Below are 72,089 nucleotides of genomic sequence, written 5' to 3'. Positions count from 1 at the left end.
AAGATTGATCACATACTGGGTCATAAAATAGCCCTCCATAAATACAAAACAATTGAGATCATACCATGTACACTTTCAGATCACAATGCTATGAAACTCAAAATCAACCATAGGAAGAAGTCTGGAAAAACTCCAGAAATGTGGAGGTTAAAAATTATCCTACTAAAGAATGATTGGGTGAACCAGGCAATTAGAGAGGAAATTTAAAAATATATGGAAACAAATGAAAATGAGAATACAATAATCCAAACTCTCTGGGATGCAGCAAAGGCAGTCCTAAGAGGAAAGTTTATTGCAATCCAGGCCTATTTCAATAAACTAGGAAAAGCACAAACTCAAAACCTAACAGAGCACCTAAGGAAACTAGAAAGGGAGCAGCAAGAGCACCCCAAACCCAGCAAAAGAAGAGAAATAATAAAGATCAGGGCAGAATTAAACAAGATAGAATCCACAAAAACAATTGAACAGATCAATAAAACCAAGAGTTGGTTTTTTAAAAAAATAAACAAAATTGATAAGCCTCTAGCTAGGCTCCTCAGAAAGAAAAGAGAGAACACTCAAATAGACAAAATCATGAAGGAAAATGGATCTATTACAACAGATCCCTCGGAAACACAGGCAATCATCAGAGATTACTATGAAAAATTATATGCCAACAAACTGGACAATCTAGAAGAAATGGACAAATTCCTAAATGCACATGCACTACCAAAATTCAAATGGGAAGAGATAGAAAATCTGAACAGACCCATAATCAGTGAAGAAATCGAATCAGTTATCAAAAATCTCCCAACGAATAAAAGCCCAGGACCAGATGGATTCCCACAGGAATTCTACCAGACATTTAAAGCAGAGTTAACACTGATCCTTCTCAAACTATTCCAAAAAAATAGAAATGGAAGGAAGACTTCCAGACTCATTCTACAAGGCACATATCACTTTGATTCCTAAGCCAGACAGAGAACCAACAATAAAAGAGAACTACAGGCCAATATTCTTAATGAATATGGATGCAAAAATACTCAACAAGATACTAGCAAATCGAATTCAACAGCATATAAAAAGAATTACCCATTATGATCAAGTGGGATTTATTCCTGGGTTACAAGGCTAGTTCAATAGTCGCAAATCCATCAATGTGATACATCACATTAACAAAAGAAAAGAAAAAAACCATATGATCCTGTCGATAGATGTAGAAAAAGCATTTGACAAAATACAACATCCCTTCGTAATAAAAACCCTTGGGGAAGTTGGGATAGAAGGAACCTACTCAAACATCATAAAAGCCATTTATGAAAAGCCCACAGCCAATGTTATCCTCAATGGGGAAAAACTGAGAGCTTTCCCCCTGAAATCAGGGACACAACAGGGATGTCCACTCTCACCATTGTTGTTTAACATAGTGCTGGAAGTCCTAGCATCCGCAATAAGAAAACACAAGGAAATAAAAGGCATTAGAATCGGCAAAGAAGAAGTCAAACTTTCACTTTTTGCAGATGACATGATATTCTACATGGAAAACCCGATCGACTCCACCAGAAGCCTTCTAGAACTGATTCATGAATTCAGTAAAGTTGCAGGGCACAAAGTCAATGTACAGAAATCAGTTGCATTCTTATACATCAAAAATGAAGCAACAGAAAGAAAAATCAAGAAACAGATCTCCTTCACAACTGCATGAAAAATCATGAAATACCTAGGAGTAAACCTAACCAAAGATGTAAAAGACCTGTATGCTGAAAACTATAGAAGAGTTATGAAGGAAACTGGAGAAGACACAAAGTAATGGAAAAACATTCTGTGCTCATGGATCGGAAGAATAAACATTGTTAAAAATGTCATTATTACCCAAAACAATTTACACATTCAATGCAATCCCCATCAAAGTTGCACCAGCATTCTTCTCAAAGCTAGAACAAACTACCTTAAAATTCATATGGAACCACAAAAAACCATGAATAGCTAAAGTAATATTGAAGAAGAAAACCAAAACGGGAGGCATCACAATCCCAGACTTTAGCCTCTACTACAAAGCTGTCATCATCAAGACAGTATGATATTGGCACAAAAACAGACACATGGACCAATGGAATAGAATAGAGAGCCCAGAACTGGACCCACAAGTGTTATGGCCAATTAATCTTTGACAAAACAGGAAAGAGTATCCAATGGAAAAAACACAGCCTTTTCAACAGGTGGTTTTGGGAGAGCTGGACAGCAACATGTAGAAGAATGAAATTAGACCACTTTCTTACACCATTCACAAAAATAAACTCAAAATGGATAAAGGACCTGAATGTGAGGCAGGAAACCATAAAAACCCCAGAGGAGAAAGCAGGAAATAGCCTCCTCGACCTCAATCACAGCAATTTCCTCCTTGACGTATCCCCAGAGGCAAGAAAATCAAGAACCAAAATGAACTATTGTGACCTCATCAAGATAAAAAGCTTCTGCAATGCAAAGGAAATAATCAAAAAAACTAACAGGCAACCAACAGAATGGGAAAAGATAGTGGCAAATGGCATATCAGATAGGGGGCTAGTATCCAAAATCTACAAGTAATTCACTAAACTCCATACCCAAAAAATGAATAATCCAGTGAAGAAATGGGCAGAAGACATGAACAAACACTTCTCCAAAGAGGACATCCAGATGGCCAAAAGACACATGAAACGATGCTCAGCGTCACTCAGCATCAGGGAAATACAAATCAAAACCACACTGAGATACCATCTCACACTGGTCAGAGTGGCTAAAATGAACAAATCAAGAAACTATAGATGCTGGCGAGGTTGTGCCTCCTACACTGTTGGTGGCAATGTAAACTGGTGCAGCCACTCTGGAAAACAGTATGGAGGTTCCTCAAAAAATTATCGCTAGAACTCCCCTATGATCCAGCAATAGCACTGCTAGGGATTTACCCAAAGGAGACAAAAGGGCTGATGCATAGGAGCACATGTACCCCAATGTTCATAGTGGCACTTTCTACAATAGCCAAATCATGGAAAGAGCCTAAATGTCCATCAACTGATGAATGGGTCAAGAAGAGGTGGTGTATATAGATACAATGGAGTACTACATGGCAATGAGAAAGAATGAAACATGGCCATTTGTAGCAAAGTGGATGGACCTCAAGGGTGTCAAGCTAAGTGAAATAAATCAGGAGGAGAAGGACAGATACCATATGTTTGCACTCATAGGTCTAACAGGAGAAACCTAACAGAGGACCATGGAGTGGAGAAGGGGGAAAGAGAGTTGGGGAGAGCGAGGGAGACAAATCATGAGAGACTATTGAATACTGAAAACGAACCGAAGACTGAAGGAGGGGGAGGGAGGAAAGAGGTGATGTCCATGGAGGGGGGCACTTGTGGGGAGAAGCACTGGGTGTTATATGGAAACCAATTTGACAATAAACTATTATAAATTTTTGAAAAATCTTAAAAAATAAAAAATTTAAAAATAAAAAATAACAAGGCAAAGTTTTGACACTTAGATTTGAAACTAGATGTATAATTCATAAAAGGAAAAACTGATTAGCTAGATCCCATAATATTAAGAACTTTTGCTCTGTTAATGACCCTATTAAGCAAATGAATAGCTAAAGACCTGGAGAAAATATTTGCAAACAATATATCCAACAAGGACCAGTTTCTAGAATATATAAATAACTGTTAAAATTCAACATTAAAAGAACAATCTAATTAGACAATGAGCAAAAGACATGAAAGACATTTCACTAAAGAAATTATACAGATAGCAAATATGCACATGGAAAAATCTCAACATGATTACCCATGAGGTAAATGCTGAGTGAAAAGTCTTAAAAGAATGCATGTTATATAATTTTATTTATATAACATCCTTGAAATAACACAGTCATAGAGATGAAGAACAGATCAGTGATTGCCAAGGGTTTGGGTGAGAGGCAGGGGGTTGTGGCTACAAAAGACTAGCATGAGAAAAGCTTTGTGGTGATGGAACAGTCCTGTATTTTGATTGCAATATTAGTAACAAGAAACGTGTGTGAAAACTGCACAGAATTCACAGTGAGTGTATGCATGGCTAGTGAAATCTGAATAAATTTTGTAGATTGTATCAATGTTGATTTCCTGGTTTTGATATTTTCCTATAGTTATGCAAGTTGTCAATATTGGATGAAGTGGCATGAAGGGTACATGAGACCTCTGTGTACATTTACTTGCAACCTTCTGTGAATCCATAATTATTTCACAATAAAAGTAAAAAGAAAAATGACTAGTACTACGAAAAAAAAACTTCTCTAAATGGGCAGCTCAAAATGCCATTGAACTGGAGGTATTCTGAGATGATAATAATGAAGACAGCGTAGGTTTTCAGTCTCTGAATCCCCACTTAAAAAACCAATAGAGCAGTTGTAGAGGAACATATCCATAGACAATTCTACAGCAAATATTATGATAGGATGGGCTCAACCCCCAAGTGGACAGTATGGATCAAACCACCCAAAGCTAAGACCTGGGATAGTTGTCCATGCAGGAGGAAAAAGAAGGAAGCAACAGGGCATCTGCCAGACCTGAGAACAGGAGGACCACAAAATAGCCAATAGTTTGGAAAACATAAGGGACCGGTTTGAGAATAGTGTTAATCTTTCATCCAGCAGCATTGCTATTTTATTATTTCTAGTAGATTACACTTTGGTGGGGGTACATGTTCTACGGAGACAACAAGATTGTCTATAAATAATGAAAAGTTACTTCTTCCTTTCCAATCTCCTTTTATTTCCTTTTTTGTCTTATTATTTTGGCTAACACCTTCAGTACTATGTAATAGAACCTGAAGTCCCTGACTGATTCTTGACTTCAGAGAGAAAAGTACTAACATTTCACTGTTAGGTATGATAATTTATTTAGACTTCCAGATGATCTTTATCAAGCTTCTATAATAAGCATGTTTTATTATAATTGTGTCATGGACAAATACGGCATGATAGTAACATTTGTTAAATCTTAGTAGAAGACGGTGGTATAGTAAAAACAACTGCAACTTTTTTGCTACTTCTCCTATGGAAAGTTGGAGTCTAAATCACCTCCCCATGAATCTGCGCTGGCTTTGGAAACATGTCTGACTCATAAAATGTGGCAGAGCGAGGCTTTAGAAAGCTATGCAGCTTCTTCCTAGGGCTCTTGGGACATTTTCTCTAGGAACCTTGAGCTGCAGCATGAGTCTGATGGCCCTGACTGCCATGCTGGAAAGGCCACAAGAAGGTGTCCCGAGTAGTCTGAAATGAGCCCAGTTGTCAAGCCATTTTCACCAAGGTGTCAGACACTGAGTGAAGCTTTCTGGAACCCTCCAGACCAGGCCATCTGCCAGCAGAATAAACTGTTGACACCAACAGGAGAGTTAATCCAGCCTTGCCCCAAATCCTGAGCAATTAAACTCTAAGATGTAATAAAATAGTTGTTCAAAGCTGCTAAGTTGCTTTAAGCCACTGCAACTTGGGATCAATTATTAAGCAGCAGTAGATAACCAGAACATAGACACAGAAACTATCTTTTATGGTTGTACATTTTTTCATAATTTAGCAAAAATTGAGTCTCCTCCTCTTTGTTGGATTTGAAGCTAGTTTCCACTGGCTTGGAAAACCAACAAAAAGTAGAAATAGGGGAAGTATAGCCTAGAGGCCCTAAGGTTCAAGTATAACCAAGGCTACTCGTCTGATAGGAATGAATTAGAAAATGGCACCTTTTTTTGGAGGATATTCCACTGCAGGCCCATCACTTAGTAATGGACCAGTATCTTCATGCAATTCCAAAATAGGAGAACCTTTGTCCAAGCAAACGCAGCCTGATACCAGACTATGAGGAACAAAATGCAGGCCAGACTTCAGCCCCGACTTGATACAGCTTTCTTGTGTAGGGCACAATTCATGTAACCTGTATATAATATCTTTATAAGTATAAGCAAGGCAACATTTTCACATTTGCAAATGACAGAAATTCTTGTGGGTGGTGATGAACTAAGTTGATGAGGATAGAAAGATCTTACAAATCTATGAGTGGGCAGAAAGGTGGCAAATGTGTGCATCAAATATATGCATGTGCAATCAGTCACAGCTAAGGAGAGGGAACTAGCGTTACTGTAAATTGTTCCCTAAGGATAAATGCAGAGGTTCCTTCTGACAGCAAGAAGAGCAGCCGCTTGATTGAATCATAAAGTGACATTGCCCCTGAGAACAAAGAAGTACCACCCACTCAACTGATGCTTTGATGGAAGTTGAATAAGGCGGAATCCATCAGGAGAAAAATTAAAGAAAAATTAACACCGTGAGGGCTCGGAGGAAACATGGACTTCTGTATAACATAACTAGGGTATGAAGGACAAACCAATCAGGTCCCAGTGGAGGCAGCATCAGCGGTGAAGGTGGTAACAGTGACTACACAATCCTTGGGACTGGAAACCAGTAGATAGGATGAGAGTGGATGGTGGTGAAGCAGACTATTTCTGGTGATGGCAGCAATGACAGCAATTGAGTTGGTCTCTTAGCTGATACCTGTGGTTGGATGGCAATGGTGGCATTAGATTATTAATGTTGGCAACAGTAAGAGAAATGAAACAGCAGCCAGGGAATTGTTCAATACTTCATTAACTCTTTATTCAGCACTGATTACATTTCAGGTATCATGTTGGGTGAATAAAATAAGCATGTTAACAATTATTATGTGCTCAGCCATGTGATAAATGTAGGCACACAAAGATGACCAGAACATGATTCCCACCCTTCAAGGACTCACAATTAAGTATGGGTAGCACATGAGAACAAACAATTATGGCAATGTAGGAATTATGGGGGGGGAAATGTATATTGTTGTGTAGGTCCAATGCAGGAAGAGAAAGCATATTTCTTTGCTGACATATAGCATTACAAGAGACATTGTGTTACGCACTGTATATGATAAAAGGTGAATTAGATATAGCTTGTGATCTGGGATGATTATAGTTTAATAGATGAGGCAGGACAAGTATAATTCTATAAAACAAGGTAAAAAGAATTATGTTTTAAGAAAGTTCCAGTAAAGTATTTTGGGAATTTAAAGGAAGGCTCATATAGATTCTCAATAGTGTTTTAAGTAAAGAAAATTCTATTTATTCTATCCTAAATGTAATTTTTTTCCTTTTTTGATACCTTTCAATATAATGTGTGTAACATAGTATCTATTGAATGCTGACTATATGCTTTGGCCTGAATGCCTGTGTCTCCCCCCATATACCAAAATCTTAGGTTGAATTCTTAACCCCTAATGTGATGGTGTTTGGAGATGGAGCCTTGAGAAAGAATTAAATGATACCATGAACATGGGGCCCTGGTCCTATGGGACTAGTGCCTTTCTAAGAAGAGGCACTAAAGTACTTGTGCATGTAAACACACACTCTTGTGCTCTCTCTCTCTCTTTCCCTTAGTTACCACAAAAAAAGAGAGGTCATGTGAAGACATGGGCAGAAGGCAGCCATCTACCAGCCAGGAATAGAGCTCTCACTAGAAACCAAATTGTCCAGAACCTTGATCTTGGACTTCCCAGCTTCCAGAACTGTGAAAAATAAATTTCTGTTGATCAAGACACCTAGTCTATGGTATTTGGTTATAGCAGCCATTGGAGACAGATTTGGCACAGTGAGTGAGGCACCATCCCCCCAAAACTTATGTCCTCACATGCAAAATACATCCATTTCATCCCAATAGCCCCCAACTACTCATTCAGCATCTACTCCAAAATCTAAAGTCCAAAATCTCGTTTCAACATCATCTAAAACGTGGATGAAAAAAAATTGAGTGAGACTTAAGATATGATTTATCCTCAGACAAAATTTCTGTCCAGTTGTGAACCTGTGAATGCAGACATGTTATTTCCTTCTGAAATACAATGATGTGACAGACAGGTTACAGACATTTCCATTCCAAAAAGGAGAAATATAAAAGAAGGGTTGAGGGGTCCCAAACAAGTTCAAAATTTAGAAAGGCAAATTCAATTAGATCTTAAGGCTCTAGAATGATTCTTTTTGTTTCCATACTCTGCGCTCCAAGCCCAATTGGATGGCAGGGTCACTTCAGTGGAGCCCTGTCCCTGCAGCTTTCTACAAGGTGACTGCTCCGGAGGCACTGGGTGGGGGTATCCTGGTGGGCCCACCCTTTGAAACAGAGGAAGAACCATCCTGCCCCCTGAGTCTGTGGTGGGAATGGCAGTCCTGATTTTTGAACAGCTTCTGGGGTCATTGTTCCCTTTTGAAAGATAAAGCACGTGTATGGCAGAATAGCTCTCTGGTCCCATATGGTCTCATGCTAGAATATCCCGAAAGTCCAATAGCCTTCCTTCACTTTGCGCCCCCCCCCCCAGCCTTTTTTAATTTTCTTTATTCTCAGCTGGTAGTGTTTCTTCTGGTATTATTCCTGGCTCTGCTGAGATGGGTGATGAAGCCTATGAGTTGTACTCAAGACTTATCAAACAGTTGTTCAGCCATACTATTAGTGTTTTGTTTTTGGGTTTTTTTTGTTGTTTTTTTTTTTGAGAACAAGCTTTCTCATCTTTTGCAATATGGACAGGCTAAGAATTTTCCAACCTCCAAGTTTTAATTCCTTTTTACTTAACAGTTCCTTCTTTCCTCTTCCTCTTTCCTCTTCCATTTTACTAAAAGCAATAGGGAGGACCCAGATCACACCTTCTATATCCAATTTTATCACTTATAGGTCCTACCTTCTACAAAATACTAGGACACAATTCGGCCAATTCCTTTGGCACTTTATAACAAAGATCATTTTCCTCCAGTTTCTAGTAACCTGTTCCTCATTACCTTTGAGACCTCACTGAAATAGCCTTTAACATCCATATTTCTGCGAACATTCTGTTCATGATTACTTATGTATTTTATTAAGAAAATGGATGCTTCGTCTCCATCTCTCATTTTTTTCTTTCTGAGTCCTCAATAGAATTGCCTTAAATGTTTTTATGTCTATCAATAGTTTCTTCACAGCAGTCTTGGCTTTCAGCACATAACTGAAAACTCAGCCTCCACCAATCACAACTCCAAAGCCACATCCATATTTTTTGATAGTTGTCATAGCAGCACGCTACTCCTAGTGCCAAAATCTGTATTACTTAGCATGCTCCAGAGAAACAAAATCCATTGGATATATATGTTTTTAAGGATATTTATTAAAAGGAATGGACTCATGCAATTATAGAAGCTGAGAAGTCCCAGATCTGTAGTCAAGAGAGACCCAAAAAAACTGATGGTGCAAATTCCAGTCTGAAAGCTAGCAAGCTCAAGACCCAGGAGCCAATGCTCCAGTTCAATTCCACAGGCAGAAAAAAAACCCCAAAGTTCCAGCTCCCCACAGTCAAGCAGTGGAACCTCCCTCTTACTGAGGGAAGATCAGCAGTTTTATTCTTTTCAAGCCTTCAACTGATTAGGGCCACTCACATTAGGAAGAGCAATCTGCTTCATACAAATGCTAATCTCATCCCAAAACAGCATCACAGACACACTCAGAATAATGTGTGGCCAAATATCTGGGCATCTTGTGGACTAGTTGACTAGATAAAATTAACCATTACACTATCTTCTGGGCTCTGGAGTACAAGATGAACAAAGTTTTCATACAGCTTATGTCCTATGAGGGGTCACATAAATAATTTCAAACATTGCTGAGTGCTATGAATGTGGACCAAGAAAATAGATGAAGTGTATGGAAAGAGGTGGGGGTGGGCAGGCATTTAACCTTCAAGGAAGTAGAGAAGGTCTAAAAGTTTCTGAGCTCAGGAATGAAGTTGGAGTTCTGTTTTGGGAAGAGTAATCTAGTAGCTAGGTGCAGAGTAACACATAGAGAGTTACTGGAAGCTGGGAAGCTAATATGGCATTCAGAAAAGATTAAGAGAGGAAAAAAGAAGAGAAGAAACAGTGATTTACTCAGCATTTGTTATGTGTCAGGCACACTTTTAAGGATTTTCATATATTTAAACTAGGAAATGGTAAAAGGCATGAAAAGGAAGAAAAATATTTATAGTACAAAAGAATTGACAAGATTTCACAGCAGGTTTTGTGTTTACATATGTACATATTGGTACATTCACTTGCGTTAGGTAGATAGGGCTAGAAAAGAGAAAGGTCCAAAAAGTCTAAGGTTTCAAATATAGGGAATCAGTAAGGCAACAGTGGTATTATGAGAAAACAAGAGTTTTACAAAGGAAAAGAGTGAGGAGAGAACATGACAAGTTATATTTTTAAAAATGAGTCATCCAGGCAAAGCTGCTCAGGAAATGGTAGAAAATTATACAGCTAGAGGTGAACAGGTAAGTCATAACAGGAGATATGTAGATATTGATGATCTTCAGAGAAATGGTACCTGAAGCAATGGGAGTTACTAACGGGGAGATGGCAGACAAGAAAGAGAACAAATTCTAATGGATTCCTGTACTTGAGAATGATCTAGTGTAGTGCTGTCCAATATGGTAACAATGAGTCACATGAAACGACTTGTCAATTTGAATGAAAATGAAAAACTTAGTTACACTAGCTATATTTCCAAATGCTCAATAGCCACATATGGCTATTGGACATCAACAGATACAGAGCATACATATTGGACATTGCAGATACTATAAGAGATTTTTGATGAAATGGATGATAAATAAGTAGAGATAACAGGTGTAAACAATTATTTCCAGTAATTTTTCAGTGAAGAAAAACAGAGGATGGAAACCTAAGGAAAATTTGAGAGAAAATCCTGCTGTGCCTGTATGTGCTTAATATAAGTATGTCTGTGGACTCACTGGAAGGCCTGAACACCAATCAAGCAGCTATCTACCAACTCTACAAATAAGTCTTTCATGTAGCAATGACAATTGAGGGCACAGAATTATGCAATTTTAAAGCTATCAGGAACCTTAGAAATGATTTAATCTGGGGCGCCTGTGTGGCTCAGCCAGTTAAGTGACAGAGTCTTGATAGTGGCTCATGCTGTGCTCTCACTGTTGTGAGATCAAGCTGCATGGAGCCCCATGCAGGGCTCCCCATGGGCTGAGTGCAGAACCTGCTTGGGATTCTCTCTCTTCCTCTCTGTCTGCCACTGCCCCACTCATGCTTTCTCTCTCTCAAAAATAATAAACATTAACAAAAAAAGAAATCATTGAATTCACTGGTTATACTGGTGCCCACAGTTTCTCTCTCTCAGTCACACACACACACACACACACAGCTCAGTAGTATTAAAATCTAGACTAAGAACTCAGGTCTTGAAATACCTGACTGGCTCAGGCAGTAGAGCATGCAACTCTTGACATCACAGTCGTGAGTTCAAGCCCCATGTTGGGTATGGTGCCTATGTAAAACAAAACTCAGATCTTTTGCATCCAAGTCCATTAGATGTCCTACCTCATTCAACTGACTCCTAAAATACAGACCAGAGAAGAGGTAAAGAAATCTTGTATTGAGTTCCATTAATCTAGCAAGAGAAAGAAAATGCCTATGTTCACATATACAAAACTTCAGTTTTTCTTAGAGACAATTTTTCTTATCTGCTTTCAAATTTTAGAAAAGTAGAAAACTAAGCAGTGAATGTCTGCTATTTTGCAACAATATACTAAAGAGACCTTAAATATTATCTAGTTAAATCTTTCATATAAAGGTGTGAGAGGTGTATTTTCACTATTTCACAGCTTAGAAATTTATGCAACAGACCAGTAAGGTCATAGAACTAGTGATATTCTTATTCAGTTCTATATTATAATCAATTAGGAAATTATGATAGAGAAAATGGGAGAAAAGAGATGAATAGGCTAGGGAATGAAACTTATGTTTAACAAATCACAAAAGAACAGGTAATACTGATGACAACCTTAAAAATAAAACCAACAAAAGCAGCCCTTTAGATATATATTGGTTAAAATGTTTCAAGAAACTCTAACACTGATGTCTTTGGAAAGGGGAACTGGTGGCTAGGGACAGGAGACTTTTCAGAGTAAACCTTTTAGAACTTGGATTGCAATCATAACAATGTAACCTGTTTCAGTAAATAAGTAACAGCTAAAAATAAGAACCTTCAAATGACTTAGTCCCATCAAATAGTAATTACTAGCATTCTACAATCCCCTGAGGCTGCTGAAAAATGGAAATCTCAGGAAAGAAAAATCGTAACTCTATTCTGAAAAGGCAAGGGAGAAATTATATTAAGGACCAGACGACTTGTCTTTGAGGGTTAGGAATTAGGAAGAAAAGAGAACCGCCTGCAACAACCACTATTTGAGCAACTCAATTCTAGTGCTGTTATTTTTAGCTCATCTTTTTAGTCTGTTGCTAGGGAATCCCATTACCTGAAAGCAATTTACTCATAAGAATCTACATGAAGCAGGAGAAAAGTAATGATCCTGAAACATTCAAATCAGCCCATTCTAATTTAGTCTATTTGGGTGCCACTTAATAAATAAATTATATTTCAATCTTTATGTAGCTCTAACTGGGATGTTGAAAATCCTGTTGTGCCCCAACGCAAAATGATCGATTGTAAAATTTTAATATAAGGGTCTCCAGACCAGTGTACTTGAAATGGGGAGCCATAGCTCGGAATTGATTCTCTATTAAACTTGTCTTTTCTAATGGAAAATACTATGAATTCCGAGCAATTCCATGCAAGGGAAATTCTTGTATTTTAGGATGTCTGGAGCAGAGGACGGGGAAAGGACTTGACGAAGCTATTCGATACATGAAACCTATGAATTGAAATTTTGGTTTAGGAATGAAGCAAGAAGGCTGAGAAAGCTAGTGCAAAACACCCAAGGCAGTGGGCAGATCAGAGCATTGCGGAGGGCGTGAGTGCTCCAGGGATCGCGATGTGGGATGAGGTGTCAGGAGAAATCCAGCACAAGGCACAAATATGTACTGGAAAGCCGCAAGCAGGTGGGAACTCTGGGTCTTCGCATTTCTACCCACTCAGTTCCAGAATCTCATGACAACACAGAGACGTCATCGCTTTCGTAACCGGTGCCGACTGTGAACCACAGGGACTCCGTTCAAGCTGTTTTGGCGGAAGCCAATTTAGATTTGTCCGTTTTCCCCATCTGATTTCTGCTATCTGCCACCAATCCAAAAGACTCCAAACTAAAATTTGGCCATTGTAGAAACAAAAGAATCAGTGACAAAACAGGTTATCTCTAGCTTTAGCTCTTCTTTCACACGCCTTTACAAGTCCTTCTAATACACTATTTTCCCAGACAGGAAGACAGAAATTCAAGATACAGGACCGAGAATTTTTTAAGCGCCTACGTGGCTTCCATGGGAAAACGAGGCCCAAATTCCACCAATAAATGGGGCGGGCTACGCCCACCACTCCTGCCAGCCAATAACATTCAAAACTCTTCAGCCATTCTCACCCATTCTTAGGGCTGCTGCTCAGCCTCCACCGAACGCCTGCGCACCGTAGATCTGACGTATATGTGCCCCTCCTCCGCTTCCCTAGATAAGGGGACCCTCTGAAGAAGGAGAGAAAGACATTGGCTACCACTGGAGGTCCAAGACCCTAGAAGCTAGTGTCACAAACAGCGAGGAGGCGAAAGGAAAGAGAAAGGGCCAATCACGACGACCCTCTCCCGCCCTGTTTCCCCCTAACCCGGAAGTAATTTCCCCCTCTTTCCGTCCCCGCCTACGGTTGAGAAGGGAGGAGAAGGACGGCTGGGTCTGGCCCGGCATGCCCTGGGCTTCCGGTGACCTCTGGCCCTTTTCTGTCGTCCGCTCTTGCTGCCTAGCGTGCTCGTTCGCTCATTGCCTGCCTTCTCTCCTTTGGTCTTCCTTCGCACGCAACCCGGTGACTGAAGCGCCCGCGACCACCAGTGAGGCGGTGGCAGAGGACACTCAGTCATGGCCGCCTCTAAGCCTGTGGAGGCGGCGGTGGTCGCAGCGGCTGCGCCCAGCTCCGGGAGTGGGGTGGGCGGCGGCGGTGCGACTGCGGGCCCCGGCACTGGGGGCCTGCCGCGATGGCAGCTGGCGCTGGCAGTCGGGGCGCCCCTGCTGCTAGGTGCAGGTGCCATGTACCTGTGGAGCCGGCAGCGGCGGCGCCGGGAGGCTGGGGGCCGAGGAGACGCCGGCGGTTTAAAGCGCAACAGCGAGCGGAAGACCCCGGAGGGGAGGGCCAGTCCGGCCCCTGGCAGCGGACATCCCGAGGGCTCCGGTGCTCAACTGGAAATGGTGAGAAGTGGCCATGGAGGTGGAACCCAGCGGGTGCAGCCTTTTCTTGACGAGTTGTGCAGGTCAGGGGGCTTCCGGTCAGATGGAAGCTGCCCGGCAGCACATGGGTTTAGGGAAGCACGTTTGCTTTTGTAGGGATTGGAATAGCCCGAGGGCACAGGTTAGCGGCCCCCTTGACAGTTTCCTTTTAGTTTCAGAAAAATACTTGTGGTTTTTTTTTGTGTTTTCTCAGTGACACAGCATTTATCTCTGGTGTTTTGGGTACGGAGTATATTTGCAAATGTGATGATGGTATTTAGTGAAGGAAGCCAAATTCCAAGAACGATTAGTATATTGTAGTTGATAGGAATTGTGATTTCCGAGACCTGGAACTTGATCAATAATAACCTTTAATAACGAGCCACCTCGTTTTTTGAAGTCTCGTAGAGTAGAGTATAAGTAAATACAGTGACTGTTGGTTGGCGAAGTGAAATGGTGTTGAGTAGCATTTGCCTTTTTATCTATGGGAGTGAGTTCTTAAACTTTCTGGGTCGAAGCATCTTAAATTCGGTTTTAAATTTTACCTGAAAATTTACCAGACCAAGCTTGGCGTACGTGATAAAGGTTGTTTGATCTGAGGCCATGCATCAGAGTATCTAGTGAACTACTTTGTGTGTTTTTGTTGAACTGTAATCTGCCAGCTGGGGGCAATTGACCTGGCTGCATTGAACTATACTGGGAAGGGGCGGGAATGGAGGAGGATTTTATCTGCCTCTCGGATTGTACAGTGTTAATTCCAGAGAAAATCAGAGTTCATTGAAACTATTGGTCCAAAAACTCCCAGTTAAATACATGTGCAAGTCATTTCCACCTTAACATTTTTCAGGTTAAAGACATGATTTTACTAAGTAGTCAGATAAGCTTCAATGGAAGTTTTATGTGGAGTGAACTACCATAATGTAATGCCAAATATATGTCAGACATTGTGCTAGGTCATGAGAGAGCCAGAGATAGTCTTTCTAATGGCAGAGTAAAACATTGCCCCCTACCCCCACTTTTTTTTTAATACAGAATTTGCAGTGTAGTTTGCTGGAAGAACCCATGGATTGTGAGAACTAGGAAATGTGTACTTTATGGTGGGCTCTCCAACATAGTTACCTTGGCAAAGTCATTTGATCACTCTGATCTTAGTGTCAATAAAATAAGAGAATTTAAATGTTCTTTTAGTCTCATTTTTTTCAGCCTTAAAAGTTGGTGATTCTGAAGGCCAATGAGAAGTATGAAATTCTCTGGTCATTTTTATTTCATTTGTTTAATTTTAATCATGGAAGAATAATGAATGAAAGAGAAATATATAAAAGCTTTTAGTTCTATAATCACTGAAAACATAATTCTTACACATGAAACTTTTTGACTTTTTTTTTGTAGTTTCAAATACTACCCTGTCTCACCCATTTGGTGTTTGAATTTAGTATACCATTGGTACAGAATTTAACAAACTGTCTTGCAGATTTTAGGTTTTCTTGAATCCCCTTTTTAGTTTTTCAGCATTGTCTGGGTTAACAGTTTTGATTTTTAAATTTTGGAGTGTTTTGTCGTTTTATCAGAATAATTTTCTTAAATTCGCTGCTGTTAAAAATTAGATTTTTAAGATTGACTTCTTTGTGTAACTTGAACTGCTTTAAAATTTATTATTTTTGACCTAATATTAAACTGAGCAAAACACTTAGGCACATGGGTGTTCACCTTGTGGAATTTGTGGGCTTATATTCTTGCTTTGAATTACTAAACAATTCTTCAGTAAAGCAACAGTATGAATGTCTTTTCCATTTTTCTAAAGGAAATTTGTGTTTTAACTGATGGTGACCAGTACATACTGAAAGACTATTTTTTGTCTTTTTTATAGTCGGGTCCTTAGAAGTATTATTAGATTTATCTAAATATAACTAACCACCAGTTATAATTTATTTATTATCTGTGGTTGGAGAAACTGCTTTATATCTGAATAGCACCTTTCAGTTGGCAACCTTACTGGATTTTGTAAATAAGAAAGCCGTTTGTTTCAGCTGATGGAAAAACTGGCAGAATCCTGATGCCCTAACTGTTCTTTCTCCACGTGAGCAGTAGCTATAATTTTTAAGGAATGAGGAATGGACAAATACTGTCTTTTCAGGGCTCAGTGAATAAAATGGAAAATCAGTATTTTTTTGTCTGTTGGCATACGTTTGCCTTACTGTAAAATGAACTAATAAAATTATCTGGTTTTTTATTTTTGTGTACAATGTAGACTGTATCCAATTATGTTTTTTTCTGGAATAAACACCTGAAAGTAAAAGCAGATATTCATATTTCTGTTTAATTAATGGGGATTTTAGGATTTCACTAAAGAAAGACATCTAATTATAGCTGATAGCATCTGAGATTGAGATACTTAAAGTATTAAATCATGTTCCATTTGGAGGCATTGGAAAACCTACCACAGTGTGCCATTTTCCTTCTGTAATGTTTTTTAAAAGACTTGAAGAATTACAGATTTCCAAAGTTGGAAAGATTCTCTAAAAATCCTCTTATCAATATAGCTTCTCAATCTCTGGGCCTGAAGGGACTAACTACCACGCCCACATATATACCAAGTATGGTATTCTGGCTGTACCGATGTCTTAGGTATTTCTTCTTTCCAAACAGGATTTTTTGAAAGGTGCATTTATTTAAAACTTTCATTGGTTATAGTAACTTTTTATCCTGTTTTTTAATCTGATAAAAATACAGTTATCCTGATGTTCAAGTTTTTTTAATGTTACACAGGAGTTATCCCACATGAAATGGTTAGGAACCACTAATCTAAGTCAGCCCTCTAGAATGGGAAATTAAGCATTTTAATTAGGAGATCAAAGACTGAGTAACCTGGTGTTTTCAGTCACCTTTAAGTGAAGTAATTCTCTCCCTTCAAATGATCTGTTTCTAGTCATTTCTTAAAAATCGGGTTGAGTGGGGCACCTGGGTGCCTCAGTCAGTTAAGTGTCTGACTCTTGTTATTGGCTCAGGTAATGATCTCATGGATTGAGCCCTGTGTCGGGCTCTGCACTGACAGCACAGAGTCTGCTTGAGATTTTCTCTCCCCCACTTGCTCACTCTCTCAAAATAAATAAACTTTAAAAATAAAATCAGGGTCACCAGTGACATTTTTATATAACTAAGTACAGTGAACACCTTTCAGTCTTTATCTTACTTGATCCTTGGTGATATTTTATATTGTCTTCTCTTAATTTCAGAACTTTTCCTGTGACTTGTGACTCATTGTATTCCGATTTCCGTTGCCTTTTAAAAATTTCCTCATACCTCCCTTGCTGATTATTCTTGGTCTCCTTTCCAGGCACTTTTCTCTACCTCTTCCTTTTGGTGACTTTCATGGTTCTATCATAAGCATTCTTGCTTTGCATGCCTTCACTGGATGCTTGCTTGCTGTGCAGGAACTTTACTTGTCACATAATACTGATAACTTCCTGATTTGTCTATAGCCTATACCTTTCAAGAGGCTCAAATTTAGAGGGGAATTTTCACTTCATTACTTCACAGGTATTTCACATCCAGAGTCCTTCCTGTTTTTCCTGAGAATACCAGTTAATGTGCCTCATTGGACTACTTTCCAAAGTCAGAGACTTGGATATCATCCTTAACTTTTAACTCTTGGCATATTTTCCAAATCCAATCCAGGAAGCCATCCAGAAAAGTTTTATGCCTGCCTACTACATTCCCACTGCCATTATTTCTCAACTAAATAACTGCTTTTCTCGTTGTCTTCCGTGAATCCATTTTGTCACTACTATAATAAAATCCTTGACAATCACGTGCTTAAAATCATTAAGTGGTGTTCTGTTCTTTGCCCACCAAATAAAGTTCAAACTCATCGTCGTTTAAGACCCTCCATGATCTTGATCCTGCTTACCTCTTCAACTGTATCTCTTGACACTTCCTCTAGTTTATTGCCTCTAGATATTCTGTGAACACTACCCAGTACTCTATCTACCTTCTCACCCTTCAAGTCACAACATGCAGATCATTTAACCTTTTCTGAAACCCTTTACCTGGGCATACAAATCTGTGATTACCTAACACTCTGAACTTTTCCCTTTCATAGCACTTACCACATGGGTACTAGAGTTGCTTATTCATATTTTTCCTACTATACTCTTGAATATGCGAAGGCTGGGACTGGTTTACCTCACTATTATTAGAACCTAACACAATGCCTGGTTCAAAGCATGTGTTGAGTCAGTGTACCAATGAAGCTTCATTCCTTGACGTCTGTGTCTGTATACACACATCCCCACAAGTTGAATATTTTATCAGAATTCAGCTTTTCATTTTTATTCTATCAGTCTATCCCAGAAGTTGGTATGAGAGTCTTAAACCTTATTTAGGCATTCTTTTTATAAATCACTTGATTTTGTGTGAACTACAACCATAATCCTGCAGAAGCTGCATTCTTACAAATGGATTCTTAAAGAGTGCTCCATATTATGATTTAGTGGGTGAGGTTGGTTGTAGATTTTTGAAATATTGGGGTATAATATGGAAAAGGACCTATTATCTCAAGTGTTACTCATATAATAGTTATCTCAAGTGTTACTCATATAATAGGTTTTATTTATGTAAAAGTGATAATTGGTCGATAAAAGTATTTTAAAAGACTGTTTCTCATGCTATAAGTTTTCCACAGTTGATTGCTACTTCTTTTAAGCTGGGATTTGAATTTTCAAATATGCTTTTGGAATTTTATAAATTTAAGAGAATGAAGCCATTGCCGAGATTGGGCACGTTCAGGGTGGTGTGGCCGTAGACAAGAATGAAGCATTGAAAAGTAACAGTGTCAAACCACTTCATGCATATTTTGACTGGATATAAATGTGTATTATGGTGATACCCATTTTATTTTCTTACACATGGATTACCTGAGTCCAGTTCATTTCCTTTCACAGTAACTGTATGTGATTATCAGAATAATATTTTGTAAATACTTGCTGAGAATTTACAGTGAGTCCTTATTACCAAATGTATATCATTGAAACCTTTCTGTAATGTAGTCAATGTTACCATTGCAGGACTTGTTTTAAAGGACTGTTTCTGGTCTGAATTGTGTGTGTGTGTGTGTGGTTTTTCTTCCTTGAATTTTCCTGATTGTTCTTTATTAGTCATTTTTGTTCCAGAGTAGATTCCTATAAGTAACCCTCACTGACTATTAAATCTCCATTGCTTTTTTTTCAGTTTTGTATTCTAGTAAATTTACTGGCATTATTCCTTAATATCTCTTCCTTTGGTCTCTAAATGTTACTTGTTTTCCAGAGTAGATCTGCCTCTGCAAAGGGTGCGGGGTAGATTTGTAGGTTTTGCCTCTTATTTGACAAGTTCTAGCACAGTGCTTGTGGAGAGGAGACACATATTTATTGTGTTTTTTATTGTTTCCTTTTAGATTTATTACCTGAGTTACTTGTTTTTAATTCTTGTGTCCTACCCAAATACTTTTCGATGTATGCATATGTATTTATATGTAGTTGCTATTTTGGTTTGAATAATATTCTGTTTATTAGTTACAGAATTTACTAATTATCTAATGTGCATTTTCCTGATGTGATTTGGGATTTCAGGTTTTTTAATCAGTGGTGATTCTTTAGAGAAGCTGCCAGTCTACTTGTTTGTTTCTTGAACTGTCTCTCGTGTTCCTTCAGGATAAAGACTATCCTGTTGATTGTTGTACAGTAGAGTCACATCAAATGTGCTTTTAACTAAAATGAATTCAGTTTTACTTGCTTGGCATAAAGAAAGAAAAAGATCTAATTGTGCTGATGACTCTCTCTTTTTTCATTTAAAGACCTTTTGCCTTAAAGTAGGTAGTTAGCAAGATATGATATCTGAATCTGTTTTCTTTGTTTCAGTTCCAGAGTGTGAGTCTGGGTGTGATTCTAATAATATTCTAAATAAAACGTGGATGACCATCCATGTAGTCCAGAAGTAAAGTTTAGGTGGGCTTGGATGGAATTGCTAGAGTGTGAATCCCGCCTTATTTAAATTAGTCTCTCTGGCCTTCAGTTTCTCTGTATGTAAAATGAGGATAGTAATAGCACCTACCGTGCATCTCCAGGGTGGTGCTCTGCTGAAGATCTTTCAAAAGTAATTTTGACATTTGATTTTTTTTTAATGTTTATTTTTGAGAGAGACATAGTGAGTAGGGGAGGGGCATAGAGAGGGAGACAGAATCTGAAGCAGGCTCTGTGCTGTCAGCATAGAGCCCAGTGCAGGGATTGAATTCAAGAACCACAAGATCATGACCTGAGCCAAAGTCCAATGCTTAAGGGACTGAGCCACCCAGGCACCCCTTTTGCTTAATGCATTAACTTTAGGATTCCTTGTGAGATTTGGCTCCAAATATTTGTTGAATTTATTTAGCAGAATCACATGGAATCATGGAGTTGACTCTGCTGAACAGTTATTCATTATGAAGAGATGGAACTTATTCAAATCATGGATAGGGGGAAGAACTAAGCTTTCTAGTAGACCATTTAAATTGATACTTTATGTGACATACTAGGCAAATGTAGACATCTTTTTCATAATTCATCTGTATTCTAACCAGTATTGACAAAGTTTGAATTTACACCCATGTATAGTTATGCCCAGATCGCAATATCGTCCCCAAAGACCGGAGACCACCAGGGAGACCGAGTCATGCATGCAAAAGCAAAGGGCATTTATTACGGGCTTAAGTTTGCCGGGCTTAAGCTCGGGCTCACAGATTTCACCAATGCAGGGGATCTGTGCTGAGAGCCCCGAACAAGGGCTGAGCAGGGTTTTATGGGGTTTGGGAGGGGGAGTTACAGGAAATTGTGACATCCGATCATTATCGCATAACAGCATTGGCAACCATTCTAACCATATACGTTGTCCAGAGTGTTAGTTACTTTTGGCGGGACCCAATCACAATATTTAGTGTTTCTTTGAAAATAACCAATTACAGAGTGGGCCCAGGATCCCCATGCGGGGTGAGTAATTAGTTAATCTAGTATTAAACAACAGGTAACTATGGTTTCCTTCTATAGGCCTCACCCTTAGGAATGTGGAGGGTGGTTGCTGGCCTTTTCTGATTGGGTGTTGCGAAGGTGGTCTCACCTGCCTTGGGCAATGTGTGACTGCCTGATAGTTTCGGGAAACTGAAACTTGGGCCTTTAAAGTCAGAGGGGAAACTTAAAGCCTGTCATGGAGTCAGTTTGGTTCAGACCTGCGTCCTTTCAGTATGAAAAATAAGTATGTGGCTGAAGTGGAGTTAATGAAAGCTTAGAATCTTGTGTGTATGTTGTGGTAGTGGAAAGTTACTGGAGGGTTTTGAGCAAGGAATGACATAATACAATTTACTTGTTAAAAAGAATTTTCAGAGCAATTAGAAAATATTTTGTAGTAAATGCAGAGAGAGATGCATTTTCACATAATTTTAGTGTAGAATATTATTGAATGTTTAGAACCTTAAAATGACTACTCAAACCAAAAGTGATTTCCAGTAACAGAAATGGCTTTATAGTCTTATAAACCACCTGAGTAGTGTGTAGATATGCGAACAGCTGCATGAAATATACTAGCATTTCAGGATGTTTCTGTTACGGTTTTTAGATCAGTATGTCTTCATCTCTCATTTATCAGATATGCTTTCAGAATTGTCTTTGGGCTTGTTTACTACCTCCAATCTTTAATTATGAAAGTTCTTATTATAACTCGAGAATGCAGACTGGTGGCAGCAGGTGGGGATTACTGAAAAGCAGTGCAAAGGATTCTTGTAGGATTGAATTAAAATCCCTCATAAAGAATTGTTAGTTGTGTATTCTCTAATACAAACTTTTTTGTCCAGTGCATTTTTTAAAATTTCTGCCTGGTTTTGGCCTCAAAGCTTGGGAAAATAGGGTCTAGTTCCTCACATAGGGGAAGGCTGGCATTGTGTGAACCAGCTTTTTGTCCTATATTTCATCAGTGTGCCAAAATGACTAGTTTTTCTGTACTGTCCTTGTAATGCCATTCCTTCTCTAGATTTTTATTTTTTTGTTTAAAAAAATTTTTTTAATGTTTGTTTATTTTTGAGAGAGAGAGGGAGACAAAGAATCCAAAGCAGGCTCCTGACCCTGAGCTGTCAGCACAAGAGCCCTCCAGGCTGCAAGATCTGCAAATCTGAAGGCAGATGTTTAACCAACCTTGGCGCCCCCTCTGCATTTTTATTAATGAAGGGAAATAGAAAGTAATGGGGCAGGCAGTGGGCTTAGGGTGATAAGAATGTTAACCAAGGTCATGCTCTCCAAAAATGTGGTTTGGTGGCTTTCTGATGTCTCAGTGGAAGCAACAGAAGAAAATTTGCAGCCTGGTGATTTGCCTATGTAACTTGATGCTTTTCCACACAGTATGGTTCAAACCATTATGTGTTTTTTTACAGTATAATAAAGGAAAAAAGTTAATCAGATTCTGATTTTGGCCTTAAGAGTTAAAGAATTTTTTCTTTTTTTTAAGATCTTTCAAGTCCAACATGAGGCTTGAACTCAACAATGCCAAGATCAAGTGTCACATGACTGAGCCAGCCAGGCACCCCAGAGTTAAAGAATTTTTAATAATTTTAAAAGGAACTATTATAAAACTTGACTAAATGTAGGAAAATAGCTAATTGAGAGATTCACTTGGTTGGTTTTAAGTTGATTTAGACTTTGCTGAATAACAATAAGAAGACTCCATCCTCTGAGTAAAGGAAAGCTTTGTGTACTCATCTCTCCAGATTTGTCTGTTCTTTTAACTTGTCAGCCCTTGCTATGACTGCCTCTTCTCCATTCTGTATGGTATTATTTAGCCTTAACCTTCTAGCAGATAGAAAGGCGTTCATTGCCTGTTTCTGCTAATGAGACAAGGTCATCACTCTGTCCAGAAATTGTTCTTTTCATCTGATCTGTAAATCATTATTTAAAATACTGAATAAGGGCACCTGAGTGGCTTGGTTGAGTGTCCAACTTCTGATTTCAGCTCAGGTCATGATCACAGGGCCATAGGATCCAGTGCCGAATTGGGCTCCAGGCACAGAATCTGCTTAAGATTCTCTCTGACTCTGCCCCTTGCCCCTGCTCATGTTCTCCCTCCCTCCCTCCCTCCCTCCCTCCCTCTCTCTCTCTCTCTCTCTCTCTCTCTCTCTCTCTCTCTCTCTCTCAAGTAAAATTATAAAGTTAAAAAAAAAATACTGGGGCTCCTGGGTGGCTCAGTCAGTTGAGCATCTGACTCTTGATTTAGGCTCAGGTCATGATCTCACAGTTGGTGGGATGGGTAGGATCTAGTCCCGCATCGGGCTCTGCTCTGATGGTGCAGATTATGCTTGGAATTCTCTCTCTCTCTCCCTCTCTCTCAGGCCTTCCCCTTTTCTCTCAAAATAAATAAACTTTAAAAAAATCTTCGGTAGGTCTGTAGTCAAATATACTTCTCACATGCTTTTATATGCCACATTATCTTCTACATAAAGAGTCCCTAGTGTTTAAAAGATGTGTATTAGCCATGTCTTAAATGACTCAGGAACATTGTAAACTTTTTCCCAGAAATTGAAAGAATGTTTTTCTTGATATTTAGTATCAAAAGTAACTTTAATTATTTTGAAGTTTTATTATTCACATAAAGATTCCTGATTATGATGTGTTCTTGGCAGATTGTGCCTTTTATCAATAAAACTGTCCTTCTGTGTTCCATCTGAGGTTTTTAAAATTTTTTTTTAATCTCATACTACCTTCTCTTTCTTAGTATTTGCCTTCTAACTCTTACAGTCTTTTTGACCTGTCACTTTGTTTTAGATCATACCTAATAGGCAGCATAGTTTGAAATTTTTTGATGTGGAGATTTAACCTATTCACACTTTTGTTATTATCAAGCTGTTTAATGATTCCTGCCATATATAACTTGCTTTTTTTGTTTCTTCTTTAGCTTCCCATTTCTATTTGTTGTATTGGTCATTTGCCCTACTTTGGGGTCTATTTTTAGTGGTAAAGAAGTTATACCACCTCTATTTCTGTTATTGTGGTCAACCTTAAAAGCTAGTTTGGCTAGGTATAAGATTCTAAGTTCAAGATAATCTTTCTTCAGAACTTTAAAGTTGTTACTTCATTGTTTTTTAGTACCTCATGTTGGTGACGCTCTAATACCACTTTGATTCTTTTTCCTTTGTGCATAGTCTGTTTTTTCTACCTAGAATCTTTTAGGATTTTTGGTGGGAAATTTCACCATGATGTGTCTAAAAATGTATGTTATTTCAGCTCCAGGAAGTTTTTTTTTTCCTTTCTTCTCGTTTCTTTTCTGTATTTTTCTTCTTTCTTTCTTCCTTTCTTCCTTTCTTGTAGGCCCCACACTCAATGTGGAGCTTGAGCTCACGAACCTGATTAAGAATTGCATGGCTCAGTGGGTTAAGTGTCCGCCTTTAGCTCAGGTAATGATATAGCGGTCCATGGGATTGGGCTCTGTGCTGATGGCTCAGAGCCTGCAGCCTGCTTTGGATTCTGTCCCTCCCCTCTCTGTCCCTCTTCCACTTGCATTCTGTATCTCTCTGACTCTCAAAAATAAATAAACGTTAATTTTTTTTTCTTTAAAGAGTTGCATGCTCCACTGACTGGGCTAGCCAGGGGCCGGCCTCTCCCGGAATTTTTCTAATATTTCCTTCAACATACTTTTCTGTGCCTTTCCTTCTAAACTCCACTTAGGTAGATGTTGGAACATCTGGATTTATATTCCATGTCATTTAAGTTTTTCTCCAAACGTTTCACCTCCCTGTCCTTTATTTTCACTGCATTCTGACAGATTTCCTTGGCTCTACCTTCTACTTGTTAATTTGCTTCTCAGTTATACCCATTCTAATATACAGTCCCATCTATTAAGATGATCTCAGCGGAAACTTGAGCATTTTTTTTAATGTTTATTTTTGAGAGAGAGAGAGATCACAAACAGGGGAGGGGGCAGAGAGAGGCACATACAGAATCCAAAGCCAGCAGGCTCCAGGGTCCGAGCTGTCAGCATGGAGCCCGATGTGGGCCTCAAACCCATGAACTGTGAGATCGTGACCTGAGCCAAAGTTGGATGTTTAACTGACTCAGCCACCTAGGCGCCCCAGTCCCAGACCGTCTGTTGAATTGATGATAGTAATCCTTTTTAATTTTCAAGATGTTTAATTAGTGCTCTTTAAAAGCAGACTCCTTTTAAAATGACTGTGATAGCATCTTTTTCCTCTAATGTTTAAGTTTGTTTGCCTGGTTTATCCTGCCTTCTCAAATACTAGTTTTTCTATTTGAATTGGGTGCCTCTCTCTTAGGGTATTAAGTTTTTTCTATGGTAGCAATTCTTGGCAGTGTGTGGTCTCTTGGAAGGCAGCCAAGTTGTGCTCATTACTTGCCTCTTGGATGTAGGGGATCCTTACTCCTAGATGACAGAGCCCTGCCCTAGGCTCACTTCTGACTTGAGGGGTTGCTTCAAATGTATTTTTCCAGCAATCAACTTGGTAGTTACCCTCCTGTAGTCTACAGCCGCATAAGAGATATCTGGTTATGTATTATGAATGTCTTGTACTAAGGATTTTCACTGTCAAAACTTTTGGAAGATAATTGAGGCTTTTGACAAATGGAAGATTTTATATTCATCTTTTAATTTATTTGTGGTTTCTTTGGGTCTCCTACATCCTAGTTTTGAAGTATGTTCCTTGTGATACTAGGTGGCTTAAACTAGCTGTTTAATATTCTGAATTTAGATAAAGGGAGTTTCCAGCAAATCTTTGCACACTATACTTTAAAAAAGTAATTAGAGTTGTATTCGGATTAAAGGAGAAAGGAAACAAAAGGTAAATAGTGGACAGAAAGCAGCAAAGAAGAATGAAGCAAGAGTAATGGGGGGGTAAAAAGGGCAGATACAAAAAAAGGGTTGCTATTCATTTTTCTGTTTGGGATTGAGATGCCGTGGGTCCCACATAACTTGGCTTTCTCAGCTTCTGTAAGTTATTTGTGAGGGCAGTGACTTCTGCTTTTTGTCAGTGCTTACCTATTGAAGACATAATGTATTCTTTCATGATCACATATTTGTTAAAGTTGGATGGTGCTGACAAAGTTTTGGGTAAAGACATGCCACAAAGCTCTTGGACTTAGCAGCTAGAACCTGGGTAACTGGAATTGTCTCCAAAATGTTTCCCAAATGTTGACTAAAGTATTCACAACTGTCCTCAGTGGGTACTAACTATCAACTGTTCCATATTGTGCACAGTTAGTATGTAAGTTGGGTACTCCAGGAAGGCTCTGAGACAAAGTACTGAAGAAAATTTATTGATGAGCAAACAACAAATTTGGGATAACCGTTATAATGAAGATGGCAAAGTGTTACTAGTATCTGTTCTACACTATTGACAAATAGCCCAATAGAAAAATAGTAACACACATGAATAAATGGTTTTCAGAATAAAAAGCCACATGACCAATAAACATGAAAAGGTTTTCAGATACATTAATAGAGGAAAATGTAAATCAAAATAATATTGGAATATTACTTTATACGTAGTTTTTCAATGAACTTGGCACTATTGACATTTTGTATCTGATGATTCTTTGTGTTGGGGGGCTGTCCTGTGCATTGCAGAATGTCAACAGCATCCCGGGTATCTACCCAGTAGGTAACAGTAGCAGCTACCCACCCCTGCCCTCTGCAGTTGTGACCGTCAGTGATGTCTCCAGACATTGTCAAATGCATCCTAACTGGTAAAACCACTTCTGATTGATAACCCATTAGACTGGCAAAATTTAGCTATCACAACTCTTGCTGGTAGGAATAGCAGGATCTTTTTTTTGAAATTAAAAATACATAAACCTTTGGCTTAGCAGTCCTACTGAGACTTTTTCCCAGGAAGATATTTATATGAAGCAACTTTTCATTGTAAACAGCTATTCTACATCCCCATTTTTCTTCTGTCAGTTTATCACTGTTTAATTACTGAAATGAATCTATTCCTGAGTATTGCTAAGTGTTAGTTCTTCTCATTTCAGAACTCTCTTGACCGAGCACAAGCAGCCAAGAACAAAGGCAACAAATATTTTAAAGCAGGAAAATATGAACAAGCTATTCAGTGCTATACTGAGGCAATCAGTTTGTGCCCGATAGAGAAGAATGCTGACCTTTCCACATTTTATCAGAACAGAGCTGCTGCCTTTGAACAGTTGGTATGTATCTTAGGGTTTTTATTTTCCCCTGTTCTTTTTGTTTTCTTTATTTGCATAATGTTGCAGTTAATACCACTCAAATCTAATAAATTTTTTGAAATTCTGAAATTACAGGCTTTTTGTTTTCATATCCTTTACTTACATAACTTTAAGAACAGATATTTGAGTTTTGCTGGTTACAAATATAATCCAAAGTTACATATATCCGGTAATACAGGAAACTACAGTTTCTGGTGACCCCATCCTTCTCAACAGTTTGAGGCTATTTTTTTCAACTTTTTGTTTCCATAAATATTAACAGTAGCATGTGGGGCATGGGGAGACCAAACTTATTACATATGACATTCTTTAGTTGCCACTATATCTTTTACAGCTTTTCGTAGCACACACAGATTTGTTTTATGTAGTAGCTGTTATATGGTTGTATACTGGAGAGCATCTAGTGATGAACGTTTAGATTTCCTGTTTTACCTATTGCATTCAGTATTTGAGTAAATATTTTAAGTTTTTTTATTTTTGCATACTTTTGGGAGGATAAAATTCTAGAAATGGAAATCTAAAGAGATAGCATCAACACCTACTCCCAACAACAATATATGAGCATGCCTGTTTTCCATCATTCTTGCTGACTATATTATCAGTCTTAATAGTGTTTCCCATTCTGGTAGGAAAAAATACTGTCCCTCATTGTTTTAATTTGCACTTTTAGAAGTGTTGCTAAAGTTGATCATTCTTTTCTGTGGTTATTGGACACTTGTATTTTCCACATTTATCTGTTCAGCCAAATTTTATCGACTGTCTTGCTATATGGAAGGTTGCTATCATACAAGCTGGGTCTATAAAAGCAAATAGTTATGCGTAGAACTCAGGAATAGCTGAACAGTGAACTATTAAATGACGTTTTCACAAATGCTTTAAATAAACATGATTCAGTAATAGAGAAACAACTGGAGATGAGATTGGTGCATAAAACAGTAGAGAAGACAGCATTACTAATAGAGGAAACGGTTTGTATAATTGCTCTGAGGCAGGAAAGAGTTTGGTGTGATTAAAGAATTGCAAAGGATCCTGGAGTATAGAGAGATGCAATTGGAAAGGCGACAGAGGGTAGATGAGACAAAGTTTTGTAGTGCTAAGGAGTTTGGATTTGATTCTGAGTGTAATGGCAAATATTCAAGGGTTTTTAATAGGGGCAGGGACATCCTCTAAAGTTGCTTTCAGTGTTCTGTCAAGAATATTGTAGGGAGGCAAGAGTGAGATGGGGAGACCAAGTGAGGATGTTGTAGTAGCCTATGTGAGGCCTGCAGTAAGCTGAGACCAGCAAGCTGCTGTTGTACTGGATATGAAGGGTGAAGAAAAGCAGGAATGTAAAAGTGGAATGGAGAAGGAGTGAGGCAGCTAAGAAGAAGTTGAATTGAGAAATGTCTCTATTTCAGGAGAATGGCTTGGGCTAAAGAGATGAATTTGGGAGTCATCTAATTTTATATTTTATATAATTCCAGGACATTAGACATTCCAGGACCTAGAGAAAAAAGAGATGAGGCCTTGAGGACTCTACTTGTAGAATTCAGGCAGAGGGGAAGAATTTAGCAAAGGAACTCGAGAAGGAGCAGCCAGTGAAGTAGGTAGAAATCCATTAGAGGGGCAGTCCTTTGGAGGTTTGGCAATAAAGAGGAACCAAGAAATATGGTAGTAGCTGCAGGGAATTATGAAATCAAAGGAGGGTTTTTAAAAGATGGGAAATACTAGAGTAAGTGTGTGTTTTTTTATATGATCATGGGAATGATTCAGTAGAGATGTAGACTGTTGTAGAGGTGAAATAGCTAACAAAGTAAAGTCCTTGAAGTGGAGAGAGTATGAATCCATATCACAAGTGGAGGGAGGATTGGCCTTTGATGAAGAGGGATGCAGCCTCAGCTTTAACTGGAGGGAAGGAAATAATAGGAGCACAGCGATGCAGGTAGGTTCGTAGAGTTGGTGGTAGAAAGATGGCCAAAGTGTGTCCTTTGCCTATTTTTGAAAATCAGGTTACTTTTCTTTATTTACAGGTATTTATGTGAGCTGTTGTAATATATTGTGGATATTAACTCTTTTTATGTACTGGGAGTATTTTTGTGTGTTGTGGGACTTAACACTCAGCCTGTTGTTTCAAAAAGTAATTTCTGTTGAACAGTGCTTCCTTTAGTGTGACTTTTTTTTTAATACTTTCAATTACAGCAAAAATGGAAAGAGGTGGCACAAGATTGTACAAAGGCTGTTGAACTTAATCCCAAATATGTGAAAGCTCTCTTTAGACGTGCAAAAGCCCACGAGAAGCTAGACAATAAGAAGGAATGTTTAGAAGGTGAGGGTATATTTGTGTTTATATATGAAAATTATTTAAGGCTTTGTAGTTATTGGTAAGTTTATATGGAACTCTGCCTGTGAGTAATCACTTGTATTTAAAAGTTAGATTCTTCCCCAACTGAGAATTTGTTTTCTAATTTAAATTGAGATTGCTGATACTTGAATATTGTTTCTATTCTCAATTATAGGACTAAATTAGTATTACGATTTGAAGTTTATACACCATACATTTTTTTACTTGGCAATTAATGAGCTTCTGTGTAATTCCATGAATAAGAAATCAGAAAAGAGGTTTTAAAAGTAAGTGATAGTGTTGCTAGGATTCTGCATATTTTCAGTTAATATCCTCTATAAACATGAAATACCATACACTAAAAAAAAATTTGGTTTTTTGCTTGGTATTTTCAAACATTTTATACCCAGGTGGAAATTATGTAGTTGGTACAAAGCATCAGATGAATGTGCCATTCTCAGTAAATTCTGTAAGTAAATATTCTGCAGCCTTTAATTGGCCATACCTGCTTCTAAACTTCAATTAGAATATAGGGCACTGGCTTATTTTAAAGTACATTTTTGTGGGTGATGTGGATCTAAACCAAAGTGATTTCCACAGCTAAACCTGCTTTAAAAGCATCAATAATCAGATTTAGCCATAATTACTTTTTAAAATAACATTATTTAAAAGGAAGAAGCCATTTTATTTTTAAAAGTCTGGATTACCCAATGAGAGTGGTTTAGAGAATTTTAGGAAAATTTGAGGTTTTGTGGTGTCGCATACCTTGGTGATGGGTGGAAGGGCTGTTGCTTTGGAAAAGAGAATGTGGAGTTTTGAGCCAGCCCTTGAAGTTAATAACAGCTAGTAACTGGCAGAAAGGAGGTTAGATGGATTTTAGATAGGAGGAATGGGATGGGAAGAAGACATTGACATTGGCATTAGCCAGGTTATCCCGGGACCATATGAACAGATTGACTTGTTTGGAGGAGCAAGGATATAGAATTCTGAGAAACTGAATTCAGAAAGAGTGGAAACAACAGTGCTTGAGTCCTCTGAAAAGTTGAGAGGTTCAGGAACCACTGATCTTTTAAATTTCAAACCACTTTATCTTGAGCTGTGGCATAACCAGATAAAAATGGTATTTTGAAGCAGATTTAGAGAGCTCTGTGGCAAGATGGCTTTGGACACAGGAATAACTTCTGAGGCCTATAAAAAGAATCAGACATGAGAAAGCCACATTACACTGATTTGGCCTTTATGTGCTGGCCAGAAGGGAATTTTTCTGGATTTATTTACTATGTAGAATATGAGGGTGGGGAGAAACATCACAAACCATCCAGGATAGTTCCTTGGATTTCACAGGTGAGGAAGTGAAAAACCAGAGAAGTGGAATGAATTTCTGAGCTTTGAGTTTGAGTTACAGAGTATATAAAATTATAAAATTAAAGTGTTGAGAATCAAATTATTAGAAATGAAATTGATAGCTACATCAGGCTATCAGTTTGGTTTGGCTTTCCAAGGTAATACGGTGCCCATCTCTGATGGTGCTGATCATCTTGGCAATAATTTTATACTTGTGTTTCTTCCATCATCTCTAGATGTCACTGCTGTGTGTATACTAGAAGGGTTCCAAAACCAACAAAGCATGCTGTTAGCTGATAAAGTTCTTAAACTACTTGGAAAAGAGAAAGCCAAAGAAAAATATAAGGTAAATCTAAATTGGTTAGTAGAGGGAATATACATTCTGAAGAGTCATTTTAACTTATACTGCTGAAACTTGGGCATGATGGGAATGGTAGCAACTGAAATGAGATCTGTGTTACACTTCTATTCCTGTAATTTTGGGCTTTTGTGGCTTTTTAAAATAAGAATGTAAGCTATATTCAATATTGTATCTGGAGAATACTGAAAGAATTCAGCTGTATTAGAGGTTGCTAAACAAAGCCCGTGGGCCACATCCAGTCTGGCACCTGTTTGTATAAATGAATAAATAATATTTTATTAGAACACAGCACTCAGCCATTGTTTTTGGCTGCTTTCAAGCCAGAACAGCAGAGTGGAGTGGTTGTGACAGAGACTATGGCCGGTAAAGCCTAAAATACTTATTACCTGGTCTTTTATAGAAACCATTTACCAGCCCCTGTCTGTATCATTAAAGTTTTTAAACGTATACTGTATAAATTGCCATTGGCTTGGGGAAGTCTTAACAGATGATTTAATTCAAGAAGCCTTTTGAACAAAACTCCATGGTGGCCATTTTATTTCTAAAACAAAGTGCCCTTACAGCATTACAGTTTAGTGAGAGAGACAATTAATAAGTATAAAAGGCATGATTAAGGGGAAGCATCATGAAGGATAGAATTAGTGTTATGGGCTTACCACAGGCATCACTAAGTGTCGCTGGAGTGTTTCTGCTAAACTTCAGTAATATCAGGGCAATTGTTCCTTTTTTCTTTAAGAATAATGCTCTCGTAAGTTGATTTTAATAAGCTGTTTTTTAAATTTTACACCCCTGAGTATTAGCTGAGTTAAACAATAAAGCAGGTTTCTTCACTGCAGTACTTTCATGTGCTAGGATATGTTGTGAATCTCCAAGAGGAATATAGATAGAGTTGTTCTCAGTCTCTTTAAACTGCTTTTTTTCCTTTGAGCATTTCCTAGAACTGGGAATCCTCACAACACTGTAAAATATCATTTAATAGTTTAACAACCTTGAAAGAGCCTAATTTCCTTGTGTGTATTTATATAATGTTATTGTTGAATGATTATACTAGTTGGTCTTCAGGGTGCTCAGAAAATATAAGATAACCCACATTTACATAGGTTCTAAGTCAGTTTCCACTTATATTTTCTTTTAAGTTTTTATTTATTTAAGTAATCTTTACACCCAATATGGGGCTCAAACTCACAACCCCAAGATCAAGAGTCGTACACTCTTGCAACTGAGACAGCCAGGTGCCTCTCTGCTTGTAGTTTCTAACCTGTTCGTATGCCACCTTTGTAAATCATAAAATACTTTTCATGTGATTGGTTTTATTGCTACAACAGCTCCGTAAGAAAAGTAAAGCAAGTATATTTGTTGTCATTTTAGAGATGAGAAAACTGAAAGTGACATGTGCAGGGTCACATGGCTAATAAGTGGCACGGCTGGAACTTGTATCTTGTTCCTTTGTCACTTAAATCCATTACTTGCTTTGTTTTTATTTTAAATGTGTAAGTCTGTGTGCAAGGCAGGGAGGTGCCTTTTCCAAGCTGAAATGGTAAACCAAAAGACAAGAGTGATTTATTTGGTCTTCAGCAATTGCTGTTTAAAGTGGCAAATAATTGCCACTGTATATTCCTATACAGTCTTTAGTGAAGTACCGAAGTTAAGCATACTTGACATTTGATGGGTGGCCATTTGATTTAAAATATGAACTTGTATAGTCCTAGTTAATACATTGAATTTATCCCACAAAAATAGGGGTTTTCCTTAAGATTTCCTTTTTTCTTCTTTCCCAATCTCATCTATCCTAGATTAGATCATTTACTTAACAAAGCCAAATTCCCTTGGGGCACCCAGGTGGCTTGGTAGGTTAAACCTCCCTGTTCTTACTTTCGCTTCAGGTCTTGATATCATGGTTAGTGGGGCTGAGCCTGCTTAGGATTCTCTCTCTCCCTTTCTGCCCTTACCTGCTTGTGCTTGCTCTCTCTCCCCTCCTCTCTCACTCACTCACTCTCTCAAAATAAATAAACTTAAAAAAAAAAAAAAAGCCAAATTCCTTTTTGTACTCCTTCAGATACAAAGGAATTGAATCTACCAAAATGACAGAAGTGGTATTTATTATGCCTACAATTTAAAATACCATATTTCAGTTTAAAAATCTTTGTGCTGAAGGATCCAAAATATATGAGAAGGGTCCTAATTTTATCCTAATTGGACTGAAAGAAAATACTTCTATGATTATGACTCACATTGCCATGCCAAAAAGTAGTAATTAAAACAAGAAATGTGATTTCGTTCAGGCTTTCAGTGGCATTTACTATAATGGAGATTTTCAGATGCAGTACAGCTAGAGGTCAGATGAAAGCCTCATGGTAAATGGATTTAATGTTATAGCACCTGTATAAGATGTGGTCTTGAGTGGTAAGATGCTAATCTAGGACAGAAACCAGAAGGAGATAATTTTTCCTTTTATTTTTTTATTACATTTTTTAAAAATTTAAGTATTCTGTATACCCAAGTGCTCACCCCCAAAAGTTGCATACTTTGCCAAATGAGCCAGCCAGGTGCCCCAGGAGATAATTTTTTTTAAGTAGTTTATTGTCAAATTAGTTTCCATACAACACCCAGTGCTCTTCCCCACAAGTGCCCTCCTCCATCTCCTCCACCTCTTTCCCCCCCTCCCCCTTCCCCTTCCAACCTCAGTTCATTTTCAGTATTCAATAGTACCAGGAGAAAATTTTTAACTCGGCAGTTATTTGCCTCCTGTGTTTAAGATTTTACTTCTTTAACATTTAGTTTGTAGTCCTAGGAGGCCTTGATATTTTACATCTTTTGAGAGGAGAGGTGTCATTCATTTAAAACCTGCTTTGAACAACTGGGATGAGTAGCTTTCCCAGTTCCACTGTCTCTTATCCTGTGGTTCGTAGCCTAATATTCTTCAGTTATTTGAGAGAATGAGATCCTAGTTTTTACCGCAGTCATTTTCAGTAGTGTACAAATAAATGTACCTGCTTCTACGGTCAGTGTTTTCTCATTTTGAAATATTTAAATGTGATTGAATTTCAGAATCGTGAGCCTCTGATGCCATCTCCACAGTTTATCAAATCTTACTTCAGTTCTTTCACGGATGATATAATATCTCAGCCCATGCTTAAAGGAGAGAAGTCTGATGAAGATAAAGACAAGGAAGGAGAGGCTTCAGAAGTTAAAGAAAAGTAAGTTTATTTAACTGTAGTGTCTGTGTAGTACCACGTGATACTCTCAAGAGGATTCCCGGTGAGTCGAGTGGTTGACTCCGTTTGAATCAGCTCTATTTAAATTTTCAAGTTAGGGGCACTAACTTGAAAATTGTGATGTAGCTCAACATATAGATGTTTAGAATTTATAAACTGTGAAATGCTTAGGAGTTCCCCAAAGACTGACTTTCTTCCAGGTTTTTCTGCTTGCCTCACCATTCTTTGGGCTTCTTGTGTCTGTCTGATTCCTGTAGAGAACTGAAACCAAAGTATAAGATGCTATGTTTACAACTGAGGACCGAGTCACGTATGTAGAGAAGTCACCGAGTCTGCTCATCCATTCGTATTTATCGTATTGCTGTTAGCTCTCCTCTCTAAGAGAAGGCACAATAGTATTACCAACGTGACATTTTTTTAATGAGTTGGGAAGAAAAGGGAATATTGTTCTGGTAACAGAGCATAATTTTGCATCTGTGGCAAATTGGAAAGTTTGAGGAAACATTTCTTTTGATTGGTATCTCCCTAATTTTTCAACCAGAGTTGGCCACCGTTTAAGAGAGGATACCATGTGTAATTGTATAAGATATTCACATGTTAGTTGATACACAGTCTTTTCAGATAATTATAGTGGAGAAGTAAATGTTGAAGACCATGCCAATAATTTCCTCTTCAGGTTAGGGAATAGTCCTTGCTAGAAAAATTACAGTAATTTTACTGATAAAACATAAGTTACTTGCCAGCTTTCTTTACTCAGAATATATAACAAATGAAATGAGAAAATGTATTTTAACTTATAGAGCCTTATATTTGTAAGGCTTCCTTTAAAATTGTTTCTTTGATATTTCAACCTATTCATTCTAGGTCTGTTTTTTTAGATGAAACAACACAACTTCTGGATGAGATCCCTTCAGAGAATTCTCTGCCTCCAGTATTGCTTCTTTACAGGGCATTTTCTACAGCATAGCCAGAGTGTTCTCTACCAAGTGCAGATCAGGTCACATCTCTTCCCTTGGCTTCTGTGACCTAAACTTAATTAACTCCTATTTCTCCATTCTTTCCATTAGGCATAAAATAACTGTTGAGGGACATCAGTATTCCACAGGTTTGAAGGTTTGAAGGATCCTTGTCCATGATGCAGATCAATCATTAGCTCATCCATTAACATATGTAAATGTCGAAGCACTAACCCTCAGTTTCTGCTCTTGAATCTGCTGTTTACCTTTTTTAGTCTCCAAGACATTGAGAAAAATCCCAGTCTGCGTCAAGAATCCTAATCGGTTATCCCTCCCCCACCACACCAGTCCCATACTGGAATGTTAGGGGAAGTGGACAGCTGGCTTAACTCTAGTATACTAAGTGTTGCAAGTTTCAGCATTTGAACCTTTCTTAGTAAATAATTTCCTATGTTCATTTTTATTTTCAGTTCTGGATATTTAAGGGCCAAACAGTATATGGAAGAAGAAAATTATGATAAAATCATAAGTGAGTGCTCAAAAGAAATAGATGCTCAAGGCAAATACATGGCGGAAGCATTATTACTACGAGCCACCTTCTACCTGCTTATTGGCAATGCCAGTGCGGCCAAACCAGATTTAGATAAGGTCATCAGTTTGAAAGAAGCTAATGTGAAGGTACATTTAAAATGTGTGTGTGTGTGTGTGTGTGTGTGTGTGTGTGTGTGTGTGCATGCGTGTCTGTGCGTGTAAAAATTGATTTTAAAATGGGGCTTTTATAGGTTTTCCCTATAAATATAAATAGTTGCCATTCTCTAAAAGGCTGTTTTTATTTTGGAAGGAAGTACATCTATGATGATTGAGTTGGTATAGTGAAACTGAAACATAAATATGAGTGATGTGTATCTTTAGCTAGGAAAGGATGTTTTTTTCTTTTTCCTATGGCATCTGGTAACTTGAGCCTCCCCTTATATCCACTGCTTACCGTATTAGACTATATGTGGATAAGGGTAAGGGTGATACAGCAGTGCTATAGGTAATACTGTAAGTACAATGCAGTAGGGAATACAAGATTATAATATGCATTTAATAAAAACATTTACTCTGAAAGATTTTTGTTACATGAATTAAAAAATAGTTCTAAAAATATGATATAGAGATATACTGAAATATACTGAAAGCTTTTGTGGTTGTGTAACTGGAACAGCTTTTCTCCAAATGTTCTTATGTGTACCTAATTATTTTCATAATTAAGATTTCAGGGAATCTGTTGAATTATGAGTATTCTCAGTGTTAACAAGACAGAGCTTAGCTACCAATTAACTAAAATTCCTTACTAGTTTGTTACCTATTTGCTCAGTGAATTAAGTGAATTTTGGCTTTTTCACCTCCAAGTAATTCATTCATGTATTTTGTGGAATATAAAAGTTATTTTCAAGGCCTGAGTTTTTAACAAACTATCTTAACTTCTTATAAACAAAAGTAATTACAACTAAATATTATTAAAAGTTCCTTTTTAAAAATTAAAAATAGAACTGAACTACCCTACGACCCACCAATAGCACTGCTAGGAATTTACCCAATGGATACAGGAGTGCTGATTTCATAGGGGCATGTGTACCCCAGTGTTTATAGCAACACTTTCAACAATAGCCAAATTATGGAAAGAGCCTAAATGTCCAGCAACTGATGAATGGATAAAGAAGATGTGGTTTATATATACAATGGAATACCACTTGGCAGTGAGAAAGAAAATCATGCCATTTACAGCATCATGGATGGAACTAGAAGGTATTATGCTGAGTGAATAAGTCAGAGAAGGACAGATATGTTTTCACTCATATGTGAATCTTGAGAAACTTAACAGGAGACCATGGGGGAAGAAAGGGGGAAGAAGTAGTTACAAACAGGGAGGGAGGCAAACCATAAGAAATTCTTAAATACAGAAAACAAACTGAGGGTGAATGTGAGGGTCGGGGAGAGGGGAAAATGGGTGATGGGCATGGAGGAGGGCATTTGTTGGGATGAACATTGGGTGTTGTATGTAAGCGATGAACCATGGGAATCTACACTGAAAACCAAGAAGACACTTTACACACTGTATGTTAGCCAATTTGACAACAAATTATATTTTTTAAAAAATTCCTTTTAAAACGAAATTTTCAAATTGAAGATATACTAATAATATCTTTATTTTTATTTCCTAGTGATTACAACTGTGTTCTACTTTTGTTAAAATTGTGGGGGCATTCTTGGTTTTTTCATCAAAAGGAAATTTACATGTACTTTTGCTTCAAAAAGTTTTTTGGAGAAGAAACCTATTTCTTGCTTTCGTGACCATGACTTTTTGTTTTAATGGCAAGTAGTAAGGATGCTTATCATATGCCCTGTACAAAAATTCACTCAAAATGTCAAAATGTGGTGTTCTCTCAAAAAAAAAAAAACAGAGCGAGAGAGACTTGTATGCTTTTAAAGGATAAGCTTTTTGGTGTGTGAGTTATACTTAATAAAGCTGTTATTTTTAGAAAAACTAAATAGGAATAAATAGTAACGATGAACCTTTCCTCATTTTGATTATGTAGCTGCGTGCAAATGCTCTCATCAAAAGAGGCAGCATGTACATGCAACAGCAGCAGCCTTTGCTGTCTACTCAGGATTTTAACATGGCTGCCGACATTGATCCTCAGAACGCAGACGTGTATCACCACCGAGGACAGGTACATTTCTTACCAAGAGTTCTGATGTCTGCATTGAGGAATATGATACCAGTTTTGAGAAGGTTGTCAAAAGTTTTCTTGTGTCACTTCGATAGATGTGAACAAAGTATCACAGTATTTCACAATTTGGGTGGGTGTTTATGTAGTCCTGTGTTGACTATTTGTCCTTTGAGTTTTGGTGTTTGCTTATAAGAAAAGAAACCAAAGGCTACAAGTACTGCCTTGCCAGCTCAAGTTTGCTTTCTAGGTGTTTCTGGCTCGTAGGTTTTCAGTGAGTAAAACATTAAAAGCATTTATTGAACATTTTGAGTTGATGCTAGAATCAACAGGATGATTTCTGTAGGCTTCTTGCTGTAAGGAAATAGTGTCCTAAACTATCCAAATATCCAAACAGTACCAAAAAATCTCTTCTGAACGGAGTTTCATAACATGAATATTTGCTTTTTATAAAAATACATAGTGAAGGAAATCGTTTCCAATTTCAGCCTCATCTGGGGAAAACATATCTTTATAACACGTTTAACGTGATAGCTCCTGGGATTGCATTCGGTGGAATACACAGCCTGTCCATATAACAGAAAAGCTGATGTTCCTTCTAATGGAGGAGAATTTTATTCAGTATTTCTGAAGGCTGTTAAGAAATGTTAAGATAATCTTTTAAAATTCTTGACATTTTGATCCTTACTGGTAGTGTCTTAAGATTAACTTGAAAGATAATTACTGATGTCTGATGTGCTTTGAAATTTGAAAGAAGAGATGTTTTCATTTTCTAGGAGAACAGCTTTCTTGCTTAAGAGTGACCAAAACTGCAGTACAAAAATGGTGGGTTTAATACTGCTTTTGAAAAAACTGGACACTGGTTTTTAGAATCTTTCCTTTAAATGATAGGATTTTCTAGTTCATGGTTTCTAGGAAGTAATTTTGTATTGAATAACTACTACATGCTTAGCATTTTGCTAAATTGTGATAATAGACACTGTGTTTGTGGTTTTTTTTTCCCTTAGCTGAAAATATTGCTTGATCAAGTTGAAGAAGCAGTGGCAGATTTTGATGAATGCATTAGATTAAGACCTGAGTCAGCCCTGGCACAAGCTCAGAAATGTTTTGCATTGGTGGGTTCTACTTTACTTTGTATTTTCCTAAACATTTTATTTTTCATTGTTAACAAAAATAAGTGTCTCGTTGTCTAGAAAACCATTGTCCATTTTTCCACCAAAGGAAGACTATAAGGGTAAAACCTGTTAGTTTAGGGAAATGGAAGTGTAGGTGCTACACTTCCTGTATTTCTCTCTATTTCTCTGGCTGTTTTGAGTTTGTCTTGATAGATGTTTGTCCCTGATTTCATGCTCCTATAAACAGCACTATTCTTCTTACTTTTCTATCATAAACTTGGACAAAAAACAAAAACATTTTGAGGAAATAACTCTTCAGTCATACCACGTAACTGCTCATTTCACCTTTATAAAGTTAATACTCAGAAACACAAAGCTAAAAATCAGGTAAAAGAAGTTAATTTCTAGTGAAATGAGGTACTTCCAGTTAGCCCTATAGTCTGAGTCCTAAAAGAATTTTCCTCTTAAAGAAATTGGGTCACAAGCCATTTATATAATGGATGAAAAATGTTACTAGATGAAGCTTTATAACACCTCTAGTAAAGTGGTAATAAATTATATTTCAAAGCCCCCATTTACACAATGGATAGCGCATTGGACTTCTAAAAGCCCCCATTTGTATACAAAGTTAACTTACAAGCTAGTATGCCTTCTTCTAGATTATTGAACATCTTGAAATTGTATAATGGCAATGAAGTCATAGTTGTACATAGCAAATGGAGCTATATCTAGAGATATTTCCTTGGAACACTTTTAGATGCAGCAAATCAGGCTAGCAAATCACCTGCTTTTCTGGAAATAATTATGTGATTTTGTGTGACTTTTGTTATATGTTAAATTCCATGACTTTTTGAGTTCTTGATTTGACAGGCCTGTTTTGATTTTTTTAAAACAGTATCGCCAGGCATATACGGGAAACAATTCTTCACAAATCCAAGCAGCTATGAAAGGTTTTGAAGAGGTTATAAAGAAATTCCCAAGGTGTGCTGAAGGCTATGCACTGTATGCTCAGGTAACTTTGATTTTTCATAGATTTTCAGTTGGCAGTTCTTTTTTTTTTTTTTAAGATTTTATTTTTTTAATGTTTATTTTTGAGAGACAGAGGGCAAGCCGGGTAAGGGCAGAGAGAGAGGGAGAAAATGATCCAAAGCAGGCCCTAGGCTCTGAGCTCCGAGCTGTCAGACCAGAGCCTGATGCAGGGCTGGAACTCACAAACCAGGAGATAATGACCTGAGTCAAAATTGGACACTTACCCTACTGAGCCACCCAGACACCCTTAAGATTGTATATTTAAGTAATCTCTGCACCCAGTGTGGGGCTTGAACTCAGAACTCCTAGATGAAGAGTTGCATGTTGCACTGACTGAGCCAGCCAAGCACCCCCAATTACCGGTTCTTTTAAAGAACTGCATTCATATGCTGAATCTCGTATGGAATCAGAAAACTGTGCTTCCCTGGTCGCAGCTTCTGTGAATACAAATGGCGTTGTTCCTGTTTTAATTTTCCTTGCCCCAAAATGGTCTTGAATCAACTCAGGAGAGGCTCCTGTGTTAATACAGTTTGAAAACCGTGGCCCTAAACTCATGAATCTTAAGTAGAGCATTTCCCTTAAGTGTTCATTTGGATTGGATTCGCAAAATTAAAGAAAATTTACCCTGTGCAGTTGGTGAGAAGAATGTCCAGGGAAAGGTTTTTCTTCCTATTTGATCACTGTTCTTTTAGGGTAGATAGGCTGTAACAGCTGATTTTAATTTCTCTGTGCTTTGCCAAATCCTGACCTTTTCTTGCTTTAGGATTGAAGGTATAGAAAGTAGAATGTCCATTTGAATTATTTTCACTTTTAATTGTAGTCTAAAGTCTTTGAAGACTTATTAATTTTTAACCATCCATTTAAATGAAAATGGTTAGCTTCTTACAGCCACAGTTAGACTTTTTCCTGCAACTAAATGATCTTGGAATGGCTGTTTTCTCTTAGTGTTTTTTGTTTTTTTTTTTTTTTTTTTTTTGAGAGACAGAGAGAGACAGCGTGAGCAGGGGAGAGTCAGAGGGAGAGAGTCATACAGAATCCGAAGCAGGCTCCAGGCTCTGAGCTAGCTGTCAGCACAGAGCCTGACGCGGGGCTCGAACCCACGAACCGTGAGATCATGACCTGAGCCGAAGCCGGTCACTCAGCCGACTGAGCCAGCCAGGCGCCCCTCTCCTTGAAATTTGCTTTTGGCTTATTCATAAACCAGACATCTCAATACACTTTATAATATTTTTACTCTTTTTTATTCCAAACAAATGTTTTCCCTCTGCCCCAAACATCACAGAAATAGGAAACATTTAAAAATGACCATCTCTGGAGCACCTGGGTGACTCAGTCAGTTAAGCATCCGGCTTCAGCTCAGGTCATGATCTCCTGGTCTGTGGGTTCAAGCCCCGCGTCAGGCTCTGTGCTGACACCTCAGAGCCTGGAGCCTGCTTCGGATTCCGTGTCTCCCTCTCTCTGTCCCTCCTCTGCTTACTCGTGCACTCTTTCTCAAAAATAAACATTAAAAAAATATTTAAAAAATTACCATCTATGGTAGATTCCTACCTCCAAACCTTTTTGAAGGTTGTTTTTGTTTTTATTTTTATTTTCTTCCATGCTACCTTTAATCAAGTTATAAGTTCCACAGGGCATAATTTTTTTTTTTGAGACTATAACAAGATTGACTTGTGTTAGATCTGTTCTAATACCATTCTGTTGTTAGGAATTGAGATTCAGGGTATGAAGTACAACCCAGAAATTCTTTGAGTTTGAGGGGCACCTGGGTGGCTCAGTCAGTTAAGCCTCAGACTCTTGATCTCAGCCAAGGTCATGATCTCACAGGTTTGTGAGTTTGAGCCCCACATTAGTTTCTGTGCTGACAAAGCAGAGCCTGCTTGAGATTCTGTCCCCCTCTCTCTTTGACCCTTTCCTGCTTGCTCACACGCGCTGTATAAAAAGTAAACATTAAAAAAAAAAGTTGAGTAGGGGCGCTTAGTTGAGTGACCGACTTTTGGTTTCGGCTTACATCATGATCTCACGGTTGGTGGGTCTGAACCCTGCATCAGGCTTTGTGTCCAGCTCTGTGCAGATGGCACAGAGCCTGCTTGGGATTCTCTCCCTCCCTCCCTCTCTACTCCTCCTCCACTAGCACTTGCTTATTCTCTCTCTCACTCTCTCACAAAAATAAAACACTAAAAAAAATTTTTTGGTAAAATAAATTGAGTTTAAAATTATCTTATCTTTAGAAGTTCCAGACCGGATGATGATAAAAGTGGTTGCTAATTACACACTATTTAATTGTGAAAGCATGTAAAATATATATGTTAAGACAGAACAAACACACATAATTGTATGACATTTTTATTGAATAGGTACACTTGGGTTTATGCCTTATGTTTGATTAGGAACAAACCAGAAGATGACAGTACCATCCTCATCACTGAAATGAAATTCAGAAGGGTGTTTTTTGTTTTTTTTTTTTTTTAGCACGGATTCCTATAAGCGGCTTAAAGAGCAAAGGCCACTGCATAGCTTTAAAGGAAACTAATACTAGGTACAAGTCTTCAGAGCTTTCCTAATTGCACGTTGCCCTGTCTCTATGCTCCCTTCAGAACAGCTGTGGCCTACTCCACCAATCTTTTTGTCAGCAATGACTAGTCTGTTTGCACTAAAATATGTATCCTTTGACCCTCTTCTGATTTTTACTATAGTTACACAGTGTAACTTTTTAAACTCTCAGGCTTGAGCTTAGATGCTAGCCAGCTCTCATAGTTTCAGTGTGAACTGGTACCCATATAACCATTCCATTTCTGCCATGGACTTTGCCCTAAAATAGTTGACTGTAGCTGCTTTTTTTTTTTCTTTTATCAATCATTCTTAAGGAGTGACTCTGGTAACAGTTAACACCTAACTGAATTTATTCTTCCAAGTCCCTTATGAGGATGCCTTGGTGGCTCAGTCAGTTGAGCACTTGACTTTTGATCTCAGCTCAGGTTATGATCTCACAGTTCTTGAGATCAAGCTCAGTGTCGGACTCTGTGCTGACAGGATGGAGCCTGTTTGGGATTTCTATGTCTCCCTCTCTCTCTCTGCTCCTCCCCCTGCTCTTTCAAAAACAAGTAAGCAAACATTGGAGAAAAAAAACTGGCACCAAGAGTGGGATTTTTCTACAGTGTACCAGATCATCTGCTGTTGTAATTATCACTAACCACTTGCCAAAAAGAAAGAAAATTTAATGTTTCATACTTATAATAATGCTTTGTAAAAAAAGTATTAAGATGTAACATTTTTAAATAAGTTTATACCCCGAAAACACAATTTGGTGATGAATGGATAAATTAAGTAAATTTTAATAATTAGTAAGCAATATACCTTTAATTATTTAGGCTGACAGTTACCTTAATATAACTGAAGTATCTCCTCATATAGGCATTAACAGATCAACAACAGTTTGGTAAAGCTGATGATATGTATGATAAATGTATTGATTTGGAACCAGATAATGCCACAACATATGTTCATAAAGGGTATGTATATTTGGGGTTCTCTTTGTTTCCGTAATAGTAATAAGCATGGAGTTCTTCTAGTCCTTAAGAAAGGAAGTGGGGGGACTGTGATAAAGAGTATCAGTGAGTTCACTGACAAAACAAATTTCTTAATGCTGCAGATGCTTCATTGTTAATTTTTGAAATTTTACTTAACATTTTATTCTTATACAGCAGTTAATAAAATGTACTGTTTTCACTCTAGCATAAAGATTTCAGTTCTGAACATCCTGGCAGATATTACCTGTATCAAAATAAATTTTTCCAGTCCTTGTGTACTTATCATTAAGAAAAAAACTTATTACAAAGTAAAATATTAAGCCATGCAAGGCAAGTCAGTAATAGATCCTAGACCTTTGGACACTTTTTTCATAATAAGGAATTTGGACTATAACACCAATACAAAACTGAGGATTGGTTTCCCTTGTAAATTTGTTGAGGTCAGAAATTGAGTCGTGTTTATTCCTCCTGATACCGCGCCATTGTCCCACCTGACTGCCGTCTTGCATTTGCAGTTTACTTCAGCTCCAGTGGAAGCAGGATCTGGATCGCGGTTTGGAGCTCATCAGCAAGGCTATAGAAATTGACAATAAATGTGATTTTGCATATGAAACCATGGGAACTATTGAAGTACAAAGGTAACTCCTACAGTCTGTTAGAAATTTTAAGGCAGCTCCATAGATTTATCCTTTCATTCTTCTCATTACAAATATGTTATGGTATCTGTTAAGTCCTAATATGTCATGCCTTGTGAAACAAGCTTCCCATAAAAGTATGTGACTTTGATTTGCCTTGTTTCATTACTTTTTCAGTTTAGAAGTCACAGTTGAAAAAATTAAGTCAAGCATATGCTTAGGAAGGAAAATTTGACCTTTCTCTAATACATGTTACATGTTCTTTCCTCTTTTCACCTATTTCTGTTGGAGGAAAAAGCACCTGCAATGTGCTTAGGCAGGGCAGCAGAGCGTTAAGAATCGCTGCCAGAGTACAGGAAGATCTAGGTCCTCCTACAAAGAAGCACCCAGCCAAGTAACTGGACAAGTTGCAACATCATCCCTGAGCCTTAAAAATCAGGGAGCTGGATAAGAGTTTTTAGCACTCTTACTAGTCATGACTTCTGGTTTTTAAAATGTTTATCCAGAGTTGCATTTGAGAGCCACCATTAACAGACACTGACTGTTCATGCCATAGAGCTTAGTGTAGTATTCCGTCTTACAACTGGCTTTGCTGGCCTTTTATCTACTGTAGGCCAGGTATTGAACTGTGGGGGTTTTCCAAATTTTATTTCAAATGATCTTTGCACCAGTCCTTATAAAGATAGAAATTGCATGATCTTCAGTTTACCTGAAGAGTATACAAACTGATGCTCAAACTGGCAAGGCTGCTGATCCAGTAGTAGAAACAGGACACGAACCTGTAGTTCACTGATGCCAAAGTAACTGGTCTTCTTATGAGTCAATAGGAATTGTCTTAATTCCCTGTGATTCAGCTCCTCTTGGGTCCTCTCTCTGTTCCAGAGTGGGCAGAATATATATACAGGCTGATGAAATCTGTAGTTCTTTTCAACTTTCTGTACTGACAATTACATGTAAATATTCTTTGCCAGTTTGTTAATGTGAATAAAGCACTCTTGCACTAGGATGGGGTACTGATTCTTCATCTTTTTTGAGCAAAGCTATAAAGTTATTCATAGTAGGGCACCTGGGTGACTCAGTCAGTTGAGCCTCTGACTCTTGATATTGGCTCAGGTCATGATCCCAGGGTTGTGGACTCGAGCTCAGGTTGTCGGGCTACATGCTGAGCATGGACCCTGCTTCAAATTCTCTTTCTTTCGACTCCCCCTCTCCCCTTTCTCTGCCCTTCTTCCCTGCTTGAACACTCTCTAAAAGTTATTCGTAGAGCCTGGGTTAAGGACCCCTGATTTATACATTTTTATGGATTTTGTTCCTGTGTTAATTGTACTTAAAAAAAAATCCATTCTAAATCTGCCTTATAAATAAATGAATGTGAATGACTGAAATTGCTCATTATCCTAAGATTAAGCCAGCCTACTACCTAATATCTGAACCTGGACTCTTAAAATTATTTATTTAAAAAAATGCAGTCACCCCAGAGGTTCACTGTATTCCTTAGTGTTTAATTGCATATGTAAAATAGGGACTTTATATTTATTGTAAGCTTACAAGCATATATGCAAATAAACATGGTTAAGACAACTTAAAACGGTTCTTGGCTTTTGGCAAGTATGTAAAGCCTTAGCCACATCTAGACTTCAAGAGGTAAATTCTATTTTTTTGACCAAGCATATTCATTTACTTAAGCGGATACTAATTACCAGGCATTTTCATAGCTTCTGGGAACTAAGAGGTGTCTGTTAAGGATGTCGTGAGACTTGCTGTAAACAAATACACATTCATCTGACTTGCTCAGAATGACAACATATTTATGGGAACGCTGGAGAGGGAAGGAGAAAGTACTATTCCTGAGGATACTGTAGTTAAATGGGGCCTTAGAACAGTGAGGATCTGGTTAGAGTCAGGCAGAAATAATCTGAGCATTATGTGTAGGTAGGAGCACAGCCAAGGGACTGGGGGGGGCGGGCACAGGGTGAGAGTGTGGTGGGAGGAGATAAGGGGAAAGGTGAATTCACACACGTGTAAAGGTAAGGCCCCCTAGATACCATTAATGTCCTGACATTCTGTCACGCTTTCTTTTCAGTCTGTTTTGGGGGGAAGAGGCAGGGTGAGGAGGACAGAGGATCTGAAGCAGGCTCAGTGCTGACAACTGCAAGGCCAGTGTGGGGCTCGAACTCATGAACTGCAAGATCATGACCTGAAGCTGGACACGCAACCAGCTGAGCCACCTAGGTGCCCCATGTCACTGCTTTCTGAAGGAGCCTTATGATTTAGCACAGACACACAATGAACTTAGGAGCCAGACAGGATTGTTGTTTTGGATAAGTCATTTAATTTCTTTAGTCTCACTGTTCTTATCTGTAAACAAAGACTACAACAGTATAATGTCAGCACATAGTATTTATAATAGTAGCTCATAACATTGAGTGCTTTCTTAGGGCTAGGCACTATTTTGTTCTGTTTCTTATAAAGAAGCAAAGAATGTATTAGAATCATAGTTGAATCTTAGTGGTCAGAAACTTTGCTGTAAAATTCCTGTTGGATGTGAAACATTTAAAATTTTGTTCTTTTAGAGGAAACATGGAGAAAGCCATTGACATGTTCAACAAAGCCATCAACCTGGCCAAATCGGAGATGGAGATGGCCCATCTGTACTCCCTCTGTGATGCTGCCCATGCCCAGACAGAAGTTGCAAAGAAATATGGATTAAAACCACCAACATTATAAAACAGGGGGAACGAGAATGACCCTCTTTTTAGAAGTTTACTCCCTTTTCAACTGAACCCTAAAGACACTGTCATGAACTGTGCTGAATGGTGGAACTTGGTATTCGTGTTGTCATTCATTACAGGCTTCATGTTTAGGTGTCGTGGGCGTGACTGCTGAAGGAAGTTTGCAGTGTTGCAGCTTTTATTCCCTGTGCAACAAAAGCTTAGAACCCGTTAAAGGGATATAAAAGCTGCAGAGGGTACAGATGATAATTAGCCATGCAAATAAAAACTTTGATTTGTTGATTTGGCTTTTTTTTTTTTTTTTTTTGAGGGGGTGGTTATGTTCTGGATGATTTTGTTTCTGTGTGTGTATGTAATGTGAATATTTTACAGCATGTAGGTTTTTAAATTCATGTAAGTGCTGTAAAACGGGTTTCTTTGATTCAATTAATCCCTTTTAGTTTATTTTTTTAAGGAAACAAAGCTTACCTGGGGATTCTGTTTTGAAGGCAGCAGAACTGAGACCCTACACCACTGCCAGTGCGCACAGCACCTCTGGCTCTGCAGAGCCGCCAGCTCCGGTGGCGGCTTAAGCCTTTTGACTCCATTCAACTCCAGTGGGTAATGGACATGCTCTTGAAGTCTGCAGCCACTGGCTTTCGTGCGGTAAATCACACAGAAGAAAACACTCTGGTATAGATGCTGAAAGACTGAAAACTCATGGGACAGTGAACCAGGCAAGAGGTAAGACAAAATAGAAATGGGTTTTAATTGCCCTGCCTATACACTATTTAATACTGTGCTTTTGAAAGAAAATTCAGCTTGGTTATATGTATAAACATGAACATGGGAGTGTTTAATTAGCTTAACATTTGTAGTGAAGAAATGTGGCTGAAGGGTCCAAAAGGATATGTCTTGGAGTCAGAAGCATAGTATTTCCTGAGGTGATAAGCTTAATGCTTTAACTATGGCTATGTGTCCTTAAAGAATTTTAACCAGTTTCTTCAGAAGTGCTGAGGAAATACGGAATGCTTTTTAGTTTGGAGGTAAACTTGGTCTCTAGGGCCTGCTTGCCCATGCCCAGGTCTTTACTAAGGGATACTCACAGATTTTTATCTTTACTTCACCTTCTTAATTAGAAATCACTTTTTTGTTGTTTTTGTTTTCCAGTTGTCACTTTTATAGACCATCGTTTTGTTTATATGCTGGATTTTTCTGGTGGGAGAGAGGTTGTGTTCTTAAGGTGTCTTGTTTTGAGATATTTGGGGTTGGGAGAGGTTTATTTAAGTCTGAGTAAAAGAGCAAGCAAGCCTTTGGTTACACTTCTGGAAATGAATTCTAATTAGTTTCCATTTTTGGGAGTAAAGGAGCATTGTATCCCTCTGTAAGAGGGTGCTTTATCCTAATGAAGTAAAAAAGATTTTGTCTACCAGTGCTACCTTTTTAGAAACTATGAGAAATGACCCAGAGTCAGAGTCTGGAAGATACTGAGGAGGCTGCTAGTGTGGATAGTTTAACATAATTTGAGATGGCCTGGATAATGGAAGGTTTGAGAGCTCTGCATTTTAGTTCTTAAACTATGTACCAACTGTCATGATCCCTGAATACAGAAATGTTCTACATCTCTGAATAACCTCAGACTTAAAGTTTTTATTTGCATGGCTGTATTTATATTAACACTGGTATTTTCTTTTACTCTTCTCCCTTCCTGCTCTTTGGGGTTGGGTAGAAAAAGACACGAAAGAAACTGAAGCATGTGCCATTCAATACTGTCATTCCAGATCCTCATGGACTATTGCTTGTTCTGAAAAATTTGAAACTGCACTGAAAGTTGCATTTGTCTGTATCTTTTCTTTTGTAAATGACCTCACATGTAAATTCACCAAATAAATATTACATTCAAGCTTTCCTATCTGTCCTTGAAATAAAAATATAGGTACTTTATTAATTTATCATAGTATTAAGTAAAACCATAATCATTCTCTTTTGGGCTTAAACTAATTGAAAATAGGTCTCATTAGTATATGAAGCAAATTAAAGTTTTGGTGTGAATTGTGGAGTTTCCTGAGAACATCTGTCCTTCCTACTGGAGAAACAAAGTTCTAAGAAGGGCTACCAGAGCCAGCTTCCTTTATTCCTACCGGTGCTTGCATGGCAGCCTAGAAGTTTACCAACCAGATCTGAGTCTTGTGTCTAACACGATCTTCAAACTGGTTTCACTGAGTTTTGGTCAGTTTGCAACCACTCTAGTCTTTCAGAAAGGATGCCTAATGTTGTCTGTCTAGTAACTGAGTATATAAATAGGGAATACATTCCAAAACAACAGTAAGAAGCTTTGGTTTCAAAACAATTCTGGTAGAACTTTCAGGCCTCTGGGAACTCTAGGCTGTGTATAAACAGGAGGAACATATGATTTAACCAAACCAGGAAACTTCTGAGTATAAAAGTATTACTTAAGACTGTTCTGGGTACACAGATTCTTTGCTATTTGTATATATAAGAAAATAACAGAAGGGGGAGTTCCTCTGTGAAACAGATTTGTGAATAAAGTGATAGAACTTGATCTATTTTCAAGCCTTAACACACTGTGATTGAATAATAATGGTTCCCCCCAACAGAGATCCACATCTTGATCCGTGGAATCTGTGAATGTTCATTTATATAGCAAAAATGAACTTGGTAGATGTGATTCAGTTAATGATCTTGACATGGGAGGATTGTGCTGGATTATCTATCTGAGTGAACCGCAAATGTAGTCTCAGGTGTAAGAAGAAAATTGCAGACAGAAGAGAAGATCATGTGGCCACAGGATGAGAGGGATGCGGCCGCATGGCAGGGAATGCTGGCAGCCAGCAGAAACTGGAAAAGCAAGAATAGATTCTGACTTGGAGCAGAGGTTGGCCCTTCCAACGTTGACTTCAGCCCAGTGAAACATTTCAGACTTCTGATTTCTAGTAATCGAGGACAAGAAACTAACATACACTACTACTGTGTACAGGTGGCTTACAATTGGAAGGAATTCTTTTAAGGTATCTCAAATTCCAGCATGTCTTCATGGACACTGAAAGTCTGGCAAAAAAATTTAGGCAAGTTTTAGCCACAGTGTGGAGGTTTACTCAAGAGCTGGAGCATTTGTGATGTCAAATACATGTGCACTCAACCAGACCAAGAGGCTGCTCCTTCAGGTATGGGACAACAGTTTACAAAAACCAATCTCTCTGATGAATACAGATGCAAAATTCCTCAACAAAATATTAGCACATCAAATCATGCATTAAAAAAAATCATTGGGGCACCTGGCTGGCTCAGTCAGTTAAGCGGCTGACTTCGGCTCAGGTCATGATCTCATGGTTTGTGGGTTCGAGCCCCACATCAGGCTCTGTGCTGACAGCTAGTTTAGAGCCTGGAGCCTGTTTCAGATTCTGTGTCTCCCTCTCTCTCTGACCTTCCCCTGCTTGTGCTGTCTCTATCTCAAAAATAAATTAAAAACAGCCAAAAAAATTTTAAAAAAACATCATTTACCCCAATCAAGTAGGATTTAATCTATGGAGATTCAAAATTTGCAAATCAATGTACTATATCACATTAATAAAAGATAAAAAGACATGATCATCTCAATGGATGCAGAAAAAAGCACATGACAAATACATATTAAAACATTAAAAAATACATGAAAAAACCCATAGTATACCAACATAATGGTGAAGAAATGAAAGCTTAAAAGATCAGAAACAATCAAGGATAGCCACTCAACCCTTTTATTCTGCACAGTACTGGAGTCCTAGCCACAGCAATCAGACAAGCAAAAGAAACAAAAGACACCCAAATTGGAAAGAAGTAAAACTTCACTTTTTGTGAACAGCACAATACTATATACAAAAACCCTAAAGATTCCACCAAAAATCTAGTACTAATAAATGAATTGAGTAAACTTGCAGGATACAAAGTCAACATTAAGTAACGATTACATATCTATATCTGTTACATTTCTATAAACTAATAATGTAACAGGAAGATTAAGAAAATATCATTTACAATTGCGTCAAAAACAATAGACTTTAGGATTAACCTTAACCAAGGAGGTGAAAGACATGTACCCTGAAAACTCTAAAACCATGATGAAGGAGACTGAAAAGATACCACCGTCATGGAATGGAAGAACCAATCTTGTTAAAATGTGCATCCTACCTAGAGCCATCTACAGACTAAATGCAGTGCCTGTCAAAATCCCAACATGTCCCACAGACTAGAAAGATAATTCCAAAATTTGTGTGGAACCCAAAAAGACTCCAAATAGCTAAAGCCATCTTGAGAAGAACAAAGCTGAAGGTGTATCACAATCCCAGATTGCAAATCACACTGCACAACTGTAATAAAACAGTATGGTACTAGCACAATAAAGGACACATAGATCAGTTGAACAGAATGCACGTTCTCAGAAATAAAACCATGCTTACATGCTCAATCTATGACAAAGGAGGCAAGAACATACAAAAGGGAAGAGACCGCCCCTTCAATAAATGGTGCTGGGAAAACTGGACCACTTTCTAGTGCCATACACAAAAATAAACTCAAAATAGATTAAAGATGAGACCTGAAACCATAAAACCTGCAAAAGAAAATGTAGGCAGTAATTTCTTGGACATCAGCTATTGCAACATTTATCTAGATCTGTCTCAGTCAAGGGAAACAAAAGCAAAACTACCAGGACCACATCAAAATAAAAAGCACAGTGAAGCAAACCATCAACAGAGTATGGAACCTACTGAATGGGAGACTTTCATAAAAGATATATCCAATAAAGGGTTAATGTAAAATCTATATAAAGAACTTCTACAACTCATAACCCCCCCAAAACAAATAATCCATTTAAAAAATGGGCAAAGCACCGGAATAGACATTTTCCCAAAGAAGACATACAGATGGCCAACAGACACATGAAAAGATATTCAACATCACTTACCAGGAAAATGCAAATCAAAAACCACAATGAATGGATCAAATCAAATCAGAATGGCTGAAATCAAAAAGATGAAATACCAAGTGTTGAGAGGTTCCTCAAAAAATTAGAATTCCCATATGATCAGTAATTCCACTACAGGCTATTTACCAAAGAATAGGAAAACACTAATTTGAAGACACAGCACCTCTATGTTTACCGCAGCCAAATTATGTTGTTCATTGACATATGAATAGGTAAAATGTGGTGTGGAGGTGCCTGGGTGGGTGAGTTGGTTGGGCATCCAACTTCTGATCTTGGCTCAGGGCATGATCTCATGGTTTGTGGGGTTGAGCCTTGTGTCTGGCTCTGCATGGACAGCATGGATTCTGCTTGGGATTCTCTCTCTGCTCCTCCCCCACTCACACACATGCTTGCTCAAAATAAAAAAAGGAAAAGGGGTACCTGGGTGGCTCATTTGGTTAAGTGTCTGAATTAAGCTCAGTTCATGATCTCCTGGTTCTTGAGTTTGAGGCTCCATGTAGGGCTCTGTGCTGACAGCTCAGAGCCTGGATCCTGCTTTGGATTTTGTGGCTCCCTCTTTCTCTGCTCACACTCTGTCTCTGTTTCTCAAAAACCTTTAAAAAAATGTTATATATTATACATATATATAACACACACACACACATATATAGTGAGAAAATACTCAGCCATAAAAGAGAATGAAATCATGCCATTTGTAACAACATGGATGGATCTAGAGGGTATAATGCTAAGTGAAATACATTAGAAAAAGAGAAATACCATATAATTGCAGTCATATGTAGAAGAAACAACAAAGAAAAAGGAGACAAACTACAAAACAAGACTCTCAACTATAGAGAAATGATCACCAGAGGCGGCCAGAGGGATAAGTGAAACATGAAGGGAATTAAAAGTACACTTAACATGATGAACACTAATATAGAGTTAAGTCCTTATACTCACACTTGAAACTAATACTCCTGTGTTAATAAAGAAAAAGTTGAGATACCTCTTCAAATACATAAAAGAAACATGAAATGGAAGACACTATTTCCAAGTATTTTTTAAGTGTTAAAATTAGTATAAAAATAACTATACTCTGGTTTAAAGTGACAGTGCACAAATTCTATTGGGGGTTGAGAGCTAGTGTTCCTTCTAGATGCTCATGCTAGAGGGTATTCTGCTGATCACTGAGACAGAAATGGCAGTGGTGCCTGTCCCCAACCCAAGGAGGGGAGGAAGCTAAAGGTGGGAATAGACTTAGGACCAACATGACTACTGCCTTTCACAGTACAGAGAACTTATTTTGCCAGTTCTTTTGTTGGCACTGGAAGAAAACAAGACTCTGCAAGCATTGTCCTAGAAGCCATGGGAGGGCTCAACAGATACAAAAGGCTTCCAAAGTAAATGTAGGGGAGAAAGACCATGACTAAAACGGACTTCTGGGCATCACTTTGGAGAATGAAAGCTTAAAGTAAGGGGGACTAGACAGCGTAGGTAAGATTCTCTGCAGAGATGGCCCATCGTCTAAATTATCAATGAACTGTCTTAAACTACTTGTGCCCAATTTTATATCCGAATGTCTGCCTTATGTCAAGAATTGTTAAGGATCTAAGATTTTTACCTAGGACTTGAGACCCTAGGTCAGAGACAATGGACTTGATTACTTAAGAACAGAAAGCAACATGAGCTACATGCTCACTTCACTTCCCTTGTACCCTGGACACTGTGGAGATGAAGAAACAATCTAGGTTATTGCTGCACGGGCAGTGGGATTGTGTCACAGATAAGAGAAACTCTGGATTTAGGAAACCCAAATTTTAATGGGCTGATTGCAAGCAAACCTGTCTGACTTTGGCAGAAGAAAACATTTTTATTATACTAGTTTGTAAACAAACCTATCCTAAGCTCCAGAAAGAGACAGTCTGTATATTCCAAAACTTTCAGACTTCTTTGAAAGGATAATTTGGAAGAAAAGCCATCAATGCCTCAATTCACAAGACAGGCAGAAACTTAGAGACTCACTGAGAAATGATTACCCATCTCTACATGTTCTTACCTTTTATTCATCTCAAGCTTAATCTTTCACCAGTTCAAAGGATTGTGCAGTCTATCTCGGACAATAGCATGGTGCAGGGAGAAGTATTAATTTTTCATGCCTCAGCACGAAGTGACTTAAGTTGTAACTAACATTGCTACCCACCAGCTGCATGACCTAAGTAAATGAAGGTCCCATCCAGCTCTAAATTATGTGAAGCTACACCATGTCCCAGATCTTACCTAATTAGAACCCTTCAGGGTAAAGAAATGATTCCAGAAAATGTAGAAAACTTGTACATGTGTTAGTGCAATCTGTATGAATAAAGTCACTCCAATTCAACTTGTTTTTACGGAGCACCCATCACAGTGTGGACTAGCCATAAAAAACCATAAAGGCCTCAAGGAGCTCCAAAACTAAGATGACAAAATTGGTGCCATAAAGTTCTGTACAACGTGGCATGTAAACACACAACAGTAATGAATTCTGCTAAGATTTGAGGGATAAAAAGGATTTGGGTAAAGAGCTTTCTAGAAGATGGGGAAACCACCAGAATTTAAAAATGAAACCTAAATGGAGACATTAGGCGTATGAGCTGAAATAAGCCATCTGAGTCCAGCAAGATGAAGCTTTGTGTTTTAAAACTGGATGTCAATAGTGTAGCTATGTGTTTGAGAATTACCACCTTATATTTAAGACTACATGTAGATGAGCTTACTTCAGGAGAAAATTAAAACAGGCTAAAAATAAAACTTTGGGAAACCAATATCTAAGGGACAAAGGTGGCAATGAAAAAGTGATGGGACCACTTACCACAGTGAGACCACACTGATGGAGTTAGGTTTCAGAGAGGACAATGAACAAGTCTACAAATAGATCATCATTAATCTTTGCCAGATAAGTGTCATTGGAATGGTGAGGGCAAGACTCTGGCTACCAGGCTCTGAAAAGTAACTGAAAGACAAGAATGGACTAGTAAGCAGAATGACTCCTTTAAGAAATGGGGTGGAAAAAAAAATTCTAAACTAGATGAACCTAAGGAACTCCATACCAAAACACATGATTAAAAATGGCAAAGGTTAAAAAGGATTTAATTGTAAAAGAGAAGCAAAAGTTACATACAAGGGGGATTCCACAGAGCTATCAGATGATTTTTCAGCAGAAACTCAGCAGATGAGCTGGCATGATATATTCAAAGAACTACAATGAAAAATAGCCCACTAGTCAAGGTTATCATTCAGAATTGAAGGAGAGATACTTTCCCAAACAAAAGTAAAAGGAATTCTGATCTTAACAAGAAATGATAAAGGTACTTAATTGGGTGAGAGGGGGAAGGCCAGAAGTAGAAATAAAAAAATTATGAATTAAAAAGATATAAAATATGACAACATACACCTAAAACATGCAGGAATAAAAAGAAATTCTTTAAGAATGTGTTCAAACTTGGGGCGCCTGGGTGACTCAGTCAGCTAAGTGTCCGACTTCAGCTCAGGTCATGATTTTGTGGTGAGTTCGAGCCCTGTATTGGGTCCTTTGTTGGCAGCTCAGAGCCTGGAGCCTGTTTCAGATTCTGTGTCTCCCTCTCTCTGCCCCTCCCCTGCTTGTGCTCTCCGTGTCAAAAATAAACCAAAAAAACCCCTAAAAAATATGTTCAAACTTAAATGACCACCAACTTGATATAATTTGTCATATACTTAGAATCCTATATATGACTCATATATAGCTCATATATATGAACATAGTACATAGAACATAGTTTATAGTAACCACGAACCAAAAATCTCTAACAGATACACAAAAATAAAGAGAAAGAAAGCCAAACCTAACACTATAGAAAGTCATACAAAAGAAATACAAAAACATCTAGGAAACAACAAAATGGCAATAAGTGCATACTTATCAATAATTACTTTAAATGTAAATTGTCTAAATATCCAATCAAAAGACATAGAGTGGGAGAATGGATGGGGGGGGGAACATCTTTATGGTGTCTACAAGAGACTTCAGTCCTAAAGACACTACAGACTGAAAATGAAAGACTAGAAAAAGATACACCATGCAAAGAGAAAGTGGGGGCGGGGGGGGGCAGGAAGCCAGGTAGCAATAGTTAGACAAAACAGATTCTATTTAAAAAACTTTTTTCAATGTTTAGTTTTGAGAGACAGAGAAAGCATGAACAGGGTAGGGGTAGAGAGAGAGGGAGACGGAATCTGAAGCAGGTTCCAGGCTCTGAGCTGTCAACATGGAGCCTGATGCCGGGCTCAAACTCATGAACAGTGAGATCATGACCTGAGCCAAAGTCGGATACTTAAGTGACTAAGCTACCCAGGTGCCCCCAAAATAGATTTTAAAACAAAGACTATAACAAGAAAAAAATAAAACCACTATAGAATGATAAAAGGATCACTCCAACAATCCAAATCTCAGTTTTGTTTTGTTTTTTTTAATGTTTTTATTTATTTTTTGATACAGAAAGAGACAGAGTATGAGAGGGGGAGGGACAGAGAGAGAAGGAGACACAGAACCAGAAGCAGGCTCCAGGCTCCGAGCTAGCTGCCAGCACAGAGCTCGACGTGGGGCCCGAACCCACGAACGTGAGATCTGACCCGAGCCGAAGTCGGAGGCTCAACCAACTGAGCCACCCAGGCGCCCCAAATCTCAGTAAGTTTAAGAAGGCTAAAAGTGTATCATGTATATTATTTCCAACAATGATATGAAACCAGAAATAAATCACAAGAACAAAATTTGTAAAAAAAAAAAAATACAAATATGAAAACTAAACAATATGAAACTATAGACCCCATGGGTTACAAAGAAATCAAAGAGGAAATTTTAAAAATTACATGTAGAGAAATGAAGATGAAAACACAACAGTCCAAAATCTAAGAGGAAACTTTATAGCAATACAGGGCTACCTCAAAAAACAAAAAAATCGCTAACAATGTAAACTTACACCTAAAAGAACTAGAAAAAAAAGAAAATCAAATCTTAAGGTTAGGAGAAGGAAGAAAGGAATACAGATCAGGGCAGACAAAAATGAAAAAGAGACTGGAAAAGGAAGAATAAATGAAACCAAGAGTTAATTCTCTGAATAAAGAAAATTGATAAATCTTCAGCCAGACTAAAAAAAAGGACAAAAATGAATAAAATCAGAAATGAAAGACAAGTGACAACACCCACAGAAATGCAAAGGATTACAATACTACAAAAAATTAACAGCAAGTTGGATAACCCTGAAGAAATTGATAAATTCCTAGAAACATGTTCTTTAAAGAATCACAAAACAAAATCTGAGCAGACCAATTACTAGTAACAAAATTGATATAGTAATCAAAAAACTGACAAAGGAAAGTCCAGGACCAGATGAATTCACAGGTGAATTCAACCAAACATTTAAGCAAGACACAATCTCTATTCTCAATTATTCCAAAACAGAAGAGGAAGGGAAAGGTGCCAAGTACATTTTCAAGGTCAGCATTACTGTGGTAGCAAAACTAGACAAAGACACACCTAAGGAAGAAAACTACAGTCCAATATCTCTGAACACAGATGCAAAAATCCTCAACAAAGTATGTGCAAACTTCATTTAACAATTCATTAAAAGGATCATTCATTGCAATCGAGGGGTATATATTCCAGGGATGCAAGGATGGCTATTTGTAAATCAATCACCATGATAACACAACATGAACAAATCAAGGATACAAATCCTATCATCTCATATGCAGAAAAAGCATCTGACAAAATTAAATACCCATTCACAATCCAAACTCAACAATGGGTTTTCAGGAAACATCTCAACATAATAAAGGCCCTATGTGAAAAAACCCACAGCTGACTTCATATTCAAAGGTGAAAACCTAGGAACTTTTCCTCTAAGACCAGGAACAAGAGAAAGATACATGATAGTCTCACCACTTTTATTCAGCATTACTACCGGAAGTCCTAGCCACTGGAATCAGGTAAGTTTTTCTTACCTGAATAGAAGACATCCAAATTGGTAAAGAAGTAGTTAAAATGTCACTATTTGCAGAGAAATAATAATACACATAGGAAACCCTAAAGATTACACCCACCCACACACACACACACACACACACAAAACTATTAGAAATAATGAATACAAAATTAACAGAGATCAGTTGAATTTCTATACAATAATAACAAAGTAGCAGAAAGAGAAATTAAGAAAGCAATCTCCTCATTTACAATTGCATCAAAAAGAATGCAATACCTAGAAATAAACTTAACAAAGGAGGTGAAAATTGTGTACTCTGAAAATTATAATACATTGATGAAAGACACTGAAAATGACACAAATGTAAAGATTTTTGATGGTCACAATTGGAAGAACCAGGCTTGTTAAAGTGTCCATACTACCCAAAGTAAACTACAGAGTCTATGTAATCCCTATGAAAATACCAACAGCATTTTTCACTATAGTAGGATAATACTAAAATTTGCATGTAATCACAAAAGATCTCAAAAAGCCAAAGCAACCTCAAAAAAGAAAACAAAGCTGGAAGTATCACAATCCCAGATCTCAAGATATAGGAATCAAAACAGTATGGTACTAGTGTGTGCACACACGCAAACACACACAAAGACACATAGATCAATGGAACAGCACAGACATCCCAGAAACAAAACCATGCTTATATGGTCAATTAACCTGTGACAAAGGAGGCAAGAACATACAACAGCAAAAAAGTCTTTTCAATAAATAGTGCTAGGAAAGCTGGACAGCTACATGCAAAAGAATGAAACTGGACTACTTTATAAACTCAAAATGGGTTAGACCTGTATGTGAGACCTGAAACCACTAAAGTCCTAGAAGAAAACACAGGCAGTAATTCCTCTGACATCAGCCACAGCAATATTTTTCTAGGTCTCCTCAGGCAAGGGAAACAAAAGCAAAATTAAACTTGTGACTACATCAAAATAAAAAGCTTTTGCACAGTGAAAGGATACCATCAACAAAACAAAAAGGCAAACCACTGAATGGGAGAACATATTCATAAATGACATATCTAATAAGAGGTTAATATCCAAACTATATAAAGAACTTATACAACTTAATTCAAAATACAAATAGCCCACTTAAAAAATGGGCAAAGGACCTGAATAGACACTTTTCCAAAGACATATAGATGTCCAACAGACACATGAAAGATGTTCAGTATAACTAATCATCAGGAAAATGCAAACCAAAACTATAATGCAGTATCTTTACCTGTCAGAATTAGTAGAATCAAGAAGACTAGAAATAACAAGTGTTGGTAAGGGTGTGGAGAAAAAGGAACCTTATGACTATTGGTGGGAATGCAAATTAGTGCAAGCACTGTGAAAAATGGTATGGAGGTTTCTCAAAAAAAATTCAAAATATAAAAATTATATAATCCAGTAATTCACCATTGGGTTTTTAGACATACACACACAACCACAAAAGCACTAATTCAAAAAGTTATATGCATCTCTGTTTACTGCAGCATTTAAAATAACCAAAAAAAATGGAAGCAACCCAAGCATCCATAGAGGAATGCATAAAGATGTGATCTATACATATAGTGGAATATTCGCCGTAAAATGGAGGAGAAATTCTTTGAGACAACATGGATGAATCTAAAGAGTATTATGCTAAATGAACTGGAGAAAGACAAATACCATATGATTTCACTTATATGTTGAATCTAAAAAAACTAATGAATAAACAAAAAGCAGAAAGAGACTCATAAATACAGGGAACTAATGATTGCAGGGGTGCAGGGGGAGGTGGGGCATACAAAATGGGTCAAAGAAAGTAGATGATACAGACTTCCAGTTACAGAATGAGTAAGTCGGGGATGAAAGGTACAGTAGACGGAATATAGTCAACAATACTGTAGTAGTGCTGTGTGGAGACAGAGGTAGTTACACCAGCAGTGGGCACAGCAGAATATACAGACTTACGGGGTCACTATGTTGTACACCTGAAACTACTTTAACACGGTGATGAATTAGTATTAATCAAAAGAAACGTGGTGGAAAATGCAAGTGTTTTTTTTTATAGGTAATGGTACAGTTTTTAAGGAAGGAAGACTCTACAGATACAATAGTAATGACAGTTGAGTACAAAGGAACACATTTGTAGGTTTAAAATATTTCAGGAAGAGCTAGGCATCACAACACTTAGAATATTACTACACCTTGCCCACCACGCTCCATTTTTCCAGATTCTTGCTCACTTGTGAATTATGAGCCAGCCATGAAGCAATTAGTGAACAAGAAATAATGTCCTCACATGTTTGAGTTTTGGATATTTGATGGTAGATCTAGAGCTTAAGTTTTTCTTTCTTTCTTTTTTTTTTTTTTAAAGTAATCTCTACACCCAGCATGGGGCCTGATCTCACAAGCTCAAGATTAAGAGTTGCACGCTCCACCAAACGAGCCAGCCAGATGCCCCTGCGGCTTAACTTCTTCATTTCTGATTTTAACAAGACCATTTTATCCTAAAGTGCATTCCTTCTTCCAACAACTAACTAGCTTTTACTTATCCTTTAATACTTGATCAACAAGATACAGAACTGAATGAAGATAATAATTTGACAAGAAATATGCAACTGCAACACAAAAGTGGTTATAAGGCACATAGGAAAAAAGCCCGTAGGAAACCTGCTGCGCTGGCAACGATGTTTGGCCAGGGCAGACATCACAGAACACACAGCTTTTCCCTTGCCATCCCCTGGCTTCGTAAGACGCATTTAGCACCAAACTCGCCCGCCATCCCCCCCCCACCCCCCCGCAACACACACAGTGCTTAGGAGGGAACATCAAAGTCTCAAAACTGCTGCCAGTAGAGCAGAATATTGATCCTGAAACCTAAACTCTTTATCTAAACTTTTTTTTCACTCGGTAGACTTTGCAAGGGCCTAAGTCTTGGTGGCAGCGAGAAGCCCTTCCCTAACCACTTACTTGAGGTCACAATCTGACTACTAGTCAGTTTAAACCCTAAAATGTTGGTAATTTACTCATTTGCAACCAGTGCAAAACCCATTATGTTAGCTCTCAAATTTAAATAGGACAATGTTGGGGCGCCTGGGTGGCTCCGGCTTCGGCTCAGGTCAGATCTCACGTTCGTGGGTTCAAGCCCCGCCTCAGGCTGTGTGCTGACAGCTAGCTCAGAGCCTGGAGCCTGCTTCCGGTTCTGTGTCTCCTTCTCTCTCTGCCCCTCCCCCTCTCATGCTCTGTCTCTCTCTGCATCAAAAATAAATAAAACATGTAAAAAAATTTTTTTTAAATAAATAAATAAATAGGACAATGCTGAGGGGCACTTTTCATGACTACCAATATCCTGACTTACTTCAAAAAAAGGACAGAAGTTTTGTAAGGGAGTCACTTCTATTAACTGCAGGAGAAAGATTGCAACATGTGATAGCAGACTTCAAAGTATGACGCAAAAAGAGTATCCTTGCCTAACAACAAAAAGTGAAGGATTACAGGGAATGACCTTCGAGCAAAACATTTTCATGGCCTTGAACTGCAGTGTTCTACTGTTTCAAGTGGAGGAATCCTGGGTTCATTTTGATCAGGTATCATTTTATTAAAGGTAGAATCTGGGGGCATGTCACCACATACTGTAGAGAATAAAATGTTAAATCCTAATGTAGATGCCGACTTTATTCATTCACTTCACATGCATGAGAAGGCAGGATCACCCAACAGAACACCAAAAGTACAAGATGCATGCATTTAATCAAATACAAAAACAAGTTCTAGTATCCATGTGCTTTATCTGATCTAGGAATGCTACATACAGGAAGTGTCCTTCCTTCTAGAGCTTCAATTAGAGATACAGGATGGCTTGTCCACTGGTTTTCCAACTATTCTGAGCTCTTTGGAGGAAATACCATCAGGTGTTCTTTGGGGACGAAGAGGGAATCCTAGGCTCTCCATGCCCATATCAGTCAGATCATTCTTTCATCATTCTTACAGTATGGGGTTTACTGCAAGATTTACTATTAAAAAACAGTTTCAGTGCCACCTGGGTGGTTCAGTCAGTTAAGCATCTGACTCTGGATTTCGACTCACTGCTTCATGAGATTGAGCCCCAAGTTGGGCGCTGTGGAGGCTTAACATTCTCTCCCTCTCTCTGTGCCCCTGCCTTGCTCACACAATCACTCTCTCAGAATAAACTTAAAAAATTTTTTTAAATAAAAAATTGATCACACTAAAATAAAGTTTAAAAGTTTTTTAATGTTTATTTATTTTTGAGAGAGAAAGGGGAAAGGGCAGAGAGGGGACAGAGGATTAAGGCTCCATGCTGAGAGCAGAGAGGCCACTGTGGGGCTCAAACACACAAACTGTAAGAACATGACCTGAGCTCAAGTCAGACACAACCCACTGAGCCACCCAGATGCCCCTAAAACTATGAAGTTTAAATATTTGTCCGTTGGCCTACTAGGATACACAGCAGTGATTCTCAAAGTATAGCCTACAGTAACTGAAAAGAATCTTTTAAAGTATTTAAAATTATGTTAAACCTTTTTAAGTATGTTTATAATATTAAGAAGTTACTTAGGAACTTCTACTTCTGGCCAAGATGGAATTACAGGGATAAGATGGACCCTCCCACCCAAAATAGCTTTAAAAAAAGACCACGTATGAAAACAGTAGTTTTCAGACATCAGACCTCAGGACAGTGATCCCAAGAGAAGGTAAACAAAAGAAGCAAACCCTCTAATTGCTCTAGCTTACTGAGTTTCCAGGCTGTAGCACAGGGAACATGGCCAGAAGTTAAGAGTCTCCCTGAGTCGAGGAGGCAAAATTGGCAGCCTTAGGAAGCCAAGATGCTAACAGCTCACAGAGCAGAGGTACTGGAGTAGAAGGGGTTGCACACAGAGGAGGCTCCAGAGATCCGCAAAGAGCTATGTTCACATCTTCAGCTAAGTACTGATCAGCACATGGATATGAGGAAAGTACCCGAAGCACAGGCAGGAACCACCCGACAGACAGACACTGATATATCAGACACCAATAAAAAAAAAAATACACTGATGACACAGAAACTAGCCAAAAGGCAATACCAGAAAAAACACTGGGTGGGAAGGGGGCAGAGAGGAAGAAAACAATAGCATCACTGATGGGACAATTTCAATTAGACTGATGTATGTAAACTAAGAAGTATTCCTAATATTTTAAGAAATCATAGCTGATGTTCTATATTAGATGAAAATTATAAAACCAAGGATGTAAGAATAGCAAAGAACTCCTAGCACAAGATGATAACAAAAACTGCACTAAGCACATTATAATCAAATGCTATAAAATTAATGATGAAAAAAGAAATCTTAAGAGCAAAGGAAAAAAAGACATTATAGAGAGGGACAAAGGATAATAATGACAGTATACTTTGCCTCTAGAATGAAAGCCAGAAAACAGTGGAGCAGCAAATTTAAAGCATTCAAAGGGGGAAAAAAAAGTGAATCCTATAATCAGTAAAGCAGGGGCGCCTGGGTGGCTCAGTTGCTTAAGCATCCTGCTTCAGCTTAGGTCATGTGATCTCACAGTTTGTGAGTTCAAGCTCTGTATCCAGCTTTGTGCTGACAGTCCAGAGCCTGGAGCCTGCTTCGGATTCTCTCTCACTCTCTGCCCCTCCCCCGCTTGTGCTCTCTCTTGAAAATAAATAAACTTAAAAAAATCTTCAAAATAATGAAAGCAAAATAATTTTTTAGACAAAGCTAAAAGAATAAATCACCAGCCAGAGCTACAGTACTGAAACGGTTAAAGTGCTTCAAGCAAAAAGAAAATGGATCTACTCTAAAGAAGAGTAACAGAGATGGTAAATATGTTGGTAAGCAAAAGATGTCTACCTGCATACGTGCGTTGAAGTGCATGTATGACAATACAAAAGGAGGAGTAAAATGAAGTATACTACTTTAAGAGTCTTATATATCAAGTGGCATATTAAAGGTTGACTGCGATGTTAAAAATGTACACTATAAACCATAAAGCAACAAGTAAAATAACACAACAAAGAGCTGTAACTTGTAACCCAACAAAGGAGATAAAGTGAATCACAGAACAATATTTAGTTAGTCCAAGAGAAAGAAGAAGAGGAGGAAAAAGTAACCAAAGAAACAATGGGATACAAAACAAAAAGATTTAAAATCCAATCATATCAATAATCACAACAAACATAAATGGCCTAGATACCCCAATTAAAAGACAGGGATTGTAAAATTGTATAAATATGCATGTCCCAGCTAAGCTATATGCTGCTTAACATAAACTCACTTTAAACAAGAAGACACAAATAGGTTAAAATTAAAAGGAAAATGGAATAAGATAAATCATGGTAGGGGCACCTGGGTGGCTCAGTCGGTTGAGTGTCCGACTTCAGCTCAGGTTCTGATCTCATGGTTTGTGGGTGCGAGCCCTGCGTCAGGCTCTGTGCTGACAGCTAGCTCAGAGCCTGAGCCTGCTTCAGATTCTGTACCTCCCTCTCTCTCTGACCCTCCCCTGCTCACACTGTCCTTCTCTCTCAAAAATAAATAAAAAACATTTAAAAAATTTTAAAAAGATAAATCATTGTAGTATTAATTTAAAGAAAGTTAGACTGGCATTATTAATATCAGTCACTTTACGGCAAAAAAGAGATATTTACTTCATAATGGAAGAAGGGTCAATTCAGCAAGATGATTTAACAGCCCTAAATATTTATGTACCTAATAAGAGGGCTTCAAAAAACATGAAGCAAAAACTAACAGAGGTGTAACAATAGACAAATCCATAATTATTCTCAGATATAGCAACACCTGTTAATTGATACAAAAATTAGAAAATCAGTACAGACACAGAAGACTGAAAACATTATCACCCAATGTGACCCAACTGACATTTACAGAATACTCTAAACCTAAAAGCAAAATATTCTTTTTTGTTGCTGTTGTTTATTTTTGAAAGAGACACAGCATAAGCAGGGGAGAGGGACAGGTAGAGAGAGAGGGAGACACAGAATCTGAAGCAGACTCCAGTCTCTGAACCGTCAGCACAGAACCTGATACAGGGCTCAAACTCACAAACTGAGATCATGACCTGAGCCGAAGTCATTTTACTGACTGAACCACCCAGGCGCCCCAATATACATTCTTTTCAACTACACATGGAACATTTACTAAGATAGAGCATACGCTGGCCCATAGAACACTCTCAATAAATTTAAAAGAACTGAAATTATACAAGGTATGGTATCTGGCCACAGCATAATCAAATTAGAAATCAGTAACAGAAAGATTTGGAAAATCCCTACATATTTAAAAACTAAATAACATAAATAACCCTTAGATCACTGAAGATGACCAAGAAAAGTTAGTATTTTTTAATAATTTTTTAATGTTTATTTATTTTTGAGAGAGAGAGAGAGTCAAAGCCCAAGCAGGGGAGGGGCAGAGAGGGATATACAGATTCTGAAGCAGGCTCCAGGCTCTGGGCTGTCAGCACAAAGCCGACATGGGGCTTGAACTCCCGACCTATGAGATCATAACCTGAGCTGAAGTCTGAAGCTTAACCAACTGAGTCACCCAGGTGCATCAAGAAGTTAGAATTTTAAATGGAATGAAAAACACAACATATCAAAGGTTGGCAGTGCAATTAAAGCAATCCTGGGGCACTGAACTAACCTATGTTAAGGAGTAAAGATACTCCAAAGATGCTCAGCACACACTTTAAGAAAGTAGAAAAATAAGAGCAAATGAAACCACAAGTAAGCAGAAGAAAATAAATGAGCAGAAATCAATGAAATTAAATCTGAAAAAAAGTTACAAAAATCAATAGAATGGGGACACCTGGGTGGTGTCAGTTAAACATCCAACCTCAGCTCAGGTCATGATCTCACAGTTTATGAGTTCGAGCCCTGCCTTGGGCTCTGTGCTGAGAGCTCGGAGCCTGAAGCCTGCTTCAGATTCTGTGTCTACGGCTCTTCCTGCCCCTCCCCTGCTCATGTTCTGTCTCTGTGTCTCTCTCTCTCTCAAAAATAAACATTAAGATTTTTTTAAATGAATCAGTGGAATAAATGGTTCCATGACAAGATCAATAAAGTTGATAAACCTTCAATCAGAATAATCAAAATTAAGAGACAAGGTGCATATTACCACACAATTCATAGACCAGTAAAGAGAAGGAAATACTTCTCAAGTCAATTTTTGGGGCCAGCAGACCCTGGTACCTAAATCAGAAAGAGATATTACAAGAAAACAACAGACCAAACTCTCTTAGGAACAGAGATGCAAAAATTCTTAAAATGTTAGCAAATCAAATCCAACAATATATACACAAAGGACTTTACTTCATTATGGTCAAGTGAAGTTTATCTAAAGAATGGAAGGTTTTACAACTTCAAAATCAATCAACATAATTCACAATATAAACAGCCTAAAGAAGGGAAAAAAAAGACATGTTTGTCTCAATGAAGACTGGAGAGGCTTCTAAAAAAAATCCAGCATCCTATCCTAATAAAAACTCTCAGCACATAGCAATAAAAGGGCATTTCCCCAACCTGACAGTCAGCATCTATGAAAGATGACATGTTTTAACATCAGGACCAATACAACTTATGTCCACTCACTACTTCTGTCCAACACTGTTCTGGAACTTCTAGCCAATGCCATAGGCCATAAATAAATAAGTGAATAAATAAGTGAATTATGAATATATAAATGACCGAATAAGGAAATAAACAGGAACCAGATTGGAAAGGAAAAAGCCTATTTATTGTACAAACTGTCTTTATTTGCAGACATGATCATCTATGTAAAAAAAACCAAAACATACAAAATCTACCCCCAAAAATCTGCTAGAGTGAGTTTAGTGAGGTTGCAAGATAGAAGATCAAATACAGGAATAAATTATATTTTTATTAGTAGTGAAAAATTAGAAATTCAAGTTTATAAAATACTATAGCATCAAAAATCTGTAGTCCCTGTGAATAAATCTGACAAAAGATGCATATTACCTTTACACTGAAACAATCATTGCTAAGAGTAATTAAAGGCTAAATAAGAAGGACATAGCTCATGGTCATGGGTTGATATTAAGATGCCAGTTTTCCATGAAACTGTTCCATAGATTCAACACAATCCCAATCAAGATCCCAAGATGCTTTTTTCCTGTAGAAATTTACAATCTCATCCTGAAATTTGTATGGAAATGCAACGGACTTAAAACAGCCAAATCAAAAAAACAGCAGGAGGACTAATACTACCAGACTTTATTATAATCAACAGAGCAAGTTACTTGTCTACAAATAGATGAACAGATTGATGAGACAGGAGAACACAGAAGTAGACTGAAAGAAAAGCAGCCAATTCTTTTTCCATGAAGGTGCCAAGGCAATTCAACAGGAGTAAAATAATCTTTTCAACAAATGGTGCTGGAACAGCTGGATAGTTGGGGTGGGGGGAGGGTGTGGGAGGCGGCGGAGGAAAGAAAGAATTTTGACTTGTCACTCACACCATATATAGAAAGTTAATACTCAATATGGATCATGGGGTGCCTGGGTGGCTCAGTTAGTTAAGTGGCCAACTCTTGATTTCAGCTCATGCCAGGACCTGGGATTGAGCCCTGAGTTGGGCTCTGTGCTGACAGCACAGAAACCTGCTTGGGGTTCTCTGTCCCTCCCCTCCCCCATTTGTGCTCTCTGTCTCACAAACTTAAAAAAAATGGATCATAGGCCCAAAGATAAGAGCTAAAACTATAAAACTTCCAAAAAGAAAACATAGGCTAGTTAGTGACATCTAGTTTGTCAATTTCTTAAATACATTTTTAAAAAATATAATTTATTGTCAAGTTAGCTAACATACCGTATACAGTGTGCTCTTGGTGTCAAGGGAAGATTCCCATGATTCATTGCTTACATACAGCACCCAGTGCTCATCCCAATAACTGCCGCCCTCAGTGCTCATCACTCATTTATCCCTCTCCCCCCATCAACCTTCAGTTTGTTCTCTGGACTTAAGAGTCTCATAGTTTGCCTCCCCCTCTGATTGAAACTATTTTTCCCCTTCCCTTCCCCCATGGTCTTCTGTTAAGTTTCTCAACATAAAAAAGACAACCTTCAAAGGAAGAAAAAGCAATTAACTAGCCTTCAATGGTAATTAAAAGTGTTTGCTTTGTAAACAATACTTTAAAAAAAAATGAAAAGACATTTTTTCCGCTCATACTTGGAGAATATATTTGTAAAACACAATATGTGACAGAAGGTTTTCATCTGGAGTATATAAGGAACTCTTACTGATCAATACAAGGATAAATAACCGAACTACAATACGGGGAAAAGACATGAAGGGACACTTCACCCAAAAGGATACATAGACAGCAAAGCACACGAAAAGATGCTCAGGATTATTAATCATCCGGGGAATACAAAGTAGAACCACAATGAAATAACATTACATGCACATTAAAAGAGCTAGAATTAACACATTACCACACCAAGTATCGGTGAGGACGTGGAGCAACTGCGACGCGGACAGACTGACGGTAATGAAATAAAACGGCACAGCCACTCAGGAAAACAGCCTGGCAGTGAAATACGCACAGGACCCTGTCATTCCACAGTCATTCCACTCCTAGATGTTTACTCAGGAAAATGAACACTTTGTACAAAATGTTTCTAGCAGCTTTATTTCTAACAGCTAAACACTAGAGAGTCATATGTCTATCAACAGGTGAATAAACTATAGCGTACCCATACGGCGGACCCCATCTGAGCAATAAAAACGAAATGAGTGATACACACAGGAATGAATCCCCCCCAGTAACTATGGTGAGTGAAAGAAGGTTAAAAAAAAAAAAGTATTCATATGGCATGATTGCACTTTTGGGTAATTACAGAAAATTCAAACTAATCTGCAGTGACAGCGCTGGTCAGCGAGTGCCTGGGGAGGAGGAGAGTGGCTGAAGGGATCACAGCACAAGAGAACTCTGGGGGCAGATTCATGGTCTTGATTAGAGCGCTTTCATGGATGTATACATGTGTCCAATTTTACCAGATTCTACACTTAATTTTAAAATGTTATTTGCCTTTTTCACTCTCGTACTGCTCTGAGTGTACAATGCCGGTTTCCAAGGGTTAAATGACACATGATAACATCACTCTCACAGCTAACAGACTGTGTGCTCGTGCATTCTTTTACAATTTTAAGATTTTGTTTTATTTTCCAGTATAATAAATATCTCTTCCTTTCTTCCTTCCTTCTTTCCTTCCCTTCTTTCGACAGCTGGTTGTTAAACACTTATTAGCCTACCACCATCTATAATATACATTAAAACAAAGTTGATTGGAATTCTCAGTTTTTAATTGTGCAAAAGGATTCTGAAAACCACTAGGTTAAAACCACTAGCTTGCCTTTATCAAGCTGGAAAGTGTTACTGGAAGAAAAGCAGTAAGACAGATTTTCAGACACTCACCCATCAAGAAAATCTTTTGCAAAGACTCATACTTTAGTGGCATTGACCAAATGCCACCACTGCCACTCTCCCATGGGATGCCCTGCTGACCTTACCTTTCCTCTAAGACCAGAAGGGTCTGGGGTTGATTCACTGGCTCCTTCTTGAATTTGAAGCGCCCCAAGGCTGCTGGGAAGGGACGGGACTGCCATCTCCTCCAGCAAATGCCAAGGGCTCACAACCTTGCTTTCCAGAGCTGCTCACAGGCTAAAAACATTAAGTCCTGCTCAAAACAGAGTAGTAGGAGACCAAGTTTTCTACGTAATGGAGTCTAGCTCCAGCAGTGAGATGAGAGGCGTGTGGCACAAATGTATTTGCACCAGGTGAAGCAACCACCAAGATCCCAAGATCGGATACTTTCACCAACTGCTATGAAGCAACTCCATATGGGAGGCGTTCAGCCATCTCTTCTTCCTTCTGCTCGCAAAGCCAGCCTGAGCCTTTTTTAACTATCTAATATGGTGTGAAAAATACCATGTGCTGATGCTCCATCTTCTCAACAGAGAGTTCCCAAGAAAGGAAATTAGAAGGAAAAAAAATCTCCTTAAGGAATTCAACAGGGAGTTGATTATGTTGCAGAAACATCCTCCTGTTTTTCATGACACGTCAGAAGCATAAACCTTAGGGCTTTTTCGCCTCCACTGCATAAAGGTCTGATCGCTTCTGGCTAAAAATGGGGATCTGCTGACGTATTTCAGCCAACTTCTTCAGATCTGCAAAAACAGGAAAAATGTGCTATGAATCAGATGTAACTCCTCACTAACCAATGAGAATTTCTTCCCCAAACAGTCTAAAAACCACCAGAGTTTCGGCAAGTAACTCAGGAATACCAGCCTTGTCCAGAGGCACCAATGGCCTGGCACTGCCGCTGGAGTCATTTCGAACCAAACCAGGAAAACTCAACCTGAGCGACAGCCCCCTGGGTCTGGCCAGAGAACTGAGGATAAAGGAGAAGGTGGAGCCCCTCCAAGTGACAGGAGCTACAGAACTGCCTCAGACAAACGGACACCAGAGACCTAACGGTGCCGTGGCAAATCTTACCTATGTCTGAATACACGACAGTCTCCTCGGTGCCAGCCTTGGCAAGGACGTCTCCCCTGAAAGAGATTCGGGAGAGTGAATAGGTCGCTAATGGTTGTGGGTCTCAGGATGCCTATTCTCATCCCACCTCGCAGGCCACAGGGGAAGGAATCTGAGATTAAAGACCAGAAAGGAGGGGCTGAAATTCTTGTTCCATCAATTAAGTAGCTGTGTGGTCTTGTGGTAAGTCACCTGCACTCGCCATTGCCTAGGCTATAAAGTAGAAATCAGAGCTCTGTGAGGACTCAGAAGATTATGCGGTATGTCCTGTAAACTGCTAGGAAATGGCCGTTCTTCCACGACTGTAAACCTCTGAGAACAGAGCCACCTGTAAACAGCAGGAAGCTCTGACCTGTCCGTTCAGGAGGGCAGGTCAGAAAGGCCCCTGTTGGGAGGGTGGCGTGACTCTGCTCCTTCATGCATTCCAAGGCACAAATGAGCTACAAACATCATCATTAATGCCATTTAACTAAATTTTTTTTAATCTTTTCTATTTCTTCCCCATTTGCTCTGGCATTCAAAGATCTCTCTCCCTCTCTGGGTTAACCCCAGGCACCCATTCCTGATGTTAATATAAGCCAGAGGGCCCCCAAATCCTATAGATAAGATTCTGAAAAGAACCAATAAAGATAAAAGTACACCTACTTCATGACAGAAGTAGCCAGCCTGACCAGTAACGAAGTTCCCTGGAGAACCAAGGGGGAGCAGAGCAGCCCAGGCCAGGAAGCCTGTCTCTAACATCTAAACAGAGGAACTTGAACCAAGTTCGAGAAAATTTTCAAGGCAACTTAATCCTTCCAGTCTGCCAATGCCTTCCAAGTCCCACTTTGCAGGAGGCCCCCTGGAATCTCACCAGCTGTATCTTCCAATGGCTCCCCTATCACACACTATAATCTCTGGTTGGAGCCTATAAAGTCAGAAGGGGGAATTTCAGAGAACCCTTCTAAGCCGTGTTACTGGTACATTTGTCCTGAAATTATGGAAATGCACAGCAGTGTGTGTGTGTAATCATACAGATGTGTGAGTGGTGTAGAATAAATCCAAATTCGAAAGTCAAAAGTCGTAAAGCTGAACACCAGTTCTGGCCATTTTATCCCATGAACTTCAATTCTACCATCTATAAACTGA

At 38.3% G+C, this 72,089-nt stretch overlaps 3 protein-coding genes across 3 annotated transcripts in view; 1 reads left to right on the top strand and 2 right to left on the bottom strand.

The window, feature by feature from the left end:
* The window catches only part of LNP1 (leukemia NUP98 fusion partner 1), a 36,774-nt gene extending 30,302 nt beyond the window's left edge, over positions 1-6,472 (bottom strand). The window contains exon 1 of the mRNA XM_029940684.1: positions 6,366-6,472. The gene's annotated coding sequence lies outside the window, so the exon portion shown is untranslated. The remainder of the gene's footprint in view (positions 1-6,365) is intronic.
* Positions 6,473-13,668: 7,196 nt separating this feature from the next.
* Positions 13,669-47,700, top strand: TOMM70 (translocase of outer mitochondrial membrane 70). The gene is made up of 12 exons (XM_029939194.1): positions 13,669-14,211; positions 27,258-27,431; positions 29,649-29,775; positions 31,371-31,480; positions 34,544-34,692; positions 36,137-36,344; positions 38,249-38,383; positions 39,388-39,495; positions 40,391-40,507; positions 43,936-44,033; positions 44,567-44,689; positions 47,260-47,700. The coding sequence occupies exons 1-12, from the start codon at positions 13,885-13,887 to the stop codon at positions 47,411-47,413; spliced, it is 1,830 nt and encodes a 609-aa protein (XP_029795054.1). The 5' UTR covers positions 13,669-13,884; the 3' UTR covers positions 47,414-47,700.
* Positions 47,701-68,577: 20,877 nt separating this feature from the next.
* NIT2 (nitrilase family member 2) overlaps positions 68,578-72,089 on the bottom strand; it is a 19,045-nt gene continuing 15,533 nt past the window's right edge. Inside the window, exons 9-10 of the mRNA XM_029939192.1 lie at positions 70,923-70,978; positions 68,578-70,594 (exon numbers count right to left, since the gene is read on the bottom strand). Of these exons, the coding sequence (XP_029795052.1) occupies positions 70,503-70,594; positions 70,923-70,978 (148 nt within the window). The 3' untranslated portion in view covers positions 68,578-70,502. The remainder of the gene's footprint in view (positions 70,595-70,922; positions 70,979-72,089) is intronic.

Source organism: Suricata suricatta, chromosome 5, assembly GCF_006229205.1.
Source record: "Suricata suricatta isolate VVHF042 chromosome 5, meerkat_22Aug2017_6uvM2_HiC, whole genome shotgun sequence".
Taxonomy (NCBI): Eukaryota; Metazoa; Chordata; class Mammalia; order Carnivora; family Herpestidae; genus Suricata; species Suricata suricatta.
The sequence above is the reverse complement of the archived record's forward strand: the minus strand, read 5'-3'. Positions and strand labels throughout refer to the sequence as shown.

Bases quoted from the DNA above. Each gene is read 5' to 3' on its own strand.
- TOMM70 (XM_029939194.1), top strand. From the start codon at position 13,885: ATGGCCGCCTCTAAGCCTGTGGAGGCGGCGGTGGTCGCAGCGGCTGCG. The intron at 29,776-31,370 runs GTGAGGGTATAT...CATCATCTCTAG, and splicing joins TAAGAAGGAATGTTTAGAAG to ATGTCACTGCTGTGTGTATA. The intron at 44,690-47,259 runs GTAACTCCTACA...TTGTTCTTTTAG, and splicing joins GGAACTATTGAAGTACAAAG to AGGAAACATGGAGAAAGCCA.